Source organism: Coregonus lavaretus, assembly GCF_964263955.1.
Source record: "Coregonus lavaretus genome assembly, contig: HAP1_SCAFFOLD_3737, whole genome shotgun sequence".
Taxonomy (NCBI): Eukaryota; Metazoa; Chordata; class Actinopteri; order Salmoniformes; family Salmonidae; genus Coregonus; species Coregonus lavaretus.
The window spans coordinates 1-58,988 of NW_028164041.1; the positions used below are offsets into that span (position 1 = coordinate 1).

The 58,988-nt window shown below is 43.4% G+C and overlaps 3 protein-coding genes across 3 annotated transcripts; all 3 read left to right on the forward strand.

Annotated features, from left to right (window-relative positions):
• Nucleotides 1–1,231: 1,231 nt before the first annotated feature.
• LOC311117513 (uncharacterized protein) lies at nucleotides 1,232–2,795 on the forward strand (the record flags this gene model as incomplete). The annotated part of the gene is made up of 1 exon (XM_084192434.1): nucleotides 1,232–2,795. A coding segment is annotated over one exon (1,556 nt), but the record flags the coding sequence as incomplete, so codon positions are not given.
• Nucleotides 2,796–6,788: 3,993 nt separating this feature from the next.
• LOC311117514 (transmembrane protein adipocyte-associated 1 homolog) lies at nucleotides 6,789–17,393 on the forward strand. The gene is made up of 11 exons (XM_084192435.1): nucleotides 6,789–6,982; nucleotides 7,678–7,864; nucleotides 8,574–8,706; nucleotides 8,813–8,899; nucleotides 11,285–11,357; nucleotides 12,428–12,507; nucleotides 12,684–12,794; nucleotides 13,238–13,298; nucleotides 13,519–13,621; nucleotides 14,761–14,841; nucleotides 15,172–17,393. Exons 2-11 carry the CDS (start codon nucleotides 7,692–7,694, stop codon nucleotides 15,446–15,448), a joined length of 1,179 nt encoding a protein of 392 aa, XP_084048561.1. The 5' UTR covers nucleotides 6,789–6,982; nucleotides 7,678–7,691; the 3' UTR covers nucleotides 15,449–17,393.
• A 345-nt stretch (nucleotides 17,394–17,738) lies between these two features.
• Nucleotides 17,739–44,389, forward strand: LOC311117515 (MICOS complex subunit mic25-like; the record flags this gene model as incomplete). The annotated part of the gene is made up of 5 exons (XM_084192436.1): nucleotides 17,739–17,970; nucleotides 19,067–19,163; nucleotides 19,414–19,465; nucleotides 20,329–20,503; nucleotides 44,306–44,389. Coding segments are annotated over exons 1-5 (492 nt in total), but the record flags the coding sequence as incomplete, so codon positions are not given.
• Nucleotides 44,390–58,988: the final 14,599 nt, after the last annotated feature.

The window sequence follows — 58,988 nt, forward strand, 5'->3', positions numbered from 1 at the left end:
GTTTCTGCTCTCTTGTCAACTCCGGATGGAATTGTCATGCCAAACATTAAGCATGACAAGGAGTGGCATGATAGCTAAACAGTCTGGTACCCAGGCTAATCGTGTGATCCCATTACAACGCCCCTTATATGCTAAACTCATATTGGACCTTGAGCCTGATAAGGGCCAACATAGTTTGTGAGAGATCTCTGACCTGTTGCCAAAGATTAGCTTAGTCACTCAGTCAACAATTGGGATATTTCTTTTAGATTTCCAAAACAAAAACATTTCTGACTTTCTTTATTAATTATGAACAAATATAGACTATACCTCACTCTCAGAAGAACTGCAGGACATGATTAGGGTAAGATTTGTTGCATTTCTAGACTAGTTCAAGTCAAATTAATAGAGTTGACACATGCACTCAATATAATTAGACCTACTCTACAAGAGGATGTAATAATATATACTGAACAAAAATATAAACGCAACATGCAACAATTTCAAAGATTTTACTGAGTTACAGTTCATAGAAGGAAATCAGCCAATTGAAATAAGTAAATTAGGCCCTAATCTATGGATTTCACATGACTGGGCAGGGGCGCAGCCATGGGTGGGCCTGGGAGGGCATAGGTCCACCCACTGGGGAGCCAGGCTCAGCCAATCAGAATTAGTTTTTCCCCACAAAAGGGCTTTATTACAGACAGGAATACTCCTCAGCAAAATGTCTGGATCTTTTATTTCAGCTCATGAAATATGGGACCAACACTTTATATGTTGCGTTTATATTTGTGTATAGATAGATGGTAGGTGTTTTGAGTTGTCTCTGTTAGATTAACCTGAAATTATTAAAGATGTACTGGGTAGGTTTCCTTTTATAATCCTGACGAATGTAACCACACATAAATCAGGTTTTGTCCCTCCGAACACCTACTCTGACATGGGATACACTCACACATTGAGGTCTCCTTCAGTTGTATTGAAATACATACTCTGAGTGTGCAAAACATTAAGAAGACCTTCATAATATTAAGTTGCACCCCTATATTCTCTGGTCAGTCTATGTCATGGAAAGAGCAGGTGTTCCTAATGTTTTGTACATTCAGTGTAAAACGTGATTAAAAATAAGAAATACCTATACACTACTAATTGCTTGCAAAGTTACTTGAATTTACTTTAATTTCTTTTGAGGTTACTCTCCTTCCATGTTTTGTTCTATTCTTTTTTGTTGCTTTTTTATTGTGCATTCTAGAGCCTGCCAACATGTCACTGTTTGAGACTGAAGGACCCTTGCTGCTGACCCTGAGCTGCCCTATCTGCCTGCAACTCCTCTCTGACCCCATGTCCCTGCCCTGCGGCCCCGTCTACTGCTCGGCCTGCCTTAGGAAGTACATGGACACTGACACGGCCAGCCACTTCTGCCCTGAGTGCCAGGTCGAGTTCCAGGTCTCCCAGGCCCTCGTGAAGAACTTCAACATGTGCAACATCATCGAGAGCTACAAAGCCAATACTGCAGGGAAGGTCAGTTCCGTCACAGATGGAGATGGTGGTGATTTCCACCAAGGGGTAGTGTCACCTAACCAGAGCAACGATGAGACGTCTGAGGGTCTATTAGATATAGAGCAACAGGAGCCACAACATACAGGGAAGGAGGCCTCTGAGACAGGCTTGGGAGATGTGGCTGCTGTGTCCCCTACTTTTCAGAAGGAAGAACTGCTGGTGGATGTCAAGACCGAGACGGCGATGATGGACAAGTCTAAACTCCTATTAGCATCTCAGGTAACGGAGCTGACGCTGAGGCTTCAGTTGGCTGAGGACCGACTGAGGAAGGAGGAGGAGAGGGAGGCCGAGGTCAGGACCGCCAACGCCCTGCTGAGAAGAAGGGCGGCCAAGCTGCTGGAGCAGATGACGGAGCTGACTCTCAAATATGTTAGTGGGATGACGGAGTTGATCGAGACGGAACTGCATCCCAGTGAGGAGAGCATAGGCGGCCGTGTGCGCCAAGCCTCTGAGCTCAGGGAGAAGTTGAGGGAGGCCCAGCTCCGAGCCAAATCGCTCCTGACCGAGCAAGACAGTGGGGTGTTCAGTGTCGGGTTTCAGGCGGAACAACTGCACATCATGGAGCTGATGGTCCAGAAGCCTCTAGAGGAGTTGGACAACAAGTCAAAAGTTAACCCGGACCGTGCTTGCGCTGAGCTGGAATGGAGGAGTGCGGAGTTGAGGGCGGGAGTCGGGGCAGCCCAGCGCTCTTTGTGCTACGTCCTCAACCCCTCAGAGGTGACCTTTGACCTAGACACGGCCCACCCCAGCCTGGTCCTGTCAGAGGACCTGAAGACGGTGACCTTCAGCGCCAAAAAGCAGCCCTACCCAGCACTGCCCACGAGGTTCAGTAGCTTCCTCCAGGTTCTGAGCACTCAGAGCTTCTGGGGAGGCGAGCATCGCTGGGAGGTGGAGCTGGATGGATCTTCTCCATGGATAATTGGATTGTGCTACAGCAAGGCAGTAGCACGCAGCGGGCTAACAAGCGCCCTGGAGAGCAGCCAGGGCTCCTGGTGCCTGATGTGGTTTGACAACCTGCTGAGAGCCTTCGAGCAGAGCCATGACGTCCCCCTGAAGAGAACCCTGTCAGTATGCAGACTGGAGATCACGTTAAGCTTTAAGACTCAGAGGCTGAGCTTCTATAACATCAGCCAATACAGTGGGAAGACTCACGTGTACACCTTTAAGGCGAACCTCACGGAGCCGGTGCATCTGGCCTATAGGATGATGTCAGGCCAACCGAAGGCACGCATAACAGTATGCTCTTGAACTGTCACTGGAACAAAAGAGAACCACATACAAGATTACATTGACTCTTGTTTTTATTTATCCTGTATTCATACCAAACTTTTGTGTTATTTACATGTAATTGTGTTTCAAGTGTTTGTGGATACAGAGGTGTTTTGGTCTGTGAATGACAGTAAAGAGAAAGAGTTCTTATTTACATTGAATGACACATGAACCCATTGTTCTTCAATGAATGTCTGTTTTTGTCATTAAAGAAACGGTTTGGGACAATAAATTGATGATACATCAAACCAATGACTGTATACAGTCGCTAGTGAAAGTCTACACAGCCCTTGCACAGTCTTCACATTTTGCTGCCATCAATTGAAATCTCCAAAGAGAATACATTCCCACCGATCTACACAACCAACTCCACATTTCGATAGTTAAAGACAAATTATAGAACATTTTCCAAATTAATAAAAATGTCTTGATTGTGTATGTCTTCACACCCCAGAGTTAATACTTGGTGGAAGCACCTTTGGCAGCCATTATAGCTTTGAATAAGATTCTACTAACTTTGTGTAACCTTCTGGTTCTTACTCCTAACCAAGGCAACCAATCAGCAGGCACAGACATGATGGTACTGGAGCTCATAGAATTATTTTATTCTGGGATGACAGACAATAACACACACAGTAATGTTAGATGACTTCTCTCGCACTCCATTCAGTCCATCAGCATGAAATAGTCTTATAGAATGAGCATATCATGTTCTGTTATAATATTCTTGTTTTAATCGTATAGTATTTTTCTCTTTTAGAATGCATCAAACACAAGCTCCATATACAATTATCAATTACAAATAGACAATAACAATTATAGAGAACGACAAATTATCTATTGACAATACATTCATTCACATACCTGGTCCATGAACGGGCCAGTCTCAGTCCTGACTTAAATCTGCTTGAAAATCAGAGACAAGGTTTGAATATTGCTGTCCATCAATGACTCCCGACCAAATGTACAGAGTTTGAGCAATTGACAAAAACAATGGGTATAAATTGCCCTAAGAGTTGCGCAAAGTTGGTTGAATCTTATTCAAAATGTTTTACACGGTTCTTCTACCAAGTTTTAACTCTGGCGTGTGAAGACATAGGCAATCAAGACATCTTCGTAAAAAAAAAATTGTTCTATAATTTTTCTTTGACTTTGGAAATGTGGAGTAGGTTGTTTATGTTGGTAGGAAAGACATTAATTTAATCAATTTTGTTATTACATTTTAAGGCAGCAAAATGTGAAGACTGTGCAAGGGGTGTGTAGACTTTCACAGTATATTGTTGGGTTCTATTTTTCTCATAATTGGATCTGTATGTGATGAATAACTTAGAAGGAATGCATTAATGATAAGCATAGGTTTGTACTATACTGATATAAATTGTTTCACATAACAGGCTGTGATTCATGTAAGGAACGTTAGGGGGTAGGTCAGATAAGACTTGTATTTCTTACAGATACGAACACTCTCTCTTTGTTGTCTGTGAAACTGTCCTTGAACGTAGGTACATAGAGTACAGATTGGAAGGGTGTCTTTTGGGTGCTGACTCTACAGGTTATTATGATAGCAACTTATGCCTGGGAACGGTGGAGCGCCAAGGGGTGGAGCGCCGATGGTTTGGGACCAACCCGTGCGCCAACGGATTGGCTGAGTAAAGTCTAAACCACACTCAGTCCTTTACTCTGATTGGCCAACAGAAGAGGTGGGAACTCTCTGTCAGAGTATTTGAGAAAGAACCTGTAAACAATGTTTTAGTTCTCTGAGTGCCAAGCGAGGTATTTCAGTGGACCCGTATATACGAACCTTCATACTTATCATACATACATTTTGCCCATAATAAATTAAGCTTGGATTGAAGATCTCTTGATTCTTATTCCAATCCCAGATTTGAATTACGCAATTTCTAACAATATGCTTGTTTAACATTGCAGGAGACTGCCGACTGACTGATCTACAAAGAATCTTGCATCATAAATAACTACTCATTATTATTTGTAGATCAGTCAGTCAGTCACAATTTATCCATGATACATTACGGTTTTGATCCTCTCGAACACAGTTTAGGAATGGACAAAGCCATCGATCACGTGACACCATTCATTCCTATATTATGACGAGATGCTTTTGTCTCTGCCCTAACAATGGGATTGGTTGTCCACAGAGTAGAACAGCGTGCTGTCAAGCTCCAGCCTAGTCCTCTCTTTGGATTGGTGGATACATTTCATTATTTGAATACTTTTTTTGAATATTCGATGAGGGGTGTTGACGTCAATCGCCTGTATTCAATGGAGAGTGAGATGCTGCTCTAGCCTCATGAATATGCACAGACATCTCTAATTTCAACAGGGACAACTCTGATATAAAGTGTTTTTTATTATTTATTATTATTATTTTCAAACAATACAAAACATACATATAAAAAAGACAACATACAGACATCAATAACACATGCATCACACATATAAGTACACTCGTAACAACCTAAGCATTACAAAACGTCTATTAGATCAAATAAGCCTCAGGTATGAAAATAGCAATTCATTTTTATCTTGACATATGCCACGTTCATGTGATAGTCTGAACTAGGAAACTCTGAAATGTCCAACTTACATTTACATTTACGTCATTTAGCAGACGCTCTTATCCAGAGCGACTTACAGGAGCAATTAGGGTTAAGTGCCTTGCTTAAGGGCACATAGACAGATTTTTCACCTAGTCAGTTTGGGGATTAGAACCAGCGACCTTTCGGTTACTGGCACAACGCTCTTACCCACTAAGCTACCTGCCGCACTTGCTAACTGGTTGAACATGGCTCTTGTATAACTACAACCAGTTAGCAAGTTGAACATTTCGCCATTTCCTAGTTCCGACTTGCACATGGACGCGGCCTAAATTATACACTTATTGACTGCAGACTGCAATTAGCAACTAAAGCATCCTTATAACTTCTTCTGTGTGCGATTTTAAAATAATCGGTTCAAGGACACACATCTGGTGTATTAGAAGCAATTATTGGTACCATGATTGTCTTTAAAAATATATATATATATATTACACGAAGATTGCCATTTTTCCGTTCACTATAATGGGGAATCCTGTTCTCAGCAAACGCCGGTCACGCTCCCCTGCTCAGACGTTGCATGCATCAACCAATGGTTGCGTGAGACATCATCGACTCGGACTGATAGATTGCTATAACATATGATGTGGTTAGCTGATACTTCAAATAACTGTCATTAAATACCTATTCAGGCGTTGTACAATCTGGCATGCGGCAGCAACGCCTGGGCAGAGGAAAGCGCCCAATGCCTGCTGTATGTGTCGGCCGTGAACAGTCATGGGGCAGGCATTCTCCCCTGTGTCAAACAGATACCAACCCAACCGATACCGCTGGGGCCCCTGGCATGGACTACAAGTGCTACAATGCAATACAGCAATAGTTAGGGATCGTCTTCAAAGATACATTACTGCCAACCTAAATTGTTTATCTGCATATAGCTGTAATAAGAATTGTAAAGTATCACATTTGACTGGTTACTGAGCATTAGTGATAGCTACTATTAATTGCTATATTTATTTGCAGAAGTATTTTTTCTAATACCAAATCCATTTAATTTTCACGTTTGTATATGACCATCCCTAACAGGACACTTCGATACAAAGTATTTTTCGTAGCAGGTTAGGATCATTTTGGCTAATCCGAACCCTTTTCCTAACCTTAACCTCAGTCTCCTAACCTGCTAGGAAAAACTCACTTCAGTATCTAAGTGCAGTGAAAAGAGTGGCCGTGTTCGAGAGCATCAAAACCGTGATGTATCATGAGTACATTTTGACTGACTGATCTACAAGTAATTTATGTCGTTATTTATGATGCAAGGTGATTTGTAGATCAGTCATTCGGCAGTCGCCTGCAATGTCTTATTAGCCCAGTGTTTCCCATCCCTAAACTGAAGCAGACGGATGTCATCATACCACCTGCTGCGCCTGCGCAAAGGTCGATGTCGAAATAAAAAAATCCGGTTTGTCAGGTGACTAGCTAGCTCGGATAAATGTTTAATTAAACAGTAGACAACAGTATGATAGGTTAGCTAGTTATGTTGCTTGCACCAAAATTATTGTCTGTGAAAAGAGCTGCAGAATATACACCTTGCCCTTGAATTCGAGACTACTGAAACGGTAACGTTAAGATCATTGTTAGCTAGCTAGAGAGCTAGCTAGCTAACTGTTAGCGATCTAGTTATGTTTGTTGTCAAGCTGGCGAATCGTTGCAATGCTGGCTTATTAACTACATCTCCCTGCCCTGACACGGCGATGTTTGTTTTGATATTCATCATGTGAGCCATCCAGCCATGTCACTTGCATACTATCGACTATCTATAACGTTATTACAGTTTGTTATTGCAGGTAGCTGTAAGCTAACGTTAGCTAGCTGGCCTGATTTTGTTGTACACAAGCTGCGTGACACTGTCACCGTTACGTAACGTTACATTTACCTGACGTGGAAATTTTTTGAACAGACAGATGCCGCGTTCAAAACAACTCGGGAAAAAAAAGAACCTCACCACAAAAAAAATCTATTTGAACGGTCATTCCGAGCTGAAGATCACCGACGTCATGGGTTGATCTCTTTTCTTTTTTTTTCCCGAGTTCCCATTTGTATTGAAGGTACCAAGTGCACAGACTAGAGCTGACATGGCAAGCATGATGTCGAATAATCCCCTGTATTTTCTCATATCTAGCTAACGTTAGCTCATAGTTACCAATGTTAGGGAATAAGCAAACAGCTTATTGAGCTGCAATAACAATTATGTATTGTTTACTTGGTATCACTTGTAACACCACATTACTGAAGTTATAACATTTGCTCCTAGGCCTCGAATGCATTATGCTTGACACCGTGACTGCAGTGGTGAGGTTTGCGCAATACAATAGCACCGTATTGCCAACCTATGTGGAGAACACATCAGTAATCCCAACCTGGCAACCAGAGTTTGAGGCCAACATCACCAAGCCTCACAGATGTCTGCAGGTCCTATATGAGGACATTGGCGAGTCAAGGTAAGCCAGATAGGACTGTGTTTGCTGTGCTTCCTTTGAACTTATTGCATTATCTCAATTCTACATTTTGAAACATTATGTCATTTGCATTGATGGAACTATTCAGTTCTGTGTTTAGTGTGGTTATGAAGACTGGTGTAGCGTAGGAAGAATAACACTTCCTCTTTTGAAATAATGGCCATATAGACTATACAGCAGGTGATGGGGGTTTGGATTGATCTAAAACAAGGTTTGAGTTTCATGTGTCTTCATAATCATTTGTCAATGTCTCTGGCATACCACCCTGCAGGCAAGCAGCATACCACTGCTAGCTTACCTCTGAAGCTAAGCAGGGTTGGTCCTGGTCAGTCCCTGGATGGGAGACCAGATGCTGCTGGAAGTGGTGTTGGAGGGCCAGTAGGAGGCACTCTTTCCTCTGTTCTAAAAATATATCTGAATGCCCCAGGGCAGTAATTGGGGACATTGCCCATTGCCCTGTGTCACTAAAGATCCCATGGCACTTATCGTAAGAGTAGGGGTGTTAACCCTGGTGTCCTGGCTAAATTCCCAGTATGTGCTTCATACCATCATCCCCAGTTTTCAATTGGCTCTTTCCTTTCACCTGTAACTATTCCCCAGGTTGTTGCTGTAAATGAGTATGTGTTCTCAGTCAACTTACCTGGTAAAATAAGGAAAAATAACATTTAAAAAAAACTCTCCCCCTCCTTAGAGTTCGGTTTTGGGACCTCATGCTCCTCATTCCCAATGTGACTTTCTTCATGTTCCTGATGTGGAAGCTGCCCTCAGCCAGGGCCAAGATCCGGCTCACCTCCAGCCCCATCTTCATCACCTTCTACATACTTGTAGGCAACCTCTTATATACAAGCTCTGGAAATAGGACCGCATAATAACAAAACCAGTGAGATCCTGCTTGCAACCTCTTTTAATGGATGTCTGACCTATGTCCAGGTGTTTGTGGTGGCAGCGGTGGGAATCACCCGTGCCATAGTGTCCATGACCGTCAGTGCTTCCAGTGCTGCCACCATCATTGACAAGGTAAGGCTACAATGGCAGTGCACAATTGGTGACACTCTGAACCACCTGTACTCAAGGCATTTACAGTGGCTTCTATCCCACTCTGTAGTGTGTTTATAGACTTGCTGTAATAATTCATAACAGCTCAAGGCTTCTTGCAACAGCCCTTGTAGATGCATAAAAGCTTTGGATTTGTAATGCACTACACAGATGGAAGTTAGCTTCCGTAAAAAGGGAAAATGTGTGCTCTGAGCGACTTGGGAATCTAGAAAAAGACATGAACCTAGGAAACTTCACAAGATTATTATCTCAAAAAAGAAAGAGGACCTGTCCGATTTATTCAACTATCAGGACAAACATCTGAGTGCTTCTCTTTCTTTTCTGAGATAGTCATCTTGTAAAGTGTCCTGGGGTTCTTCCCCCTGGTAGAGCATAAGACTCGTTTTCAGCATTCGTAAGAGCTCAAGACTCCTTATAACAGTATAAGCATGGAAGCATGTAAATAAAGGAATTCATTTACATACAGGTGGTTCTCAGAAAGTGTTTCCCTCAAAATGGCTGTAGTGGTGAGATAGTGTCAGTCATTGAGCTGTGCTGTATCAATTGAATTTGGAGCCATACACTGCTATAAATGGCTTCTTAGTTCACCCGGGAAACGATTGAGATTCACTCTATGTCTGCGTCCTAAACGGCATCCTATTCTATATATAGTGTACTACTTTTGGTCAGGGTCCATATGGCTCTGGTAAAAAGTACAAAACATTAACAACCCCTGCTCTTTCCATGACATAGCAAGGTGAAAGCTACAATCCCTTATTGATGTCACTTGTTAAATCCACTTCAATCAGTGTAGATGAAGGGGAGGAGATAGGTTAAAGAAGGATTTTTAAGCCTTGAGACAATTGAGACATGGATTGTGTATGTGTGCCATTCAGAGGGTGAATGGACAAGACAATTTTTTTTAAATACATTTGAATGGGGTATGGTAGTAGGTGCCAGGCGCACCGGTTTGTGTCAAGAACTGCAACGCTGCTGGATTTTTCACGCTCAGCATTCTCAATGTGTGGATCAAGAATGGTCCACCACCCAAAGGACATCCAGCCAACTTGACACAACTGTGGGAAGCATTGGAGTCAACATGAGCCAGCATCCCTGTGGAACGCATTCGACACCTTGTAGAGTCCATGCCCCAATGAATTGAGGCTGTTCTGAAGGCAAAAGGCGGGGGGGTGCAACTTAATATTATGAAGGTGTTCTTAATGTTTTGTCCACTGTGTATAGGGCAATGGTATTCAAACCTTTTCAGCGGGGACCCCATTTTTTCCACCAGAATTTATGGGAACTCCATTGACCCCACCCCATATCTAATGACACAACCTTAAAATTGTTACATTTTAGATTTTTACATCAGCAAATAACCTTCAATTTATTGCATTTTCATATCTTATCAAAATGAAAAGAAACCAATGAATTCATTTTACATTTATATATTTTTTTACATATTTGGCCACCCCACTGCAGTTCCCGTCGCGACCTCAACTTTGAATACCGCTGATATAGGTAATAGGGTGATGTTTGCGACGAATCCAATGACTTTCCATAGGGTGATGAAATTTCACTTCTGTTATAAAATACATTTTACCAAGACAGGCGGCAGGTAGCTTAGTGTTTAAGAGCGTTGTGCCAGTAACCGAAGGGTCGCTGGTTCTAATCCGAACCGACTAGGTGAAAAATCTGTCGATGTGCCCTTAAGCAAGGCACTTAATCCTAATTGCTCCTGTAAGTCGCTCTGCATAAGAGCGTCTGCTAAATGACTAAAATCTAAATGTAAATATGCGTTTTTGATTGGACACCCTATTTCCAAGGCTCTCCTTGTGTATGCCTTCAGGCATTCCTTAAATTCCAGACAGATGGACAAATCCCCCATGGTGTACATAGAGATCATGTTTGTGTATATTGCAGTTAAACATATCTAGGCGTACATAGAGTGTATATATAATATACTATAATAGTCATTAGCAATAGGGAGCATGAAGGACGAAGAAGTGCTGTGACTTGATTAGTGATAACATGAAGATATTTCAAGAGTGTGTCTCAACCCTCTAAAATGGCCTAGTCTCTGTCTCTTTTCCCTTCGTGTGCACAGATTTCAACAGACAGGATGGGATCCTCAGAAGGTCTGAATTTGGGTAGAGAAAGCTGATCTGAAAGCAGTGCTTCCAGCCTATTAATTAGTAAATGTTTGTGTTAGTTCTTTCATGTAAATTGATTGTTAATTGTGTAGCAGATTGTATCTGTTTCTTCTACAACAGACCCCAGATAAATGCAGATGAAGGAAAGGTGATTAGGAGAGGAGGCTTCTTGAGACTATTGAGGTTGACTCATTTCTTTATGTCTCTCCTTTAGGTGCTGTGGGAGATCACCCGCTTCTTTCTGCTGGCCATTGAGCTCAGTGTGATTATCCTGGGACTGGCTTTTGGTACGCCTTCTAATAACCACCGCAATACATTTAATTCATAAAACTATCTTTTTCAACGTTTAATTTTTCTGTATTTATTAATCTGTATTATTATTATTATTATTATTATTATAAAATGTTTTTACTGCTCTAGGTTTATTATTATTATTATTATTATTATTGCTTGGATAATCTTATCTACTATTGTGTATTGATTTAGTTGAATTCTTTATGCGGTGCACTGAACACCGGAATAATTATTACTGTGAATTATCACTGTGAATTGTCACTGTGAATCATTGTAATGTTTGTTTGTGTCAATTAATCCAGTAAGGGATGTGTTGCCAACTGGTGATTTGACACGAAAATAAAATGTCATTCATTCCAACTCAAAGTTCTATACAGTAGCCTGGTTCCAGATCTGTTTGTGCTTTCATTGTCAACTCCTTATTTGGCGTGACAATGAATGACAAGGAGTTGACATGATAGCAGAAACAGACTGGCATCCAGGCTAACTATACACATGAAATGAAAACAAAAGCTACAAAGTACATGCTGAATACAAAGTACAGTATGTTTATTAGGACAATATGGAGAAGTACATGACTAGTGTGTGTGTGTCAGGACAAGATAATAAAAACAGCACATTAGCAAAACAAATGTGCAGCGCAGTGAAAATGTAAATGATGTGCAAACTGCAAAACTAAAACTAGACATCTGCCTCTGGGCTAGTCTCACTTCTGTTTGTAAGACTGACACTTGTAATGACTTAGTCACCACTGATATGACTACAGTTGCGCACAGTCATATATAGTCATGCACTGTCTGTATACGCAGTAGTGAATATACAAGTTGTTTATAGTTATGGTATTCTTAGAGGGGGAGGAATTAGGCTAAGCTTGCTGTAGACTCAAACAGTATGAAGCTGACAGAGTGGCATTATTACTGCACTGCATATTCAAATGTTTTTTTTCTTCAGTTTATGGTAGTATCATAGTCAACATAACCTCTTGTTTACATTTTAGAAGTTTGGCCCACTTTTGCCCAAGGAAATGGAAGAATGCCCACTGACATGTTTCTTCTGTTGACAGGCCACCTGGAGAGCAAGTCCAGTATAAAGCGTGTGCTGGCGATCACTGCTGTACTGGCTCTGGGTTACTCCATCACACAGGTAAGACTGGAGACCACTCACAGGGCAGCCCCACACACTCACACGTACAACATCATAACAACTCAAACCTCCATAATAAGAGGCTGATAAAGATCAGTAAATTACGAGAAAAAAGATAGCTGGTTAATGGAACCCCTGTGTTGACCATTTGATGGTTCTTCCTCATCACCCCTCAGGGCACCCTGGAGATCCTGTACCCTGACAAGCACCTTTCTGCCGAGGACTTCAACATCTATGGCCACGGGGGACGCCACTTCTGGTTGGCCAGCTCCTGTTTCTTCTTCCTGGTGAGCGGCCAATGGTTACAGAGCAAATGCAGCGCTGTCAAAGTTAATTTTAGAATAATGTAATTGTATTAAATATGTAGTTATGCTGTCTGGACTTGTGCATATAACATGAATAAAGAGGTGTTTTCAATCACTTATGTTTTGAGAATTGTTAGAATTGGATATCTTTGTGCCATCCATTTGATCCTCTAATTTTGCCGTCTTGTTGTTTGTAATGCAAGAAAGCACCAATTTCACCAATGGGTTTCTGCATGCTAGCACATACCCATAGACTTCCAGTCATTGTGCTAATGCTAGTTAGCATTGGCTCGCGACCCTACCTGTAACTTCCTTCATACTGGACACAGAGACATCAAAATGGGGTCCACCAGTTTCTGACACTGGGGAAGTAGATTAAGGACCTCCCGAAGTACCCCTTTTAACACTGGTCCTTGTGCTTTCAGGTGTACTCTCTGATCGTCATCCTTCCCAAAACCCCGGTTAGGGAGAGGATATCCTTGCCATGTGAGTTATTGGGACATTTGTTCACCCAGAAAACTATCAACAGATGGCAGAGGGCTTTTTTCAGGGTCATTTTTCCTAATATACCAGCCCTAGAGTTCCACAGTGCTGTTTTTTAAATTCTCCCTGATGTTTATGATTAGCTGGAGAGTGGCCTTGTGTTAGCGGCAGTAGATGGCAGCAAAGTTGACTCACACCACTTCTTGGTCACCTACCTCCACAGCTAAGAAGAGTTTTTACGTGTACGCTGCCATCCTGTCACTGCTCAACCTGGTCCAGGGCCTGGGCAGCGCCCTGCTGTGTGCCGGCATCATAGAGGGGCTCTGGTGAGTGTCTGTACTCTGTGTGTAGAATAAAATATGAAAAACAGGTGATGGAGATTCAAGTAAATGTTCAGCTAAATGAAACGGAAGACTCTAAATCATCACACTGTGATCTATGATTTATCCTAATGAAGAAAAAGGGTTAAAAATGTTGTCTTATCAATCACACTTGGAGCATTGATCGCAGCACGTACTTTTCTTTTGACGTCTGTGTTTAAGTAATCAACTGTAGCCTAACTGCAAAGCAATGGATTTATCAAGGTTTTATCTGTATCTTCAAGGCTGACCTTTTTATTATGACAGTGTTACATAGACCTTATAGCTGAGGGTCCAAGTCCATTTTTTCCCCCAATCTAATATATATATTTTTATTCCTTCGGACATACTGTATCTTAAAGACCCAGTGCAGTCAAAAACGTAATTTTCCTGTGTTTTATATATAGTTCCACACTGAGGTTGGAATAATACTGTGATATTGTTAGATATTACTGCACTGTCGGAGCTAGAAGCACAAGCATTTAGCTACACCCGCAATAACATCTGCTAAACATGTGTATGTGACAAATAAGATTTGATTTGAAATTGTGAAAATTATGATAATGCCCTTTTTAGTGTAAGAGCTGTTTGAAAAGACCGCCTCAAATTTCCGCCTGTTTTGGTGGGAGGGAGTTTCGGCAAATTGGTTAATAGACCAATAAGAAAGAGTTCTAAACCTTTCTGCCAATAACAATTTTCAGTTTTCCACTCCCCAATCAGACCACTCCCAGACAGTCCTAGCAAAATTCTTGCTTGAGAAATTGATCTTTGCTAAGAAGCTATTTTTGTGTGTTTTTGATCATTTTAATTGAAAACAATCACAGTAAGGTACTTAATTGTAACCCAGAAATGATTTGATATTCAGATAGGAATGGTTGCATTGCACCTTTTTTAAATGAACTTTTCACTCAAAGCAGAGCAGCTTGTGTTTTAGTGTCCATGTTCTGATGTTTTCTGTGTAGCCTAATTTAAGCCTAGCAGCATTCTGGTGCTAGGCTATGGAGCTCTTTCAGTCACTGCTGATGCCTGGTGATGTTGTTTATCTGGGTCAGTGAGCTCCGTGTTAGTCTGATGTGGTTTATGTGTATCTGTGTGATTTGTAACAGCTGCGTGGACGTCACCACCTTCCTCTACTTCTCCGTGTTCGCCCCACTCATCTACATCACCTTCCTCAAAGGCTTCTTCGGGTACGTAAGTCAAAGGCCGAAAACTATGGCTGTCTGAAAATGTTACTAGATGTCAAATCCTTTTTCTCCTCAATTCCTCTCAAGGCTCATTGGAGGAGGAGGTCCAAGAGAGGGACCTTGGATTCTCTCCTCCAATGCGCTTTGAGATTAATTAAGGAAACGAGGACAGAAGACACAGGCAATATTCCCCAATGCATGATTCATGTTTGGTTGCATTTTACTGTTGCCTGATGATACCATCTCCTTTCTGTCTTTTCGGTCTCCCTTTCTTCCTCTCCCTCCTTGTCCCTCTTTTTCCCAACTCTCTTCCTCCTCTCCTCCCTCCTCTAGCTCGGAGCCCAAGATCCTCTTCTCCTACAAGTGCCAGGTGGACGAGCCGGACGACCAGACAGACGTCCATCTGCCCCCCACCTCGACCTCTGGTCTGGGCCGCAAGGAGCAGCTGGAGCAAGGCTCCTTCTACTCCAGCACCCAGATAGACGGCCTGACTGCCACCACCATGGGCTCCGGCATGGCTGCCTACCTGGATGACGTGGCCTCTGGTCCTTTCGGGGCGGGCAGCATCAACAGCATCGACAGCGACCGCTGGAGGGCCATCAACGCCTAAGGAAAAAGAGGAGATGAGAGGAAAGGGGAGGATATGGGATGTGTGCTAGTGCTAAGCTAGTAGGAGAGGTTAAGTGGAGAGTAGTGAGGTTGGAGTTTGCTATGGCTCTCTCTCCCCCTCTGGAGATACTGTAAAGAGGGCCCTCACTGAGGAAACTGCTCCCCCAATTCAGCTCCTGTTTATCCTCCATATCCTTCATTTTGGCTCTTGCTGCCTGCTCCATTCTGGCTCAAACATTACATTCTCCCCAATACCTGCAGGGAACTTCAGTCAAGTATTATCCCCCCCTGTAATTGAGTGCGTGGACATCAAAGCTAAGAAGAACATGTTCTATGTTAAGTGTAAAGGTAATGTCGTTACATTCCCATCGAAGGGTTACAGCTCAGTGAGGTAAAGTCCACTAACTGTGGCTTTGTGTTAGATTTGTGACTATTTGGTAACCGGCTCGTATTGAATCACCAATTCACAGTTTCTCGCTCCCTATAGGCCAGACCTGTCCTTATCACGCTAGGACCCTTCTCTAAATTGCATCATTCGTAATGTTTTATGTTTGAAATCAGTGCTTTTTTCCACTCTTTGATGTTTGAAAGGCTACAGTGTAACGTCATTACCCTCATTGTATTAATTGAGGAACTCTGGCTTGAGTCTGCAGGAGTTTGGAATGCCGTGTCAAAGACCATTAGCAGTGCAACTGGTATCCATGTGATTTGCTGCTGGGGCATGGAGAGAATCAAAATGGATGCTGAGTCGCACCCGTCATCTCTACCTATTTTATGTTATTATTTACTGTCTGTTTTATTTATTTTAGTGACCGCTCGGTTTTATGTCGATAGGTAGTTCCATCAGCGGATCAATCCTGGTATAAAAAATGCTTATAATGACTAAAGCAACATTTACCAACCACCAGTCAAATGAGAGATCGAGAAGGCAGGAATAGCACTTGTGGTTAGGCTATGTATTTTGCGGACATTTTTTTTTTCAAGAAATATTCATCCCCAGATGCATTGGATTCAACTGAAAAGAAACTGAGAAAAACAAAGGGCATTTTTTATGACTCAAATATGAACTAATATTGAAATGTGTTATTTTCAATATATGAAATTATTGAATTGACCACCTTATGGTGTTGCTCATGTGCTCTTTATAATCAAGCCCTGATTTCATCACAAAGAAAGAGCAACTTTTAAACACAGTCAATTTGATTGCTGATAATGCTCAACGCAAACTAAAGACCAATTTGCATGATGCACTACTTCCTTGCTACTTCCTTGCAGTAATCCTACTTTTATGTCTGCTGTGAACTTAGTAGCCCACAACACATGGTTTGCTGTGAAACCAATTCCGTTGGTGGCTGAAAACAATGTAATTCCAGTTTGTGTGAATTATTTTAGTTTTGTCACATATATTCATTCCCCCACCCCGAACAAGAATGGCCCCTTGGAATGGTAAAACATTGTCTTGTAAGTGTTGGAGTTGATCATCTGACATACAGCATCAGTATGTCATATAAAGACACATTTATTTTTTAATAAATGTAAGCCACCACAAAGCAAGTGGTATTTTATGAGTCTTCTGCCTTGCACGTACCAACACTTGCCCTGCATCAACAAAGGAAACCCTGTAACTTGTGCTCACACAGGCTTATATATCTAGAGAAATGTTGTATGGGTTGCATTTGAGGGGCAAAATTATTGATGATGATAAATTGAGTATAATATTTATAAGGTGTTGATGGGGTGTGGGGTTTCAAATGCAAGTGTTGTCAGGCTACATAAGATTTAATACAATATTTAATTGAAAGGACTTTGAAAAAGAGTAAGGATACTCAATGCCAGCAAGCTGTGAATAACTTGTAATTGTATTTAATAATGTATCATTGTAGAATATTCAACCCATATGTTGATGTGTTGAGCATTCCATGAGACGATTAAACCTGCTTCCTATACATGTATTTGCTTTGGACTATGTCTCCTCTTGGTGGGTTCTTGTGGTACTGCAAATGTAAACGTTTCGTCTAGTCACAATTTTTCGGGATGCATGGCACGCAGTGTTTCATGTGACTTGTATTGGCCAAAGCGTAGAATGTATGGCATTACATGTTTTGCCTAACCATAATATTTATTGTACAAACATAGGCCTACACGACGTTTGGAGAACTTGATTTTTGGGCGACAGGGGGTTGACTACAGAACTACAGTTCCCAGCCGACTTATGGTCGCCTATGATACAAGATAACATGTAATTGGAGTCCGATTATTTTATCCACCTATACGCGTTGAGAATACTGGCCATCCTGGAAAGTGACCTTTCTTTGAGAATTTTGTCCGCGACGCGCTGTGGCGGCTAGTGTCACTATCACATTATCGTAGACTTGTCAAATATCCTAGTGTAGGGCAGCGGTCTTTTTAATACAGGTGAATACAAGCCGACCATTGACCATGGGAGGCAGTGAAAGTACGAGAAGAAAAGTGTCATTCGGCCTGGATGAAGAAGAGAAGGTCACAGTAATTCAAGGAGTTAAGGTAAGTAAGCGACTGCTTGGAAAACGGCGACTTTCACTGCCAAGTTCAAATAATTTGACATGGCGACAGAGAAATTAAATGCAATATAGGCCTAATAGGCTATATTTAGTGTATATATATCCGTGACTTTTGGTTGCATTACCGTAGCTCTAGTAAGTGTAGTAGGCAGTATAGAACGCCAATGGTTGTGTATTATTAAGAAAATGAAAGTAACAGACCCGCATTCTAATGTAATGCCATGTCCTCAAGTGAATTCGGTCACGGTTCCCCCCCAGCCCGCTATGCGTCGTTGTCTGGACAGGACGGTACACTATCGGCCAAATGTAGGCTACAGAGAATATGCAACCGTAATGGACTCGTTCTAGGCTACTGCAATAATATCCTTAGACCACATCTTTTTGACAAACACAATTTATATCTCAAATATATTAGGCTATGGCTTATAATATTACAGGTGTAGCTTTGAGCAAGTGGAATATTCCCACATCACGTGCAGATGGAACGTCAATGTAGCCATGTAGGCCTAGAGCAGACGATACATTTGGATACATTGTAACAAGACACTGTCACAATATGACAATGTTACAACTATCACTTATTAAGGAAGTCATTGGCAATTTTTTGAAGTTGCCCTACATAAAGTTATGAAAAATAAATGTTATTTGGACTAGGGCAGCAAGTTATTGTCAACCCCACTATCTTCTTACATTATACAATACATGTGCCCAAATCAACTTGTTTAAATAACTTGGGTCACACTTATGGTACTCTTATTACTGAGTAATTATCTCTGTAATACAGTCTTATAACGTATAAAGCTTTGGCTACTCATTGCTATACTTTAGTTTGGGTAAGGGTTAGTCTATTGTTGTAAGTGCAGGCTAACAATGCTGTGACAATAGTTATTGGCCCAAATACTGTTCAGGAGTAATTACAATCCAAAAAATACACTTTAAAGTGGTAACAAACTTTGAAATAATAATTTGGCTATTAGCCTATATTTTTTTACACTTAGTTCTTGGTGTAAGCACCCATTGCTTTGAATGTCCGTCTGACCTGTTTTGCACAATGTAACCTACTATTACGCAATTCACAGCTCTCAGGGGAGCTTCTCCAGCGGATGCGAGATTCGCAGGGAACAGACAGCGTCAATCCACCGCCACCCCAGCCTGGCAGCCACAAACCTGCACCAGGTATGGAAGAGCGCAGCAACCTAAATGCTCAACTGAATTGCGATTTAGGAGATAAAGTAGGCCTTTTGGTCCCAGGGAAATACATGTTTGTAACAATGATTTAGAACCACTTTGGAGATTTTATCATAGACTACAGTAATAGTAAATGTGTATTGTTATGTTAGCCGACTGTCTTTTGTAAGTGATTATCATGGAATTGGGAAATGGATATAATGGACCGTTTATTATTCAATGGCTGGATGTATTACAGATCCAAGACCTGGCCCCACTGCTGCTGAGGCACAGGAGGAGCTGCGGAGAAAGTGAGTTAAACTGCCACTAGTATACACTTTACACCAGAGGTCTCCAACTCCATTCCTGGGTGTGCAGAATTTTCTTCCAGTCTAGTAACGCACCTGATTAGAATAATGTATGTTGCTCAAACCTTTGCATAAATCATGTATTGACTGATATCAATACAACTGTTGCATGTGTATGCCTATCTTAAGTTAGGATTTGACACCTTAGTGCAGTGTCACTCAATCCATTCCTGGAGGACCATTCATGGGGCACCCCCGGGGGATTTACTAATCAAATTGACGGTCTGTGATATCCTTAGGTTGATCGTAATACCTTTCAAGCTATATAATGTATAGAACTGGACACTAGCCAGACATGTAATTCTGAGAAGGAATGTGTAGGCTAAGAGAGCTGTCGACACCTCATGTTGCTCTTATTTACTGCCAGCAGAGTGGCAGTAGGCCATGTCAACAGCAATGGCTCACTATATGGTTGGGATGCTAACGGCTCATGTCTATGTCATGCTATATGCTAGGCTAACTAGCGTCTCAGTTTAGTTTGACTTCTCATGAGCCACCTCTGTGACACCCTGGGCCGGTTGCCATGGCCGAGATTAAACTGCAGTCCATTTGTCTTCCTATGGCAGGGGTGGCCAACCAGGGGTGGCTGACTAGGAATGCAGGTTTTTTCTCCAGCCCTGCTCTATCCTGCCTGATTCAGCTAATCAAGATCCCAATGAGCAGCTGATTAGTAGCCAGGTGTATTAGGGCTGGAGCAAAAGCCTGCATACACAGTATCTCCCCACAAAGAGGGTTGGCCACCCCTGCATTATAGGTTGGCTGTGATATTTAGTGTGTCTCATGTTCATCATATGTCCTGTGTGTAGGTTTGAGAGGGAGCAGGCCCAGGTGCAGGAGCAACTGTTTCGACTGGCCCAAAGGGAGAGAGAGGCAGCAGCAGCCACAGCAGGGAGGAAAGGGGAGGCCCACGATGACCTGAACCCCGCCGTGCTCCTAGAGAAGGGCAAGACCCACGAGGGGCTGATGAAGGCCAAACAACTGGTGAGTCATTTGGCTCCTCTCTGCTGCCCTCTAGGGCCCAATCCTAAATGGACCCCTACGCTCGATGCACTTGTGGAGATCTAAGAGGATTTGATTGGTATAAGCAAAATGGTAATAGCTCCACCTTGCCTTTTGATAGGCTAGGTGGACATTTCATAATAATCAATTCCTCTTAGATCTCCACTAGTGCATACAGCGTAGGGTAGAGGTCTTCACGGATCCACCTGTACCCGAATACACATTTACATTTTAGTCATTTAGCAGACGCTCTTATCCAGAGCGACTTACAGGAGCAATTAGGGTTAAGTACCTTGCTCAAGGGCACATTGACAGATTTTTCACCTAGTCTGCTCGGGGATTAGAACCAGCGACCTTTCGGTTACTGGCACAATGCTCTTAACCACTAATCTACCTGCCGCCCCTACACGAGACCCGATCCAGAATTCCAAATAATGTCACGGGTATGGGTTGGATCTGATATGATTGTCACGTATGTGTAATTTTAACTGATTTGTCTGGAAGGGCCCGTACAGATCCAACACGACTGCAGCAGTAGAGAGAAAGAGAAATTTGATAAATTATGCTGCTGGTCTTGCTTTTCACCAGAGTGGTGCGTGTAGCTTGTTGTTTGCCAAACATGAGTCATCAAAGTGGCAATAGGCTACAGTCATAGAGCCTCGCTCCGTGTGTGGCAGATGTTAGGAGATATCTAATCAATGGAATTAAAATGACGTAACTAAATGTAGTGATGGCGCCGGAGGGGATAGCTGCCGTTTTATGGACTCTTAACCAACCGTGCTATTTTGTGTGTTTTTTCGCATTGATTGTAACTTATTTTGTACATAATGTTGCTGCTACCGTCTCTTATGACCGAAAAGAGCTTCTGGACATCAGAACAGTGATTACTCACCTTGAACTGGACAACATTGTTTTATTTTATGTGTCGGACGAGAGGGATTTGCTCCAGACACCTGACAGGGCCCTCATCCCCGTCATTCACAGTAGAAAGAAAGGGAGATATCGCGGAAGGAGATCGGGGTGCTTGGTAAGGAGCCGGTGACGATTGCTAATCTGCCTTTGCCATCGATACTATTGGCCAACTTACAATCGCTTGATAATAAAATGGACGAACTACAGGCACGAATATCCTACCAACGGGACATTAAAAACTGTAATATCTTATGTTTCACAGAGTCGTGGCTGAACGATGACATGAATAACATACAGCTGGCGGGTTATACACAGTATCGGCAGGATAGAACAGCAGCCTCCGATAAGACAAGGGGTGGCAGTCTATGTATATTTGTAAAAAACAGCTGGTGCACGATATCTAAGGAATCTCAAGGTTTTGCTCGCCTGAGGTAGAGTATCTCATGATAAGCTGTAGACCACACTATCTACCAAGAGAGTTTTCATCTATATTCTTCATAGCAGTCTATTTACCACCACAAACCGATGCTGGCACTAAGACCGATCTCAATAAACTGTATGTATAAGCAAACAGGAAAACGCTCATCCAGAGGCGGCACTACTAGTGGCCGTGGACTTTAATGCAGGGAAACTTAAATCCGTTTTACCTAATTTCTACAAGCATGTTAAATGTGCAACCAGAGGGGAAAAAAAACTCTAGACCACCTTTACTCCACACACAGAAACGCGTACAAAGCTCTCTTTCGCCCTCCATTTGGAAAGTCTGACCATAATTCTATCCTCCTGATTCCTGCTTAGAAGCAAAAACTAAAGCAGGACGCACCAGTGACTCGGTCAATAAAAAAGTGGTCAGATGAAGCAGATACTAAGCTACAGGACTGTTTTGCTAGCACAGACTGGAACATGTTCCGGGATTCTTCCGATGGCATTGAGGAGTACACCACATCAGTCACTGGCTTCATCAATAAGTGCATCTATGACGTCATCCCCACAGTGACTGTACGTACATACCCCAACCAGAAGCCATGGATTACAGGCTACATCGGCACTGAGCTAAAGGGTAAAACTGCTGCTTTCAAGGAGCGGGACTCTAACCCGGAAGCTTATAAGAAATCCCGCTATGCCCTCAAACGAACCATCAAACAGGCAAAGCGTCAATATAGAACTAAGATCGAATTGTACTACACCGGCTCCGACGCTCGTCGGATGTGGCAGGGCTTGCAAACTATTACAGACTACAAAGGGAAGCACAGCCGCGAGCTGCCCAGTGACACGAGCCTACCAGACGAGCTAAATTACTTCTATGCTCGCTTCGAGGCAAGTAACACTGAAACATGCATGAGAGCATCAGCTGTGTGATCACGCTCTCCGTAGCCGATGTGAGTAAGACCTTTAAACAGGTCAACATTCACAAGGCCGCAGGGCCAGACGGATTACCAGGATGTGTACTCCGAGCATGCGCTGACCAACTGGCAAGTGTCTTCACTGACATTTTCAACCTCTCCCTGTCTGAGTCTGTAATACCAAGATGTTTCAAGCAGACCACCATAGTCCCTGTGCCCAAGAACACTAAGGTAACCTGCCTAAATGACTACCGCCCCGTAGCACTCACGTCTGTAGCCATAAAGTGCTTTGAAAGGCTGGTCATGGCTCACATCAACACCATTATCCCAGAAACCCTAGACCCACTCCAATTTACATATCGCCCCAACAGATCCACAGATGATGCAATCTCTATTGCGTTCCACACTGCCCTTTCACACCTGGAGTAAAGGAACACCTATGGGAGAATGCTATTCATTGACCACAGCTCAGCGTTCAACACCATAGTGCCCTCAAAGCTCATCACTAAGCTAAGGACCCTGGGACTAAACACTTCCCTCTGCAACTGGATCCTGGACTTCCTGACGGGCCACCCCCAGGTGGTAAGGGTAGGTAACAACATATCCGCCACGCTGATCCTCAACACGGGGGCCCCTCAGGGGTGCGTGCTCAGTTCCCTCCTGTACTCCCTGTTCACTCATGACTGCATGGCCAGGGATGACTCCAACACCTTCATTAAGTTTGCCAATGACACAACAGTCGTAGGCCTGATCACCGACAACGACGAGACAGCCTATAGGGAGGTGGTCAGAGACCTGGCCGTGTGGTGCCAGGACAACAACCTCTCCCTCAACGTGATCAAGACAAAGGAGATGATTGTGGACTACACGAAAAAGAAGAGGACCGAGTGTAACCGGTGTGAAATGGCTAGCTAGTTAGCGGTGCGCACTAGTAGCTCTGAGACCTTGAAGTAGTTGTTTCCCTTGCTCTGCAAGGGCCGCAACTTTTGTGGAGCGACGGGTAACGGTGCTTCGAGGGTGACTGTTGTCGATGTGCGCAGAGGGTCCCTGGTTCAAGCCCAGGTAGGGGCGAGGAGAGGGACGGAAGCAACACTGTTACACGAGCACTCCCCCATTCTCATCGACGGGGCTGTAGTGGAGCAGGTTGAGAGCTTCAAGTTCCTTGGTGTCCACATCACCAACAAACTAACATGGTCCAAGCACACCAAGACAGTCGTGAAGAGGGCACGACAAAACCTTCTAAACAGCTTCTACCCCCAAGCCATAAGACTCCTGAATATGTAATCAAATGGCTACCCAGACTATTTGCATTGCCCCCCCACCCCTCTTTTACGCTGCTGCTACTCTATGTTTATTATCTATGCATAGTCACTTTAATAACTCTACCTACATGTACATATTACCCCAACTACCTCGACTAACCGGTGCCCCCTCACATTGACTCGGTACCGGTACCCCTGTATATAGCCTGGCTATTGTTATTTTTACTGCTGCTCTTTAATTATTTGTTACTTTATTTCCTATTATTTTATATTTTTTTGTGATTTTCTTTTGGTTTCTTTCTAAAAATTGCATTGTTGGTTAAGGGCTTGTAAGTAAGAATTTCACTGTAAGATCTACACCTGTTGTATTCAGCGTATGTGACAAATAACATTTGATTTGATTTGAAAAGTTAAAGGAGAAGGATAGGCTACAACAACCAAGAGCCATCAGGTAGGCTGCTACTTAATATTCTGAGTGGAGTTGTTGTTATTTGTAACTGTAGGATTAGAAATCACATGCACTGCAGCCTCAGTTAGCCTAGCTAGCTAACGTTTGCTAACTTAACTAGCTTCTCCCGGTTTGATGCAGTCAAGACGGGTACTACGTAATCATATTTGATGATAAATAACCTAGCTATGGCAGCTATTAGTCTACTAGAGCGCGAGTCGGCTTGGTTGGTTGCTGTCTCTTGCTCCCTCTCACAGTACGGCCCCTCCCCGCCTGCTAGAGCGGCACCTCTCTCCCTCCTCTTGCTCTCCTATTAATAAAGTAGCTTAAAAAATGACTTTTCTGCTGCTTCCCTCACTCGGATTGGATCAGACTGGGTCTAGATCCGACCTGGTCTATATGGAACGCGCGTTGTCCTCGCGTCCGTTCAAAACAGGTCTCTATATTTTAAAAATTTATTTATATATATCGGGTCTGGGTGGGAAAGCCCCAGGTCCATTTCGGAACAGGTCCAACTTTTTGGACCCGTGAAGACCTCTACAGTAGGGCACATGTGTCAAACTCATTCCATGGAGGGACGAGTTTCTGCAGGTTTTCACTCCTCGCTTGTACTTGATTGATGAAGTAAGGTCACTAGTTAGTAAGGAACTCCCCTCACCTGGTTGTCTAGGTCTTAATTGAAAGGAAAAAACTAAAACCTGCAGACACTCGGCCCTCCATGAAATGAGTTTGACACCCCTGGTGTAGGGCTTAGGGGTCTATTTGGTATTGAACTAAAGCTCTTCCCTACCTCAGTTCCACATAGTTAGCACTCAGTTATCATAGAAATGAATGACATAAGTATGTCCTAATAAAATGTGTGAGTATTATCTGAGTTAGTGCCCTTTGCTGTCCTAGAAATGCTATAATGGTGTCTAATACCTGAGTATGTCACCTTTCATGTCAAGGGAAATGGCACAATTACATCATAATGAGTACTGAGTATTAGCAAAGCGAGGTAGAAAAGAGCTTTGGGCTGGTAATTGATTAGCAATAGCCCTCTTTCAGATAAACATTTTCTGTTAGTGTACAGTGCGCTCTGCTGGTTAGAAAATTAAACAGCATGGCCTATGTGATGTACTGTACCTTGACCACAATAGACTCAAATCAAATTAAATGTTATTCGTCAAATGATTCGTTAACAACAGGTGTAGACTTACAGTGAAATGCTTACTTACGGGCCCTTCCCAACAATGTAGAGAGAAAGAAAATAGAGAAATAATAGAAAAGTAATAACACGTAAAAATAAATACTCAATGGGTAACGATAACTTGCAGATAGTCCGGGTAGCTATTTGGTTAACTATTTAACTAACTATTTAGAAGTCTTATGTGTTGGGGGTAGAAGCTGTTCAGGGTCCTGTTGGGTCCAGACTTAGGTACCACTTGCTGGCGGTAGCAGAAAGAACAGTCTATGACGGGTGGCTGGAGTCTTTAGACAATTTTTAGGGCCTTCCTCTGGTCCTGGATAGCAGGGAGCTCGGCCCCAGTGATGTACTGGGCCGTACACACTACCCTCTGTAGCGCCTTATGGTCGGATGCCAAGCAGTTGCCATACCAAGCGGTGATGCAGCCAGTCAAGATGCTCTCAATGGTGCAACTGTATAACTTTTTGCCAAATCCTTTCAGCCTACTGAGGGAAAAGGGGCATTGTCGTGCCCTCTTCACGACTGTGTTGGTGTGTGTGGACCATGATAGATCCTCAGTGATGTGGACACAGAGGAACTTGAGGCTTTCGACCTGCTCCATTGCAGTCCTATTGATGTGAATGGGGGCGTGCTCGGCCCTCCATTTTCTGTAGTCCACGATCAGATCCTTTGTCTTGCTGATGTTGATGGAGAGGTTGTTGTCTTGGCACCACACTGCCAAGTCTCTGAACTCCCTATAGGCTGTCTCATTGGCCTCGGTGATCAGGCATACCACCACCGTCAGTAAACTTAATGATGGTGTTGGAGTCATGCGTGGCCACGCAGTCGTAGGTGAACAGGGAGTACAGGAGGGGACTAAGCACGCACCCCTGAGGGGCAGTGTTGAGGGTCAGTGGCGGATGTGTTGTTGCCTACCCTCACCACCTGGGGGTGGCCCGTCAGGATGTCCAGGATCCAGTTCAAAGCATTTCATGGCTACAGGTGTGAGTGCTACTGGGCGATCATTACCTTGGCGTTCTTGGGCACAGTGACTATGGTGGTCTGCTTGAAACATAGTAGGTATTACAGACTGGATCAGGGAGAGGTTGAAAATGTCAGTGAAGACACTTGCCAGCTGGTCCGTCTGGCCCTGCGGCCTTGTGAATGTTAACCTGTTTAAAGGTCTTACTCACATCGGCTATGGAGAGCGTGATCACACAGTTGTCCGGAACAGCTGGTGCTCTCATGCATGGTTCAGTGTTGCTTGCCTCGAACCGAGCATTGGAGGCATTTAGCTCGTCTGGTAGGCTCGCATTTAGCTCGTCTGGTAAACTAGTCCTACTTAGTTTACATGTTTTTTCCATCCCAACTAAGCATATTTCTGATGAAACACTGTATTGTATGAAGGTGAAGGAAATTGATATTTGTGCGTGCGTGCAAGCACGTGCACAAACGCATGTGGGTTTGATTGCTCAGTCAAGAAGCAGCTAAATTCAGCGGACACTACAGTTCTTGAGTGCACTGACTCACACTCTGGTTGTCTGTTTTACTCCCCACTCTCCCAGTTGATTTGTTTCCTTGCTTTTGTTTTTTACTGAGGTGGCTTTATTGAATATTGAAACTTATGTATCTGGTTGGGTTTTCATTGCTTTGGCCACCAAGCTTAATGATTTTCTCCGTGATTGCCTTTTGTATTTGTTCTTTTTTTATTTTAATGACAAATTGATACTGTTTGTCCGTGTGCGTTTGGAGAGGATAAACACCAACCTTTGCATTGTTTTCAACCACAGACATGAAAGAACAGAAAATCACTTTTAGCTAGTTTCTTTTGACCGTTGGGCTCTTTGACAGGTGTGAACCTGCTGTCAGACAGATCAAAACTGCAATATTTTGGTGTGTGTGAGTCTGTCTGTGCATGCCTAGTTTGACACACCAGGTGTTGTTTTAGCCATTGCTGTGTTCAGAGTTTGATCAGTAGTGAGAGAGAGCATGCCCTGAAGATAGTAGTGTTGACATAACTGCTATTCCTCTTCCTGTTTCGCTGTCCTCTTCCTAGCTTGATGTATCCCTTCCTCTGTCTCTCTCTCTCTCTCTCTCTCTCTCTCTCTCTCTCCTCTCTCTCTCTTTCTCTCTCCTCTCTCTCTCTCTCTCTCTCTCTCTCTCTCTCTCTCTCTCTCTCTCTCTCTCTCTCTCTCTCTCGCTCTCACTTTGTCTCTCTTTATTCTCACATGCCTGCTTCCTCTCAGACACAGACCCAACACACACACATAGGACTAAATGGGTAATGGGAGTGATTTTGACAGCATGCCTCTTGCTCCATGGAATATTGCAGTATTTCTGAACAGTGTTACATCCTAGCCTTCTCTGACCTTTTCCTCACCAATCACAACTGCTCTGTGTTTACAACTTGTTGGTTTGGATTGTGTGTATGTTTGTGTGTGTGTGTGTGTGTGAGGGCGAGAGTGTGTGAGAAAGAGCGAGAAATCCATAATCCATATCCGTTTTTACTATATGCCTCTGCTCATCGCTGTCTTTCCTCAAGTTGCACTCCATCCAGGGGCGCAGCTTGACCCTGTGCTCGCCTCAACTGTATGTGTGATGTGTGCTTTCTGGGGGAGGTTGAGAACGGAGCAGAAGACACATTTCCGTTGTTCGCTCTAACATATGGACAATAAAGTTGCATTTCATATTTTGTATCTCAAAGTTTGTCTCATCTGATCCCCTTAGTGTATAATTCTACACTATAACAACATCCTCCTATATTCAAATGCTGGTCTCCTCTCATTGTAACTGTACTAACTTCTGGAGTGCACTTGAGAGAGGGGGAGAGGAGAAGAGAGAGAAAGGAAGAGACTGAGGGGAAGAGAAGGAGACATAGCAGGTCTCCTCTCATTTTAACTATATTAACCTCAGGAGTGTACTTTTAGAATAGACAACAAAGCACATTAGCATAAAACCTGCTGATTCCTCCACCGCTCTTTTCTTTTATTAACACCTGCTTTCGTTCCTATTACTACACACACACACACACACACACACACACACACACACACACACACACACACACACACACACACACACACACACACACACACACACACACACACACACACACACACACACACACACACACACACACACACACACACACACACACACACACACACCCCAGAATGGGGGAATACATTCTGAGCTCACACATACAGGAATAACCATCTGCTTCAAAGACATTTGGAGTCATGAAGTGTTTGAAAAGCTAGTTGGTGCTGACAGGTTTTCTATAACTGTGTTATAGGTGTTTGTCTGTCTCTCTGTTTGTCTGTCTGTGTGTCTATCTGTGTGTTTGTCTGGAGGTGCATGTCACATCATTCCTGTACACAACCATCCAGAATCCATATGAAAGTATATTTTCTCAAGTAGTCCCTAATATGAGGAAGACCCACAGTTAAAGGTAGACTCAACGATATCACGGAGATGCAGGAAGTAAACAGCAACAACTAAGAGTGTTGAAGCGCGAGGCTCAACTTCTCCGCTGTTTTTGTCCCGTGGCTATCACGCTCTAACAGTGTGAAGCGAACCCGTGTGCATGCGCGGATACTGTGTGCGACTGTGTGAGAGTGAAGTCTTGCATCTCGCTAATCTCGATATCTGCGGTGCTGCTAAAAAGCAGAAACGTGCCTATCTTCACCACTAGATGGCAGTAGTAGATCTTATTTCCCATATCCAGGATATATACCAGAACTGATCCATGCCCAGCACAGCAACATGTGCTGTACGCTGACCAGACTTAATTTTATATTCCCCCCACCTCTCTCCTGTGTGTGTGCGTGTGTGTGAAAAGGACGGGGAAAGATGAGCCGCTGCAGTGCTTCTGACACTGTCCAAAAGAACGATGATGAAAGCCTGCATGAAAGGCCCAACATTCATTAAAGTCAAGGCTGGGAAAAACACACACAGACACACATCCTGGCTGGCATCTATCAGTAGCTCACGCTCTGCATGTTAACTCAGACACCCTGCTGCTGCAGGCTGGGGAACTGACCAGTTATGACTACGTCATCTCTCCAGTCTCCACCTTACCATCCACATTACAACCACCAGGGATTTCCCTACCTTAATCTTTATGTAGGCGTGGCAGGCTCCCTCAAATAGCTCTGTCCTCTCTATGCCACAAAGAATTTAGCTTTGTTTGGTGGTTTTTGGTGTCATCAGCCCTTTGTAACCAACCTACAACAACATTTAAAGTGTAGACCAGACTGTAGGGCAAAAGGCACATCAAACATACTGCAATCACATTTAATACTCACGCAAAGTGCTGAATATAGTCCAATAAACACCCCCCTAAAACAACCAGATTTGAAATTATGGAAATTCCTTCACCCACTTAATAGCTCCTGTCTTTGTCTCTGCCGTCAATGACCAGGCGTCATCTGCCAGTGTGCAGTGCCACCAGAACAAAAAACCCTCATTTAGAGTGAAAACACCTGCTTACCGCGCTGAAAACCGAGGGACGTTGTCGGAAGACTAAAAGCAGCGGTTGTGAAGCAGATGGTAGAATTGTTGTGACTGTAGTTTAGAAGGTGATATTGAAATGAGAGGTTCTAGGAGATTGTGCAGATGATATGATAATGAATTAATTCAATCGGAGGTGCTGTGATTGTTTTCGTGAGGGGGGGGCGACAAATAAATTAAGTATGCCTAACTTGGTGTTTGAGGGTATTCAAAATATAACATTTTATTGAGACAATATGTGTGGGCATGGGCAAACGTTGCAATTGGAGGAAGCATTTTATGCATATTCTATAACAGGGCTCTCCAACCCTGTTCCTGGAGAGCTGTCATCCTGTAGGTTTTCATTCCAACCCTAATCTAGCATACCTGATTGTAATAATTAATCGGGTTAGTTACAACTGGGGTCGGACTGAAAACGTACAGGACGGTAGAACTCCAGGAACAGGGTTGGAGAGCCATGAAAGGCTATTCAATAGGCTACATCTGCCGGTGCAAACTTTGATTGAGGAAATGATGACGTCATTTCCGTATAGCACTACACCACTGCAAGTAAGATCTGTGGTAGGTCTGTAGCCGGTGGCGTCTGTGTGCTGCATGTGTTCCCCGCTGGCTTCATCCATCTGAGCAGAAGCCAAAATGCAATGGTCCCGTGCTCATTATGAACCGGGTAAATAAAGGACCCTGAATGACAGCACCATGGACAACTCCTCTGTTCACCCGGATACTTTTTTGCTGTGCTACAGAAGTCTATATAGGCCCGCTAATACAGGACTAGTAAAGGCCCAGTGTACAAGTTTTGTGAGAAAAATATACAGTGGGGGAAAAAAAGTATTTAGTCAGCCACCAATTGTGCAAGTTCTCCCACTTAAAAAGATGAGAGAGGCCTGTAATTTTCATCATAGGTACACGTCAACTATGACAGACAAAATGAGAAAAAAAAATCAAGAAGATCACATTGTAGGATTTTTAATGAATTTATTAGCAAATTATGGTGGAAAATAAGTATTTGGTCAATAACAAAAGTTTCTCAATACTTTGTTATATACCCTTTGTTGGCAATGACACAGGTCAAACGTTTTCTGTAAGTCTTGACAAGGTTTTCACACACTGTTGCTGGTATTTTGGCCCATTCCTCCATGCAGATCTCCTCTAGTGCAGTGATGTTTTGGGGCTGTCGTTGGGCAACACGGACTTTCAACTCCCTCCAAAGATTTTCTATGGGGTTGAGATCTGGAGACTGGCTAGGCCACTCCAGGACCTTGAAATGCTTCTTACGAAGCCACTCCTTCGTTGCCCGGGCGGTGTGTTTGGGATCATTGTCATGCTGAAAGACCCAGCCACGTTTCATCTTCAATGCCCTTGCTGATGGAAGGAGGTTTTCACTCAAAATCTCACGATACATGGCCCCATTCATTCTTTCCTTTACACTGATGGTAGGCTTTGTTACTTTGGTCCCAGCTCTCTGCAGGTCATTCACTAGGTCCCCCCGTGTGGTTCTGGGATTTTTGCTCACCGTTCTTGTGATAATTTTGACCCCACGGGGTGAGATCTTGCGTGGAGCCCCAGATCGAGGGAGATTATCAGTGGTCTTGTATGTCTTCCATTTCCTAATAATTGCTCCCACAGTTGATTTCTTCAAACCAAGCTGCTTACCTATTGCAGATTCAGTCTTCCCAGCCTGGTGCAGGTCTACAATTTTATTTCTGGTGTCCTTTGACAGCTCTTTGGTCTTGGCCATAGTGGAATTTGGAGTGTGACTGTTTGAGGTTGTGGACAGGTGTCTTTTATACTGATAACAAGTTCAAACAGGTGCCATTAATACAGGTAACGAGTGGATGACAGAGGAGCCTCTTAAAGAAGAAGTTACAGGTCTGTGAGAGCCAGAAATCTTGCTTATTTGTAGGTGACCAAATACTTATTTTCCACCATAATTTGCAAATAAATTCATTACAAATCCTACAATGTGATTTTCTGGAAAAAAAAATCTCAATTTGTCTGTCATAGTTGACGTGTACCTATGATAAAAATTACAGGCCTCTCTCATCTTTTTAAGTGGGAGAACTTGCACAATTGGTGGCTGACTAAATACTTTTTTTCCCCACTGTATATATTACGATTTCTCAGGGGCTGCTGCACGGCTATGGTCGTTGCCTGCTAGCGCTCCTTGTTAGCTGCGTCTTTGGAATACCGCTAGCAAGCAATGGCTCCGTGCTTGAGCAGGATGGAAAGGCAGCTCGTTAGTGGGAATGGGAGAGACTGAAAGAGAGAGAGAGACACGTTGTAAAAAATAGAGAGTGGAAGAGAGAGGGGAGGAGAGCTAGATCGGTGTGTTGAGCTATTACCTATGAAATCCTTTATAGGTCTGGGGCTAGGGTTTGATTTGGAATTGGGTGATTAACCTATTGAGTGCAGTCCCATGATTTGAGTCCTGACCCACACACACACACACACACACACACACACCGTCAAACACCCCTGTAAGCTCTCCTCTCCAAGGGGAACCTACACTGCGAGGAGAAGAGAAGAGAAAAGCAACGCGAGGCTCCAGATCTACCCGGCCCTTATCAGTCTATGTAATCACCAGACTTGACATCTTTTGTGCATGTTAAAGCCGTTAAGCTCCATTCTCTCAGCTCTCCCCCTCCATCCCCTCCATCCCCTCCACCTTCCCTACCGATGCCAGCCTCTGGCAATTGCTGACGAGTCGACCACACGGGCTGAGGAGATTTTTATCCCCGCTGCGGCTCGCAAGAGGGACGTCTGGCTGTAATCCTGGCGGCTCAAAGGGCAAGTGAGTAGGTGTGGATCGGAATAATGTTAGCTCAGATCAAAATGATTCCCAGATTTAATGAGGCAGTGGGAAGAGAAGGGGCGTTTAGAACGGTCCCGTTTGATTGTCGGACAGTGTGTGTTCCAGTGGATTTAGGTTAGGAGATAATGGTTATAGTGATCAAATGGGGACAGAGAGAGGGTATGATGGCAAGGTTTTTGAATTGTCAAAATCAAAATGTGTTTCAGTGTATTTGCTCCTCTTCATGGCAGTGACGGCTTTTGTTCCAGCCCTGTTGTAATGCACTTGATTCTACTAATCAACTGCTCATCAGGAACTTGATTGCTGAATCAGAGCAGGGATGGAGCAAAATCCTGCACATTCTGTAGCTCTCCAGGCGAAGGGTTGGCCAACCCTGGATACAGCAATATTAGGTCCCAATTGAATCAAAACTGTTTTCTGATATACACTACATGACCATAAGTATGTGGACACGTACTCGACAAACATCTCATTCCAAAATCATGGGCATTAATAGTGAGTTGGTCCCCTCTCTGCTGCTATAACAGCCTCCACTCTTCTGGGAAGGCTTTCCACTAGATGTTGGAACATTGGTGCGGGGACTTGCTTCCATTCAGCCACAAGAGCATTAGTGAGGTCGGACACTGATGTTGGGCGATTAGGCCTGGCTCGCATACATAGTCAAAGCTTTCCTTAAGTTTGGGTCAGTCACAGTGGTCAGGTATTCTGCCACTGTGTACTCTCTGTTTAGAGCCAAATAGCATTCTAGTTTGCTCTGTTTTGTTGTTAATTCTTTCCAATGTGTCAAATAATTCTCTTTTTTGTTTTCTCATTATTTGGTTGGGTCTAATTGTGTTGTTGTTGTTGTCCCTCTCTCTCTCTCAACCCCCCTCCCTCTCCCCCCCCCCTCTCTCTCTCGCTCTCTCTCTCTCCTTATTATTCCACCAGTCTGCACTTAGGATAAGCAGGCTGATAAAGTGATAATTCATTTAGCATCCCTGAGCTATGTGAGGAGTACACACATTTAATGAGCAAACAGACTAACTAATTTACGCCTGTAATGCCAGTGTGTGTGCGTGCGTGCGTGTGAGTGTTTGGAAGCACAGATCAAGACAGTGCCTGGTCCATTCAGAGAAGGTGTATGAGTGTGTTTGAGACTGAAAAGGAGAAGACTGAGAAAAGGGTTAACTGCATGTCAGAGGAAGGCCCTAAAAATTGCCAAAGACTCCAGCCACCCAAGTCATAGACTGTTCTCTCTGCTACCACACGGCAAGCGGTACCGGAGCACAAGTCCAGGTCCAAAAGGCTCCTTAACAGCTTCTACCCCTCAATTAATCAAATAGCAACCCCCCCCCCCCCCCCACCCCCCTTTTTTTTTTATGCTGCTGCTACTCGCTGTTTATTATCTATGCATAGTCACTTTACCCCTACCTACATGTACAAATTACCTTGACTAACCTGTACCCCTGCACATTTAACTCGGTACCGGTACCCCCTGTACAATGAGGGAGTATTTGATCCCCTGCTGATTTTGTACGTTTGCCCGCTGACAAAGACATGATCAGTCTATAATTTTAATGGTAGGTTTATTTGAACAGTGAGAGACAGAATAACAACAAAAAAATCCAGAAAAACGCATGTCAAAAATGTTATAAATTGATTTGCATTTTAATGAGGGAAATAAGTATTTGACCCCTCTGCAAAACATGACATAGTACTTGGTGGCAAAACCCTTGTTGGCAATCACAGAGGTCAGACGTTTCTTGTAGTTGGCCACCAGGTTTGCACACATTTCAGGAGGGATTTTGTTCCACTCCTCTTTGCAGATCTTCTCCAAGTCATTAAGGTTTCGAGGCTGACGTTTGGCAACTCGAACTTTCAGTTCCCTCCACAGATTTTCTATGGGATTAAAGTCTGGAGACTGGCTAGGCCACTCCAGGACCTTAATGTGCTTCTTCATGAGCCACTCCTTTGTTGCCTTGGCCGTATGTTTTGGGTCATTGTCATGCTGGAATACCCATCCACGACCCATTTTCAATGCCCTGGCTGAAGGAAGGAGGTTCTTACCCAGGATTTGACGATACATGGCCCCGTCCATCGTCCCTTTGATGCAGTGAAGTTGTCCTGTCCCCTTAGCAGAAAAACACCCCCAAAGCATAATGCTTCCACCTCCATGTTTGACGGTGGGGATGGTGTTCTTGGGGTCATAGGCAGCATTCCTCCTCCTCCAAACACGGCGAGTTGAGTTGATGCCAAAGAGCTCGATTTTGGTCTCATCTGACCACAACACTTTCACCCAGTTCTCCTCTGAATCATTTAGATGTTCATTGGCAAACTTCAGACGGCCCTGTATATGTGCTTTCTTGAGCAGGGGGACCTTGCGGGCACTGCAGGATTTCAGTCCTTCACGGCGTAGTGTGTTACCAATTGTTTTCTTGGTGACTATGGTCCCAGCTGCCTTGAGATCATTGACAAGATCCTCCTGTGTAGTTCTGGGCTGATTCCTCACCGTTCTCATGATCATTGCAACTCCATGAGGTGAGATCTTGCATGAAGCCCCAGGCCGAGGGAGATTGACAGTTCTTTTGTGTTTCTTCCATTTGCGAATAATTGCATCACCTTCTCACCAAGCTGCTTGGCGATGGTCTTGTAGCCCATTCCAGCCTTGTTTAGGTCTACAATCTTGTCCCTGACATCCTTGGAGAGCTCTTTGGTCTTGGCCATGGTGGAGAGTTTGGAATCTGATTGATTGATTGCTTATGGGGACAGGTGTCTTTTATACAGGTAACAAACTGAGATTAGGAACACTCCCTTTAAGAGTGTGCTCCTAATCTCAGCTCGTTACCTGTATAAAAGACACCTGGGAGCCAGAAATCTTTCTGATTGAGAGGGGGTCAAATACTTATTTCCCTCATTAAAATGCAAATCAATTTATAACATTTTTGACATGCGTTTTTCTGTTTTTTGTTGTTGTTATTCTGTCTCTCAGTGTTCAAATAAACCTACCATTAAATTTATAGACCGATCATTTATTTGTCAGTGGGCAAACGTACAAAATCATCAGGGGATCGATCAAATACTTTTTTCCCTCACTGTATATATCCTCGTTATTGTTATTTTATTGTTGCTCTTAAAGTTTTTTACTTTTGTTTATTTAGTAAATATTTTCTTAACTCTATTTTCTTAAAACTGCATTGTTGGTTAGGTCTTGTAAGTAAGCATTTCACTGTAAGGTCTACACCTGTTGTATTTGGCGCATTTGACAAATAAAATTTGATTGGATTTATTTTTGGCTTACTGTGTCGACCCCTGTCACTTTCTCTCTTCATCTCCACCTCTCTCTCACTTTCTCTCTCTCTGTATCTGTATATCTCTCCCCCCTCTCTCTCACTTTCTCTCTCTCTGTATCTGTATATCTCTCCCCTCTCTCTCACTTTCTCTCTCTCTGTATCTGTATATCTCTCCCCTCTCTCTCACTTTCTCTCTCTCTGTATCTGTATTACTCTCCCCTCTCTCTCACTTTCTCTCTCTCTGTATCTGTATAACTCTCCCCATCTCTCACTTTCTCTCTCTCTGTATCTGTATTACTCTCCCCATCTCTCACTTTCTCTCTCTCTGTATCTGTATAACTCTCCCCATCTCACACTTTCTCTCTCTCTGTATCTGTATAACTCTCCCCATCTCTCACTTTCTCTCTCTCTGTATCTGTATAACTCTCCCCATCTCTCACTTTCTCTCTCTCTGTATCTGTATTACTCTCCCCCCTCTCTCACTTTCTCTCTCTCTGTATCTGTATAACTCTCCCCATCTCTCACTTTCTCTCTGTATCTGTATAACTCTCCCCATCTCTCACTTTCTCTCTCTCTGTATCTGTATTACTCTCCCCCCTCTCTCACTTTCTCTCTCTCTGTATCTGTATAACTCTCCCCATCTCTCACTTTCTCTCTCTCTGTATCTGTATAACTCTCCCCATCTCTCACTTTCTCTCTCTCTGTATCTGTATAACTCTCCCCATCTCACACTTTCTCTCTCTCTGTATCTGTATAACTCTCCCCATCTCTCACTTTCTCTCTCTCTGTATCTGTATAACTCTCCCCATCTCTCACTTTCTCTCTCTCTGTATCTGTATATCTCTCCCGCTCTCTCTCACTTTCTCTGTATCTGTGTATCTCTCCTCCTCTCTCTCACTTTCTCTCTCTCTGTATCTGTATATCTCCCCTTCTCTCTCTCCAGTTTGGACACCAACACCGACTACCAAACGACGCCAAAACCCTCCTCCCCAAATGCACAGATTTTATTCAAATGTTCTATTTGCATAATTCTTCATTTGCATAATTGATTTCCTAGGAAGCGTTTCTCTCCATGCGAGTCGGTGTGTATGAGACCCAAAGGTCTCGTCCGCATGGTCACACACACACACACACACACACACACACACACACACACACACACACACACACACACACACACACACACACACACACACACACACACACACACACACTCTTCCATTCTCTCAGTTCCCATTACATTTGGGATATTGAATACGAGCTAACTAGCTTATCTGTTTGCTATGGTACTGCCTCTCGGGTCACCAGATGCACCAGGTTGGCAACGGTTTGTGCCACGCTTAGATTACGGTTGAAACTCCCTTGGTTTGGCAGGGGGTGGGGTTGTGTTATCTACCAGGGGTGGCAGCAGGCTGTGAACAGCCACTCTAGCCCAATGGAAAAACACCTCGTCTAGCCTATCTGATGGGCACAGGGGTGTGGCTGTGGTGTGCCCAGACAGTTAGCCTGAGTTTAACTATAATGAGGTCTGTGTGTGTGTTTGATCAAAATTATTTGAGGAAACAATACACACACACACACACACACACACACACACACACACACACACACACACACACTCACTCACTCATTTGTGTATGTAACTCAACAATGATTATGCTTGGGAGCATTTGTCTTAGAGCATATGTTGAGAAGAAGTGGTTGAACTTGCATGGGTAAGATGTAAGGTTTGGGTTGACTGCTTGTCCCTAGGGGAACCCTGGGCTAGGGGAACCAATGGACAGAAACATTTATTTGCTGAATAGCCATCAGACAATTTACAGACCATTTATGGAGCTTGATGGAGTGTAAATTCAGACCCTTAAGTTGGTCTATGTGTGTGTGCGTGTGTGTCAACTAACCCCTTATTCTTCCAAGCCCCTAACACGCTGGCTGCATCCCAAATGGCACCCTATTACCCAAATAGTGCACTACTTTTGACTAGAGACCTGTGCACTATATAGGGAATAGGGTGCCAATTGGGACGCAGCCTCTATGAGTGTTCTAAAGAGAGGGGAGGTTCAAACAGAAACAGATGGTATGGGCTGTAAACGCTTCACACCGCAAGCCTCTGTGAGCTCACCTCATTTAGCTCAATGGGACTTTTTATGGGCCGTGGCCATATTATATTAGCCTATCCTGCTATTCTACTTCATTTACTTCTATGACCCTGGGTACAGTATATGGCCATCCTGCTATTCTACTTCATTTACTTCTATGACCCTGGGTACAGTATATGGCCATCCTGCTATTCTACTTCATTTACTTCTATGACCCTGGGTCCAGTGGTGGAGTGCTATTCAGTGTTTTCTAATTGCTTCTTCTATAGGACTCCCAGGACTGTACTTTTTTGTTCCAGTTTGGCACTAGACTGACTAGACTCAACGAATGAAGAGCTTGGACATTAGTTGATAAGCTGGATCAGCGTTGTTAGCGCTGGGCTGAACGAAAATGTGCTGCGCCACTAGTGGGTGCAGTTACGGAGCAGGAGCAGTCAGAGTCTTAAATGTGGACGACAATATTGAACTTGTATTTAAAGTGGTCAGAAATGCCTTATAAGCATGTATATGATGTAACCAGCAGATGAAATTCAGAGCAAGGGAGTGGTGTAGTTGTTGTACCCCAACATATAGTGTAACAAAGCCAGACCACGGTACGTCCTAACCTACAACCCCTTCCTTCCTGTAAACACTTTAACTTCCTACCCTCCCCTGACCTTTCCAGTTCCTCTTCTGCGCTAACCTCATCTCCTCTTCAATCTCAGTTCATCATCCGTGTGTCTCGATCAGCACTCATTATGTACATCGAGACGTAATAATTAGCCTCACGTGAGCTTTGTCCGGTGAAGAATGGTCTTTGTGAGATTACACGATGGTCTTTCTATTTATTAACCCCCCTTCTTCTCCCTCTGGCCTCCTCTCATCTCTGTACTGTCTCCTTAATCATGAGCTATGGCATGGCGCTCGTGTTTAACCCTGTTTGGTTTCATGGCAGGCGAACGCCCAGCTAGCTGAGTGCAGCTCCCAGCGTTGTCTGCTATAGCAGCCCGACTCGATTAATCACTGCACTAACCTCGTGTGTTCTGCTTCTCTCCCCCTTTTCTTTCTGTTTGTCTTTCTCTCTCCGATCTCTTTCTCTCTATCCACTGTCTCTCACCCTACTCCCCCCCCCCCCCTCTCTCTCTCTCTCTCCTTATTCTCCTTCTCTGTCTCACTCTCTCTCAACTCCTCACTTCTCTCCACCCTCCTCTCTTTCCCTCATCCCCCTGCCTTCCCTCTCTCTCTCTCCCAGCCAGCAGAAGTGGATGCTTGGGTAAGCAGGAGCGGCTGCTCGCTGTTAATCTTACTTTCCTCTCCCTCCATTCAAATGTCATGTTTTCATTGTGCATTAAAGCAAGGCTCTGAGCATGCCTCCTCCCCACCCCACCCCATCCCACCCGCCGCCTCCTCGTCACCAACAACACTTTGGGAGGTATTCAGCTAGAAAATTGCACATCATCTGCTGCTGCTGGGCTGAGGTGATTCTTCCCCCCCCCTCCTCCACCACCACCAGCCTCACTCACAACAGACAGCAGCTGGAGAAGAAGAGAGAGAAAAGGGGGAGGGGTGTGTGTTTGTGTGTGTGTGGGGGGGGGGGTGATTACATTGGATGTAATGTAGGCGTGTACAGTACAAGTCAAAAGTTTGGACACACCCACTCATCCAAGGGTTTTTCTTTATTTTTACAATTTTTTACATTGTAGAATAATAGTGAAGACAACAAAACTATGAAATAACACATATGGAATCATGTAGTGCCCAAAAAAAGTGTTAAAGAAAACATTATTTTTAAATATATTAGATCCTTCAAAGTAGCCACCCTTTGCCTTGATGACAGCTTTGCACACTCATGGCATTCTCTCAACCAGCTTCATGAGGAATGCTTTTCCAACAGTCTTGAAGGAGTTCCAACATATGCTGAGCACTCATCCCAAACCATCTCAATTGGGTTGAGGTCGGGTGATTGTGGAGGCCAGGTCATCTGATGCAGCACTCCATCACTCTCCTTCTTGGTCAAATAGCCCTTACACATCTTGGAGGTGTGTTGGGTCATTGTCCTGTTGAAAAAAAAATGATAGTCCCACTAAGCCCAAACCAGATGATGGCGTATCGCTGCAGAATGCTGTGGTAGACATGCTGGTTAAGTGTGCTTTGAATTCTAAATAAATCACCGACAGTGTCACCAGCAAAGCACCATCACACCTCGTCCTCCATGCTTCACGGTGGGAACCACACATGTGGAGATCATCCGTTCACCTACTCTGCGTCCCACAAAGACACGGTGGTTGGAACCAAAAATCTCGAATTTGGACTCATCAGACCAAAGGACAGATTTCCACCGGTCTATCAAATCAAATCAAATCAAATTCTATTGGTCACATGCGCCGAATACAACAGGTGCAGACATTACAGTGAAATGCTTACTTACAGCCCTTAACCAACAGTGCATTTATTTTTAACAAAAAAAGTAAAAATAAAACAACAACAAAAAAAGTGTTGAGAAAAAAAGAGCAGAAGTAAAATAAAATAACTGTAGGGAGGCTATATATACAGGGGGGTACCGGTGCAGAGTCAATGTGCGGGGGCACCGGCTAGTTGAGATAGTTGAAGTAATATGTACATGTGGGTAGAGTTAAAGTGACTATGCATAAATAATTAACAGAGTAGCAGCGGCGTAAAAAGGATGGGGTGGGGGGGCAGTGCAAATAGTCCGGGTAGCCATGATTAGCTGTTCAGGAGTCTTATGGCTTGGGGGTAGAAGCTGTTGAGAAGTCTTTTGGACCTAGACTTGGCACTCCGGTACCGCTTGCCGTGCGGTAGCAGGGAGAACAGTCTATGACTAGGGTGGCTGGAGTCTTTGACAATTTTGAGGGCCTTCCTCTGACACCGCCTGGTATAGAGGTCCTGGATGGCAGGAAGCTTGGCCCCAGTGATGTACTGGGCCGTACGCACTACCCTCTGTAGTGCCTTGCGGTCGGTGGCCAAGCAGTTGCCATACCAGGCGGCGATGCAACCAGTCAGGATGCTCTCGATGGTGCAGCTGTAGAATTTTTTGAGGATCTGAGGACCCATGCCAAATCTTTTCAGTCTCCTGAGGGACTCGTGTTTCTTGGCCCAAGCAAGTCTCTTCTTCTTATTCTTGTCCTATAGGAGTGGTTTCTTTGCAGCAATTTGACCATGAAGGCCTGATTCACGCAGTCTCCTCTGAACAGTTGATGTTGAGATGTGTCTGTTACTTGAACTCTGTGAAGTATTTATTTGGGCTGCAATTTCAGAGGCTGGTAACTCTAATGAACTTATCCTCTGCAGCAGAGGTAACTCTGGGTCTTCCTTTCATGTGGCGGTCCTCATGAGAGCCAGTTTCATCATAGCGCTTGATGGTTTTTGCGACTGCACTTGAAGAAACGTTCAAAGGTCTTGAAATGTTCCGTATTGACTGACCTTCATGTCTTAAAGTAATGATGGACTGTCATTTCTCTTTGCTTATTTGAGCTGTTCTTGCCATAATATGACTTTACCAAATAGGGCTATCTTCTGTATACCACCCCTACCTTGTCACAACACAACTGATTGGCTCAAATGCATTAAGAAGTCACACCTCTTAATTGAAATGCATTCCAGGTAACTACCTCATGAAACTGGTTGAGAGAATGCCAAGAGTGTGCAAAGCTGTCATCAAGGCAAAGGGTGGCTACTTTGAAGAATCTCAAATATAAAATATATTTTGATTTGTTTAATACTTTTTTGGTTACTACATGATTCCATGTGTGTTATTTCATAGTTTTGATGTCTTCACTATTATTCCACAATGTAGAAAATAGTAAAAATAAAGAAAAACCCTGGAATGAGTAGGTGTGTCCAAACTTTTGACTGGTACTGTATGTAGGGGGTGGGATGTGTGTGTTTGTGTGTGTTTGTGTACCGTACCTGTTTGGATAAGATTACTTTGGATGTAATGTAGAGGTGTGTGTGTGTGTGTGTGCGTGTGCATGTGTGCGTGCGCTGTTCTGAACTTGTAAAGAGAAGATGCCAAAGGGAAATGTCATCACACCATATTGCACATACAGCAACCAACATCAGTCAACATTTCGTCATTACATGAAAATGTGCAGACTGCACACACACTAAAGCAGAACAAACACACACAATCTGTATCCCCTTGGACAGTTGAATGAGCATCTTCCTCTGTGTACCTCACGTCTCTTGCCTCAACCTGGTCTTGTCTACTCCACTTCTATTGTGTCATTTGAATAAGACTAATTCCCTTCTCAGCATGATTTGGCAGAAGAAGGGCCATACCCATGCGATGATATTGTTTTGTCTTGTTACTCCTATTTTGGAACATGGATCCTAGACAAAGTCCTGTTCTTACTGTATGAATGCCCAGCCTTTGTGGATTTAGACAAGCCATGATTTAGATACTGACAGCTTGTAAAGGACACTTTCTGTGTTTGTAATGGGATATCAATGAGCTTATACTGCCTTTTATCACCTTATAATGCATTATAAGACTTGCTATAAGAATTAATAACACTCATGGCTACTTATAAGAGACCATACAGGTGCATAAAACAGATTGCTCATAGAAAGTTATAATGACATCTTCATATAGCCATTATGCTGCCTATGCTATGCTTATAATGCCTTATAATGCTTCGTAGGCCTTAACTTATGTTCATTGACCATTTCTTCTCTCTCTCCGCAGCTCTGCTACATCTTTCCATCGCCTCATGGGCTTGCCTGTTTGTCTGACTAAACGGTATCACTTCACTTAAAGCTCTCTTGACATTAATTATATTTCAGCAATGCAATTCAATAGCTGAACTCATCAAATCTAGAACGACAATTGCTAGCAGTGTCATCTGACATAGCTACAGTTTGGAATAATAATAATAATAATAAATAATAATATATGGTCCTCTGTAGCTCAGCTGGTAGAGCACGGCGCTTGTAACGCCAAGGTAGTGGGTTCGATCCCCGGGACCACCCATACACAAAAAAATGTATGCACGCATGACTTTAAGTCGCTTTGGATAAAAGCGTCTGCTAAATGGCATATTATTATTATTATTATTATTATTATTATTAATAAAAAGCAAGCAGTTGGATAGTGGACTGCTTATTTGCCTACATCCGATACTGTGTATTAGGAAAGGATATTGTATATAATGTAACGCTGGTAGCTATGACTTCCTATAACTGAACTTATGTCAGTCTTTAGAACATGTTATGTCATCTATACAGTGTATGTCAGGGGAGCTTTAAGTGAGGCGCTACAAGCTTTGACATTTCTTCTTGTTATTTTGCATGCTGCCAAGCCATTGCCAGGCTGTGGTCTCAGCCGCCTCACAGTCAAGTTGGTCTCAGCCTCAGTTTCAGCTACAGCTTTGGCACAGTGGGCTCTAAAGCTTGAGGGCCTACACTTCCTAACCTGCTGCTGCTGCTGTTTGCTGCTACGATGTTACGATGTATCAGGAAGCAGAGTCTACGCAGACAGGCACTCACGCAGTAGTCGCAGTCACACACACACAGCCACTCCAGTGCAGAAGAGGTCAGACCTACTCTCAATAGTGTAGTAGTATAGGCTAACACTTTATTTGGATATTTCCCCATAGATGGTTTATATTATGTTCAACATACTGTCAACAAACTATTAAACTAACTATTCACTAACCTTAACCCTTATCCTAGACCTGAACTAATTCCTAGCCCTACCAGAACCACCTGTAGTATAATAGTACAACCTCATACTTCTTCCCATTGCGATACATACATTTGTGGCATTGATAACAGTGATGATTGAGATGATGTCTTAAGCACTTTTCAGTGACAGCTTAAAGTTCTGTTCTAGAAATACAATAAACGAAACCAAGGTCTTTACAAATTCTGTTGAATCTGCCAGAAACTCATCAGCTGTTTTAGAGGAGCCACCTTCACTGAAGTCCATCCACCGTGTTTAATAACGTCTCTCTGTCCTTTTCAGGCCAAGCAGCTGGAAAAGAAAGAGGCTGAACTGCAACACCTGGCTGCCTTCTACAAGGAACAGCTACATATCCTAGAGAAGAAGGTAAGGACAACACTGCCTAGTATATAGGAGTGAAGGGAAGTTTGACAAATGTGTGCAAATGAAAACAAATACAATCAAAGGATTTTTAAAGTGCATTTTAAAACGCAACACATTTACAGTAAAAACAACACAATAAAAGATAAAACAAGTAAAATACAATAAAAGAGAAAAATAAAAAAAATTACACAAGGATGTCTAACATATTGCAATATTTTATTTATTTATTTTATTTAACCTTTATTTAACCAGGAAGGGCTCATTGAGATTTAAAATCTCTTTTTCAAGAGCGTCCTGGCCAAGATAGGCAGCACCAAGTCATTACAAAAAATTACAGACACAACATGAAAAACTACAAGTAATCTAGTAAAAACCATTCATGAATTCACAAGAGTATAACAATATCAAAAATAGCAAATTAAAAACATTGACAGGTCAGGGAATCAGCCTCAAAATCCTTCATCAGAGATTTAAAAACACCAATCGGGACAAGTTCTTCCAGTTTAAAATTATTTTGTAAGGTGTTCCAAGACGATGGCGCAGAGTACATAAAATACCTTTTACCAAATTCAGTTCGGACATTTGGAACATTTAGCAGGATAAAGTCCAGTGAACGAAGAGAGTACCCACCACATTTCTGAACAATAAAAATGCCCAAATAAAAAGGTAGTAAACCCAAAATGGCTTTGTAAATAAAAGTATACCAGTGACTGAGCCTACGAGTGACTAGAGAAGGCCAGCCAACCCTGGTATACAAAGTACAGTGGTGCGTAAGGGTTTTGCAGTTTAAAATAAATCTCAAAGTACCATGATAAAGAGTGTCAATTGATCTCAAACACTGAGCGGAAGCATTCATATATAAAATATCCCCATAGTCTAGTAAAGGCATAAATGTAGCTGATACTAGCCTCCTTCTGGCTTCAAAAGAAAAACAGGCCTTATTCCTAAAATAAAATCCCAATTTCAGCTTAAATTTTTTTGTAAGTTGTTGAATATGCAATTTAAAAGAGAGGCCGTCATCAATTAGAATTCCAAGATATTTATATGAGGTTACAACCTCAATCTCCTTGCCCTGACAGGTAGTAACAGGTGAAAGGTTCAGAGGTCTATTTCTTGCATTAGAAAACACCATTAGTTTAGTTTTGTCAGTATTGAGGATAAGCTTCAATTGACACAAGGTATGTTGAACAGTATAAAAAGCAGTTTGCAAGTTCTGGAAAGCTTTTGTAAGAGATGAGGCACAACAGTAAATAACAGTATCATCAGCATAAAAATGAAGTTGTGCATTTTGGACATTTTTGTCTAAATCATTAATATAAATAGTGAATAAGAGAGGACCAAGTACAGAGCCCTGGGGCACACCATTCAGGACAGACAATTTAACAGACATAAGCCCATCAAATTGAGTGCACTGAGTTCTATCAGACAGATAGTTAGCAAACCATGCAACTGCATGCTCCGAAAGACCTACACTCAACAATCTCTGCCTTAGTATAGCATGATCAACTGTATCAAAAGCCTTAGAGAGATCAATAAAAAGTGAGACACAGTGCTGTTTTTTGTCAAGGGCTTCAGTGATATCATTTAAAACCTTCATGGCTGCTGTAATTGTGCTATGCTTCTTCCTGAAGCCCAATTGATACATTGATAAAATAGAGTTAGTAAATAAAAACTCTTTTAGCTGTTCACTTACAAGGGTTTCAAGTATTTTCACCAGGGGTGACAGCTTTGAGATTGGCCTATAATTATTTAAAAGAGTTGGATCTCCCCCCTTTAAAAGTGGTAGGACAAATGCTGACTTCCAGATCTTTGGAATTTCATTACATTCCAGGGTTAGATTGAACAGATATGTAAGTGGTTCAGCTATGAAATCAGCTGCCAGATTTAAAAAGCAGGGATCCAAAAGATCAGGACCTGCAGGCTTTCTTTGATCTAAGGATTTCAGGGCTTTATGTACCACCTGCACTGAGAATGGCAGAAAACTAAAAGTTTGACCAGCTCTCACTGGTTCATCCACACAGGGTTGTACAGAGACAGAGGACACTGGTTCATCCACACAGGGTTGTACAGAGACAGAGGACACTGAATCAAACAGCCTACCAGATGATACAAAGTGCTCATTGAAACAATTCAGCATTTCAGTTTTGTCATATATAGCAACAGAGTCCTTCAAAACACATGACGGTAATTCATTAACATTACTGTTACCAGACATAGACTTAATAGCATTCCAAAACTTTCTAGGGTCATTCAGGTTATCAGTGGTAACAGACATAAAATATTCAGACTTGGCCTTCCTGAGAAGAAAAGAACACTTGTTTCTTAACTGCCTAAAAATAAGCCAATCAGCATCAGAACAAGATTTCCTTGCTTTAGCCCAGGCTAGATTACGGTCGTGAATAATACAAGACAGCTCAGAAGAAAACCATGGATTATCCCGCCCTTTAACCCTGAACCTGCGGAATGGTGCATGTTTGTTTACTATTTGGAAAAAACCATCATGAAAGAATATCCAGGCAGTTTCCACATCAGGGATAAGCTCAATCTTGCTCCAGTCAAAATAAAACAAATCATGAAAGAAAGCCTGCTCATTAAAACACTTCAAATTTCTCTTACGAATAAAACGTGGATTTGTCTTTGGAACCTTAGTATTTCTAACAGCAACAACAGCACAATGGTCACTTAAATCATTACAAAAAACACCAACCGCAGAATATTTATGTGGAACATTTGTCAATATCAAATCAATCAGGGTAGATTTATCAGGGCATTTAAGATTTGGGCGAGTGGGTGAATTAATCAACTGGGTAAGATTCATAGAATTACAAAACATTTTTAAATCATCAGACACCGGCTTTAACCAACACCAGTTGAGATCACCAATCAAGATCATTTCACTGTAAAGAAGTTTAGACATAAGGTGCGTCAAAGAAGAAAATGCATCACCAAGAGCAGAGGGGGGTCTATAACAGCCAATCACAGTTATAGAGAGGCCCTTTGAAACCTCAATATTCAAAGCAAGAAATTCCAACTGTTTACAAATAGTTTCAGACTTTGCCACACTTACATGGAATTTAGATTTTACATATATAGCCACACCCCCACCTTTCTTAACCCGATCTGCACGATAAACATTGTAACCACTTATACAAATATCCTTATCAAAAATAGACTTGCTGAGCCAGGTTTCCGAAAACACAATTACATCAGCATCAGTTGATTTAGCCCAAATCCTAACCCCATCCATTTTTGACAACAGGCTGCGTACATTTAAATGAAAAATACCAAAACCAGATCTTGTTTTAAAATCAGAGGGGGTTTGGAGACATTGCATATCAGGGCCAGGGTTAGGTTGCACGTTACCTGATATCAACAACAGAAGAATAACTAGGCACCTCTGTTTAATAACCTTGCACGGCTTCTCTTTTTTAAGAGACCTACTGCAAGCGAATTCTACAAGTGAGTTTCCAGACAATACAAAACAGTCATTTAAAACCATTAGACTTTGGTAGTGACACAAATTCGTACTGTTCACATCATGCCACAAATGCATCGGCACTTGGACGAGTGGACCGAGTGAAAAAGAGCGAGTTCCTGCAGACAAAATGTCTAATGGACGCGAGAGAACATTGTCAGATGTACTCACCCTGCGACAATGTTCGTTTTCTCCAGAGTTCAATAAAGTCAGTGCACAAAGCAATACCACGTAAATTGTCATTTTCTCTGACCAAAAAACAAGAGGCCAACGAAGGTAAGTGGAGAGAGGGACAGCGTGTATGTGAGTCAATGTGAGTGTTTGCGCGTGTGAGTAGATTGGGTGTTGAGGGCGATAGAGAGAACGGGTTGAGCTGCCACTGACAGCCAGGCGAAGAGCAAGGAGCAGCTCGGACAAGACACTCCGCGGACTAACGAGGAACTCAGGCCAGCCAGAGATAGGGTTACTTTGGTAAACTTCAAGTAATGAAGTTCCGAGTTGAGGAGGACCCGTGATCTTTACACCAGCAAAAATAAAATAGTTTGCACTACGCAACAACGAAGTTACGCAACCATAAATAAATAGATTATTAGTAGGTTAAAATGTACTAGTCACAAACAAACGACTTGACAAACGACTTGACATGCTGCCATCTTGGAAAACCACAGTCAGATGCTCTCAGCTTGATTTGACACTTAATGAACCAGGCCAATAGCATAGGACAGGGATGAGCAACTCCTGTCCTTGGGGGCCTGAGTACCTGCAGGTTTTATTTCATGCCTGGCATTTCATTGGCACACTAATGTCCAATAATTGCTCATGGCGTTGTAAATTAGTTGTAAATGAATTGAGCGTTTTTCTATTTGTTCAGAATTATGGCTTGTACTGGTAGAGTAGCACTTGAAAACTACTCTACCAAACTACTCTGAAAGAGGATTTTAGTGGCTAATCAAATTGACCTCACTTTCGTTTCTCTGCAGTCCTTATAAAACATAAAACAGTTGTCATAAAACAGAACATAAAAGTATTTTTGAGCTTTTAAGAAATAAGGACCTCCATTCCAGCTCTTCCTTCTTTTCCACAACACTAATATACCTGTGATTATTTTCCTCTACATAAAAGCTACTGTTGAAGTGTCTTGTTAAATGTTGCCTGCTCTTACATGGCTGAGAGTGAAACGAGGAGGTGGTAGTTTTGCGTGCGACTGCAATAACACTAATATCAAAACCGCACTGGTGAAACTACAAAATCCCTGCACAAAACATTTCAGGGCATTTCAGTATTAACATATGTTAATATTGAAATGCCTTTCACTCTTCAGCACTAATAACTGACTTAACCTGATAAAACATTTGCCTGAGGCTGAACTACTTGCTAAACAAACACACACACACACACACACACACACATGCACACGTACGTGTACACACCCTTACAAAAAAAATATATGATTTTCGAACACGTGTGAACAAATCACGTGAAAGATTTCACGAGTCAAACACGTGGTTTTCGGACACTGCTATGATGTATTGCTTTCAATATAATTCTTTCTGTTACCAATAATAATAATTTTGTTCTCGACTTCAGAAGTTTTGCTTGATATTATTGCCACAAAAGTAACTCACTCAGTAGAGGATTGCAACATATAATAACACTATTACTCTATTGAAGGTGTTTAAAGCAGCAATCCTTAATTGAATCATTAACAAAGTGTCTCCCCGCCACAGTTTCGGTAAAAAGCTGAGGGATGGGGCTGGAAAATACAACCACTCTCAAATCCATAGACTGCGCTATGGATGCAAGGACTGAACTTCCATGATATCAAAATTATAGTTTTAACTTTTTTTTTTGGCTATACAGTGTTTGTTTACATTTACTTTGTTTACAAACATTAGATTAAATGTTTGATTTAAACTTTTTTGTGGAATTGCAAGTTCACATGTAAAAAACAATCATGTAAAAATCGAATTTGCAGTTTTATATGTGAAACATTTACACGTGAAAATCTCACTTTCACGTGGATCTTTTTATTAATTTGATATATATATACACTGCTCAAAAAAATAAAGGGAACACTAAAATAACACATCCTAGATCTGAATGAAATAATCTTATTAAAAACTTTTTTCTTTACATAGTTGAATGCGCTGACAACAAAATCACACAAAAATTATCAATGGAAATCAAATTTATCAACCCATGGAGGTCTGGATTTGGAGTCACCCTCAAAATTAAAGTGGAAAACCACACTACAGGCTGATCCAACTTTGATGTAATGTCCTTAAAACAAGTCAAAATGAGGCTCAGTAGTGTGTGTGGCCTCCACGTGCCTGTATGACCTCCCTACAATGCCTGGGCATGCTCCTGATAAGGTGGCGGATGGTCTCCTGAGGGATCTCCTCCCAGACCTGGACTAAAGCATCCGCCAACTCCTGGACAGTCTGTGGTGCAACGTGGCGTTGGTGGATGGAGCGAGACATGATGTCCCAGATGTGCTCAATTGGATTCAGGTCTGGGGAACGGGCGGGCCAGTCCATAGCATCAATGCCTTCCTCTTGCAGGAACTGCTGACACACTCCAGCCACATGAGGTCTAGCATTGTCTTGCATTAGGAGGAACCCAGGGCCAACCGCACCAGCATATGGTCTCACAAGGGGTCTGAGGATCTCATCTCGGTACCTAATGGCAGTCAGGCTACCTCTGGCGAGCACATGGAGGGCTGTGCGGCCCCCCAAAGAAATGCCACCCCACACCATGACTGACCCACCGCCAAACCGGTCATGCTGGAGGATGTTGCAGGCAGCAGAACGTTCTCCACGGCGTCTCCAGACTCTGTCACGTCTGTCACATGCTCAGTGTGAACCTGCTTTCATCTGTGAAGAGCACAGGGCGCCAGTGGCGAATTTGCCAATCTTGGTGTTCTCTGGCAAATGCCAAACGTCCTGCACGGTGTTGGGCTGTAAGCACAACCCCCACCTGTGGACGTCGGGCCCTCATACCACCCTCATGGAGTCTGTTTCTGACCGTTTGAGCAGACACATGCACATTTGTGGCATGCTGGAGATCATTTTGCAGGGCTCTGGCAGTGCTCCTCCTGCTCCTCCTTGCACAAAGGCAGAGGTAGCAGTCCTGCTGCTGGGTTGTTGCCCTCCTACGGCCTCCTCCACGTCTCCTGATGTACTGGCCTGTCTCCTGGTAGCGCCTCCATGCTCTGGACACTACGCTGACAGACACAGCAAACCTTCTTGCCACAGCTCGCATTGATGTGCCATCCTGGATGAGCTGCACTACCTGAGCCACTTGTGTGGGTTGTAGACTCCGTCTCATGCTGCCACTAGATTGAAAGCACCGCCAGCATTCAAAAGTGACCAAAACATCAGCCAGGAAGCATAGGAACTGAGAAGTGGTCTGTGGTCACCACCTGCAAAACCAGTCCTTTATTGGGGGTGTCTTGCTAATTGCCTATCATTTCCACCTGTTGTCTATTCCATTTGCACAACAGCATGTGAAATGTATTGTCAATCAGTGTTGCTTCCTAAGTGGACAGTTTGATTTCACAGAAGTGTGATTGACTTGGAGTTACATTGTGTTGTTTAAGTGTTCCCTTTATTTTTTTGAGCAGTGTATATAAACTCAGCAAAAAAAGAAACATCCTCTCACTGTCAACTGCATTTATTTTCAGCAAACTTAAGATGTGTAAATATTTGTATGAACATAACAAGATTCAACAACTGAGACATAAACTGAACAAGTTCCACAGACATGTGACTAACAGAAATTGAATAATGTGTCCCTGAACAAAGGGGGTGTCAAAATCAAAAGTAACAGTCAGTATCTGGTGTGGCTACCAGCTGCATTAAGTACTGCAGTGCATCTCTTCATGGACTGCACCAGATTTGCCAGTTCTTGCTGTGAGATGTTACCCCACTCTTCCACCAAGGCACCTGCAAGTTCCAGGACATTTCTGAGGGGAATGGCCCTAGCCCTCACCCTCCGATCCAACAGGTCCCAGACGTGCTCAATGGGATTGAGATCCGTGCTCTTCGCTGGCCATGGCAGAACACTGACATTCCTGTCTTGCAGGAAATCACACACAGAACGAGCAGTATGGCTGGTGGCATTGTCATGCTGGAGGGTCATGTGTGGTCCTCTGTAGCTCAGCTGGTAGAGCACGGCGCTTGTAACGCCAGGGTAGTGGGTTCGATCCCCGGGACCACCCATACACAAAAATGTATGCACACATGACTGTAAGTCGCTTTGGATAAAAGCGTCTGCTAAATGGCATATTATATTATTATTATAGGATGAGCCTGGAGGAAGGAGGATGTCTTCCCTGTAACGCACAGCGTTGAGATTGCCTGCAATGACAACAAGCTCACTCCAATGATGCTGTGACACACCGCCCCAGACCATGACGGACCCTCCACCTCCAAATCGATCCCGCTCCAGGGTACAGGCCTCGGTGAAACGCTCATTCCTTCGATGATAAACGCGAATCCGACCATCACCTCTGGTGAGACAAAACCGCGACTCGTCAGTGAAGAGCACTTTTTGCCAGTCCTGTCTGGTCCAGCGACGGTGGGTTTGTGCCCATAGGCGACGTTGTTGCCGGTGATGTCTGGTGAGGACCTGCCTTACAACTGGCCTACAAGCCCTCAGTCCAGCCTCTCTCAGCCTATTGCGGACAGTTTGAGCACTGATGGAGGGATTGTGCGTTCCTGGTGTAACTCGGGCAGTTGTTGTTGCCATCCTGTACCTGTCCCGCAGGTGTGATGTTCGGATGTACCGATCCTGTGCAGGTGTTGTTACACGTGGTCTGCCATTGCGAGGACGATCAGCTGTCCGTCCTGTCTCCCTGTAGCGCTGTCTTAGGCATCTCACAGTACGGACATTGCAATTTATTGGCCGCATCTGCAGTCCTCACGCCTCCTTGCAGCATGCCTAAGGCATGTTCACACAGATGAGCAGGGACCCTGGGCATCTTTCTTTTGGTATTTTTCAGAGTCAGTAGAAAGGCCTCTTTAGTGTCCTAGGTTTTCATAACTGTGACCTTAATTGCCTACTGTCTGTAAGCTGTTAGTGTCTTAACGACCGTTCCACAGGTGCATGTTCATTAATTGTTTATGGTTCATTGAACAAGCATGGGAAACAGTGTTTAAACCCTTTACAATGAAGATCTGGGAAGTTATTGGATTTTTACGAATTATCTTTGAAAGACAGGATCCTGAAAAAGGGACGTTTCTTTTTTTGCTGAGTTTATATACAGTGGGGAGAACAAGTATTTGATACACTGCCGATTTTGCAGGTTTTCCTACTTCCAAAGCATGTAGAGGTCTGTAAGGTACACTTCAACTGTGAGAGACGGAATCTAAAACAAAAATCCAGAAAATCACATTGTATGATTTTTAAGTAATTAATTTGCATTTTATTGCATGACATAAGTATTTGATACATCAGAAAAGCAGAACTTAATATTTGGTACAGAAACCTTTGTTTGCAATTACAGAGATCATACGTTTCCTGTAGGTCTTGACCAGGTTTGCACACACTGCAGCAGGGATTTTGGCCCACTCCTCCATACAGACCTTCTCCAGATCCTTCAGGTTTCGGGGCTGTCGCTGGGCAATACGGACTTTCAGCTCCCTCCAAAGATTTTCTATTAGGTTCAGGTCTGGAGACTGGCTAGGCCACTCCAGGACCTTGAGATGCTTCTTACGGAGCCACTCCTTAGTTGCCCTGGCTGTGTGTTTCGGGTCATTGTTATGCTGGAAGAACCAGCCACGACCCATCTTCAATGCTCTTACTGAGGGAAGGATGTTGTTGGCCAAGATCTCGCGATACATGGCCCCATCCATCCTCCCCTCAATACGGTGCAGTCGTCCTGTCCCCTTTGCAGAAAAGCATCCCCAAAGAATGATGTTTCCACCTCCATGCTTCACGGTTGGGATGGTGTTCTTGGGGTTGTACTCATCCTTCTTCTTCCTCCGAACACGGCGAGTGGAGTTTAGACCAAAAAGCTCTATTTTTGTCTCATCAGACCACATGACCTTCTCCCATTCCTCCTCTGGATCATCCAGATTGTCATTGGCAAACTTCAGACGGGCCTGGACATGCGCTGGCTTGAGCAGGGGGACCTTGCGTGCGCTGCAGGATTTTAATCCATGACGGCGTAGTGTGTTACTAATGGTTTTCTTTGAGACTGTGGTCCCAGCTCTCTTCAGGTCATTGACCAGGTCCTGCCGTGTAGTTCTGGGCTGATCCCTCACCTTCCTCATGATCATTGATGCCCCACGAGGTGAGATCTTGCATGGAGCCCCAGACCGAGGGTGATTGACCATCATCTTGAACTTCTTCCATTTTCTAATAATTGCGCCAACAGTTGTTGCCTTCTCACCAAGCTGCTTGCCTATTGTCCTGTAGCCCATCCCAGCCTTGTGCAGGTCTACAATTTTAGCCCTGATGTCCTTACACAGCTCTCTGGTCTTGGCCATTGTGGAGAGGTTGGAGTCTGTTTGATTGAGTGTGTGGACAGGTGTCTTTTATACAGGTAACAAGTTCAAACAGGTACAGTTAATACAGATAATGAGTGGAGAACAGGAGGGCTTCTTAAAGAAAAACGAACAGGTCTGTGAGAGCCGGAATTCTTACTGGTTGGTAGGTGATCAAATACTTATGTCATGCAATAAAATGCAAATTAATTACTTAAAAATCATACAATGTGATTTTCTGGATTTTTGTTTTAGATTCCGTCTCTCACAGTTGAAGTGTACCTATGATAAAAACTACAGACCTCTACATGCTTTGTAAGTAGGAAAACCTGCAAAATCGGCAGTGTATCAAATACTTGTTCTCCCCACTGTATATATATATATATATATATATATATATATATATATAAACTCAGCAAAAAAAGAAACATCCCTTTTATATATATATACAGTATCTCACAAAAGTGAGTACACCCCTCACATTTTCGTAAATATTTGAGAAATGAAGAAATGACACTTTGCTACAATGTAAAGTAGTGAGTGTACAGCTTGTATAACAGTGTAAATTTGCTGTCCCCTCAAAATAACTCAACACACAGCCATTAATGTCTAATCCACTGGCAACAAAAGTGAGTACACCCCTAAGTGAAAATGTCCAAATTGGGCCCAATTAGCCATTTTCCCTCCCAAGTGTCATGTGACTCGTTAGTGTTACAAGGTCTCAGGTGTGAATGGGGAGCAGGTGTGTTAAATTTGGTGTCATCGCTCTCACACTCCCTCATACTGGTCACTGGAAGTTCAACATGGCACCTCATGGCAAAGAACTCTCTGAGGATCTGAAAAAAAGAATTGTTGCTCTACATAAAGATGGCCTGGGCTATAAGAAGATTGCCAAGACCCTGAAACTGAGCTGCAGCACGGTGGCCAAGACCATACAGCGGTTTAACAGGACAGGTTCCACACAGAACAGGCCTCGCCATGGTCGACCAAAGAAGTTGAGTGCACGTGCTCAGCGTCATATCCAGAGGTTGTCTTTGGGAAATAGACGTATGAGTGCTGCCAGCATTGCTGCAGAGGTTGATGGGTGGGGGGGTCAGCCTGTCAGTGCTCAGACCATACGCCGCATACTGCATCAACAGCAGGTAGGTAGCTTAGTGGTTAAGAGCGTTGTGCCAGTAACCGAAAGGTCACTGGTTCTAATCCCCGAGCCGACTAGGTGAAAATTCTGTCGATGTGCCCTTGAGCAAGGCACTTAACCCTAATCGCTCCTGTAAGTCGCTCTGGATAAGAGCGTCTGCTAAATGACTAAAATGTAAAAAAAATTATTGGTCTGCATGGCTGTCGTCCCAGAAGGAAGCCTCTTCTAAAGATGATGCACAAGAAAGCCCGCAAACAGTTTGCTGAAGACAAGCAGACTGAGGACATAGATTACTGGAACCGTGGTCTGATGAGACCAAGATAAACTTATTTGGTTCAGATGGTGTCAAGCGTGTGTGGCGGCAACCAGGTGAGGAGTACAAAAACAAGTGTGTCTTGCCTACAGTCAAGCATGGTGATGGGAGTGTCATGGTCTGGGGCTGCATGAGTGCTGCCGGCAATGGGGAGCTACAGTTCATTGAGGGAACCATGAATGCCAACATGTACTGTGACATACTGAAGCAGAGCATGATCCCCTCCCTTCGGAGACTGGGCCGCAGGGCAGTATGCCAACATGATAACGTCCCCAAACACACCTCCAAGACGACCACTGCCTTGCTAAAGAAGCTGAGGGTAAAGGTGATGGACTGGCCAAGCATGTCTCCAGACCTAAACCCTATTGAGCATCTGTGGGGCATCCTCAAACAGAAGGTGCAAGGTCTCTAACATCCACCAGCTCCGTGATGTCGTCATGGAGGAGTGGAAGAGGACTCCAGTGGCAACCTGTGAAGCTCTGGTGAACTCCATGCCCAAGAGGGTTAAGGCAGTGCTGGAAAATGATGGTGGCCACACAAAATATTGACACTTTGGGCCCAATTTGGACATTTTTACTTAGGGGTGTACTCACTTTTGTTGCCAGCGGTTTAGACATTAATGGCTGTGTGATTAGTTATTTTGAGGGGACAGCAAATTTACACTGTTATACAAGCTGTACACTCACTACTTTACATTGTAGCAAAGTGTCATTTCTTCAGTGTTGTCACATGAAAAAATATACTCAAATATTTACAAGAATGTGAGGGGTGTACTCACTTTTGTGAGATACTGTATATACACACACAGTACCAGTCAAAAGTTTTGATACACCAGCTTATTCCAGGGTTTTTCTTTACTTTTACTATTTTCTATATTATAAACTATGAAATAACACATATGGAATCATGTAGTAACCAGAAAAGTGTTAAACAAATCTAAATATATTTGAGATTTGAGATTTTTCAAAGTAGCCACCCTTTGCCTTGATGACAGCTTTGCACACTCTTGGCATTCTCTCAACCAACTTCATGAGGTTGCATTTCAATTAAAAGGTGTGCCTTGTTAAAAGTTAATTTGTGGAATTTCTTTCCTTCTTAATATTTTTGAGCCAATCAGTTGTGTTGTGACAAGGTAGGGGTGGTATACAGAAGATAGCCCTATTTGGTAAAAGACCAAGTCCATATTATGGCAAGAACAGCTCAAATAAGCAAAGAGAAATGACAGTCCATCATTATTTTAAGACATGAAGGTCAGTCAATCCGAAAAATGTCAAGAACTTTGAAAGTTTCTTCAGGTGCAGTCGCAAAAACCATCAAACGCTATGATGAAACTGGATCTCATGAGGACCGCCACAGGAAAGGAAGACCCATAGTTACCTCTGCTGCAGAGGATAAGTTCATTAGAGTTAACTGCACCTCAGATTGCAGCCCAAATAGATGCTTCACAGAGTTGAAGTAACAGACACATCTCAACATTAACTGTTCAGAGGAGACTGCGTGAATCAAGCCTTCATGTTCGAATTGCTGCAAAGAAACCACTACTAAAGGACACCAATAAGAAGAAGAGACTTGCTTGGGCCAAGAAACATGAGCAATGGACATTAGACCGGTGGAAATCTGTCCTTTGGTCTGATGAGTCCATATTTGAGATTTTTGGTTCCAACTGCCGTGTCTTTGTGAGACGCAGAGTAGGTGAACGGATGATCTCCGCATGTGTGTTTCCCACCATGAAGCATGGAGGAGGAGGTGTGATGGTGTGGGGGTGCTTTGCTGGTGACACTGTCAGTGATTTATTTTGAATTCAAGGCACACTTAACCAGCATGGCTACTACAGCATTCTGCAGCGATACGCCATCCCATCTGGTTTGCGCTTAGTGGGACTATCATTTGTTTTTCATCCAGACAATGACCCAAAACACACCTCCAGTGATGGAGTGCTGCATCAGATGACCTGGCCTCCACAATCACCCGACCTCAACCCAATTGAGATGGTTTGGGATGAGTTGGACCGCAGAGTGAAGGAAAAGCAGCCAACAAGTGCTCAGAATGTGTGTGAACTCCTTCAAGACTGTTGGAAAAGCATTCCAGGTGAAGCTGGTTGAAAAAATGCCAAGAGTGTGCAAAGCTGTCATCAAGGCAAAGGGTGGCTATTTGAAGAATCTGTTTAACACTTCTTTGGTTAGTACATGATTCCATATGTGTTATTTCATAGTTTTTATGTCTTCATTATTATTCTGCAATGTATAAAATAGTAAAAATAAAGAAAAACCCTGGAATGAGTAGGTGTGTCCAAACTTTTGACTGGTACTGTATATATACAGTAAACAACAACAATACAATACACAGACAATACAAATGGCCGCTCCCATCTGGAATTGCAAGTTCACATGTGAAAAACAATCACATATGAGTTTTCACATATGAAACTGCAAATTAGATTTTTATATGTGGAGTTGTTTTACATGTGAAACGGCAAATGTGATTTTTAAGGATGTACACGCATGTGTATATCATGTCCTTTTGCCTGTATTTGAAGTTGTTTGGATCTCCATCTTTCCCTGGCCACATAATCACCATCTCTCTTTGGTCTCATAAACATTGTTGTTGTAATTCTACCCCCTTGTTCTCCCCAATTGCTAGTTACGATCTTGTCTCATCGATGCAACTCCCCAACGGGCTCAGGAGAGGCGAAAGTCGAGACATGCGTCCTCCGAAACATGACCCGCCAAGCCGCGCTGCTTCTTAACAAACTGATCGCTTAACCCGGAAGCCAGCCGCACCAATGTGTTGGAGGAAACACCGTTCGACTGACGACCAAAGTCAGCTTGTAGGCGCCCGGCCCGCCACAAGGAGTCGCTGTAACGTGATGAGCCAAGGAAAGCCCCCGGGTCAAACCCTCCCCTAACCTGGACGGAGCTGGGCCAATTGTGCGCCGCCCTATGGGGCTCCTGGTCACGGCCGGCTGTGACACAGCCTGGGATCGAACCCCAGGCTGTAGTGGTGCCTCAGCACTGTGTTGCAGTGCCTTAGACCGCTGCGCCACTCGGGAGGCTCATGACGCCATGCTTGACGGAATGAGAGAATGATTGGGAGAGGAGGAGAGGACTCTATCTTTCTCTGCTCTGCGGCACCCTGCAGTCCCTCTCACTCACTTTCTTTCCTCAGCGCTGACCTGCCTGTGGATGAGG

Coding starts and splice junctions, on each gene's coding strand:
- LOC311117514 (XM_084192435.1), top strand. CDS start 7,692: ATGCTTGACACCGTGACTGCAGTGGTGAGGTTTGCGCAATACAATAGC. Junction 8,707..8,812: donor TCATCACCTTCTACATACTT/GTAGGCAACCTC, acceptor ACCTATGTCCAG/GTGTTTGTGGTGGCAGCGGT. Junction 12,508..12,683: donor TGGGTTACTCCATCACACAG/GTAAGACTGGAG, acceptor ATCACCCCTCAG/GGCACCCTGGAGATCCTGTA.